This window comes from Scophthalmus maximus, chromosome 9 (assembly GCF_022379125.1).
Source record: "Scophthalmus maximus strain ysfricsl-2021 chromosome 9, ASM2237912v1, whole genome shotgun sequence".
NCBI classification, from domain to species: domain Eukaryota; kingdom Metazoa; phylum Chordata; class Actinopteri; order Pleuronectiformes; family Scophthalmidae; genus Scophthalmus; species Scophthalmus maximus.
In genome coordinates this window covers 13,495,282-13,567,370 of record NC_061523.1, presented here as the reverse complement: position 1 = coordinate 13,567,370, position 72,089 = coordinate 13,495,282, and the positions used below count along the sequence as shown (strand labels likewise).

At 42.4% G+C, this 72,089-nt stretch overlaps 3 protein-coding genes across 7 annotated transcripts in view; all 3 read left to right on the top strand.

Moving 5' to 3' along the window:
• The first annotated feature begins 14,849 nt into the window (after positions 1–14,849).
• LOC118319913 (short transient receptor potential channel 7-like) lies at positions 14,850–57,572 on the top strand. 3 transcript variants are annotated; one of them, XM_035650626.2, is made up of 12 exons: positions 14,850–16,727; positions 21,542–22,304; positions 26,400–26,582; positions 29,632–29,796; positions 34,395–34,611; positions 36,121–36,354; positions 37,162–37,426; positions 49,422–49,617; positions 50,415–50,636; positions 53,264–53,347; positions 54,337–54,412; positions 54,716–57,572. In XM_035650626.2, the coding sequence occupies exons 1-12, from the start codon at positions 16,270–16,272 to the stop codon at positions 54,853–54,855; spliced, it is 3,003 nt and encodes a 1,000-aa protein (XP_035506519.2). In that variant the 5' UTR covers positions 14,850–16,269; the 3' UTR covers positions 54,856–57,572. The 3 variants fall into 3 exon arrangements, with proteins under 3 accessions (XP_035506519.2, XP_035506520.2, XP_035506521.2); XM_035650627.2 differs by having other exon boundaries at positions 14,851–16,727; positions 53,267–53,347; XM_035650628.2 differs by lacking the exon at positions 14,850–16,727 and adding an exon at positions 17,836–17,940.
• Positions 57,573–66,979: 9,407 nt separating this feature from the next.
• Positions 66,980–69,156, top strand: LOC118318995 (small integral membrane protein 32). Of its 2 annotated transcripts, none has more exons than XM_035649022.2 (2): positions 66,980–67,649; positions 67,984–69,156. In XM_035649022.2, the coding sequence occupies exon 2, from the start codon at positions 68,085–68,087 to the stop codon at positions 68,424–68,426; it is 342 nt and encodes a 113-aa protein (XP_035504915.2). In that variant the 5' UTR covers positions 66,980–67,649; positions 67,984–68,084; the 3' UTR covers positions 68,427–69,156. The 2 variants fall into 2 exon arrangements, with proteins under 2 accessions (XP_035504915.2, XP_035504914.2); XM_035649021.2 differs by having other exon boundaries at positions 66,987–67,649; positions 68,060–69,156.
• Positions 69,157–71,351: 2,195 nt separating this feature from the next.
• Positions 71,352–72,089, top strand: part of LOC118318994 (protein diaphanous homolog 1) — an 88,899-nt gene continuing 88,161 nt past the window's right edge. For both annotated transcript variants that reach the window (XM_035649020.2, XM_035649019.2), the window contains exon 1: positions 71,352–72,089. This exon is cut by the window's right edge and continues 83 nt beyond it. In XM_035649020.2, coding sequence (XP_035504913.1) covers positions 72,074–72,089 — 16 coding nt within the window. In that variant the 5' untranslated portion in view covers positions 71,352–72,073.

The following is a 72,089-nucleotide window of genomic DNA, read 5'->3' as shown; positions in this document are numbered from 1 at the left end:
TTTTCTATAAATACATTGTTATGAAATGTGTGAAATGTGTTTCCAAGTATGTGCATTAGCTGTTAATCTTTATATCCTGCACACTGTGGCTTGTGCAATGTCTCCGTTCCTTAATGCTCGTGATGTTTCCATAATCAGTTCCTGTTTGCATTTCCTTGGATTTTGTAGCTTTCACCTCCATTTTCCTGCAAGTGAGTGATGAGGTTATCAACCCAATCATACAGGCAGGCTGTTGTGATGTTATTTATTTATGACAAGCCATCTGGAGCGTGTAAATATACTATAACACATCACTGTGTTGCAAGAGTTCAATGTAAGCTATTTCAAAATACAATTTAAGGTCAATTCTCTGCATTTATCACGTACTGTAATCTATTAGATTGAGTTTTTTTCAACCAAAATTATCCGTCCTCTCTCCCTGTTTTTATATCTGAGGACTCTGCATGAACATAACAGTATATGGTAGTATGTATACAATATAATGATGTATGGCCCTGTGGCCCTGGTAACAGCATACCTGTAGGTTTGTGATGTCCCCCTATTAGAAAAATATGCTTATAAGTCGTCTGTGTTTGTGTTTGCTGTAAAAAAGCATTCCTCAGTCATTCTTACTGTTTATGTTAATTACCCCTTTTTTATGCCAAATAAAAACAGAAGCAAGTTTGAAGCAACACAATATCTGGCGAAAAAGAGAACCCGGACTCTATTGCACAAACTACAAACCACTCCAAGAGAGAGAATACTGACACAGAGAAAAAACTGAAGTACGATTTTTAAAATGAACCCCAAAAAGGATTGAATCAAAAGCTAAATAGAAACGAGGAGCAGAAAGCAATATTGGGTATTCTCAGAAAGTGATTTCTGGTCTTTACAAAGTGCACACTGTTGAAATGTCTGCAGTAAACTAATGAGCAGTCTACGTAGCAGCAGCAACAGCAACTACAGAGCTGAACTGACATTTAGCTGTTTGGGTTGCCTAATCAGCTGATGGCCTACCAATACATTGCTTTCATTTGTCCCCCTCAAGGATAATAAGTCATGACAGTAGCTTAGGTGCAGCTTGTAGTTCACACAAAATACTGCTTTGTTATACACAGCAAACATATCTGTTACCCGCGACAATTATGAAACATTTAGTTACGAGGACATAATTTGATTGTGCAGTTGAATAAAGCACACATTTATGCAACATGTAAAGATAGACACATATGCTTGTTTGTATATACAATGTAAATATTGTTTAATGTAAACTTTAGGAGTGAGGACTTACTATTAAACATACACTGACAATGCCTTCACACACACACACACACACACACACAAGATGTATCTTCATTAGGACTGTGATTAGGATATGAGACCTGGGGATGTTATAGGTAATATTGAAGCTGCTCCCTTATGTCTTTCACTCTGTCTCTTTCAAATCTGGAGACATGTCCCTTTCATCTTCTCTGCTAAACTATGTCTGTTCCTTGTGTCCCATGTCTAAGTAACATGGACACCTGACAAAGTAACGGTAACCCTTGGCAATTGTGGGAATTCTCAACGTACGTATGCCAATAAATTAAATTATGATTTAGGCTCATGGGGTCCCCATGGAGAGGAACAGAACGGATTTAATTTCATCCGGACGTGTGTTATAATGGTTTGGCAAGCTCACACATAGAAACACATGCATGCATAAACACAAAGAAACACATTATGAGTAACTATGGCTACTGGTTTCACTGTACATAGAGATCTCTTTCTCTTCATCTCATCGGTCTGCCTTGTCACCTATAAACATATTTTTAATATGAGCGCACTCTTGCTTTGTTTGTACAACCCTATCCAATTTCCCATTCATATTTGACGACTCTTCATGTTTAAATGATGAGGACAATTGTGAGTGCTGGCCAGCTTTGGATCCAGTTCAGCGGCACAACATGAGCTGCCTGCAGTAAACACAGTAAAGACAAATTCCACCCCTCAGTGCGATGGCACACACTTTATTTTTTGGGGGGGTTTGCTTAAACACATAATCTTTACCCTGAGCCTTTCATTTTTTATCAAAGATTATGTGATGCAGCAAACAAAGAAAATCGCGTGTGCTAAAGCACTGAGCAGTAGAACATGCTTTTATACGACATGAATTTCTCACCGGGGCAACTGATATCAAAGTCTCTAAGTGTATGCCCCTGTACACGGCTCACGTATTGTAAAAAGAGCATTGTGCAGAGAATTACAGTTGCTCAATGATAATATTATTGTGTGTGGTAGTCACGTTCGTTGACATCCATGTACACACGTCAGGAAGGTTTCTGAGGTACGGCATTTATGTTATATGAATGTGCTGATTGACAGGACGTAGCACCTACGAATTGATGCATTGGTAAAATTCCACTGGAAGAAAACCTCTTTTCCAACATTAAAATAAAACATAAAAACATCTCTTCTGATGTGAAGTATAGTGCAGTTGATTTGATGTTTGATTTGATATATGGACCCAGATTCTAAAATGAAAAAAAAAAGTAATTTGTTCCCTTTTACACACTCTAGATAGAAATCGTCTTTTCAATCATCCATTGAAAAGAAGAAGACATGATCGGCGTTGTTCAGCTTAGAACTCCCATCCACGATCGTGCGCAATCTGTTACACCAGAGGACTGAGTGTGGGGCAGACGAATTCAATTCAGTTCAAGAAGTGTCAGAAATAGGAAGACGACAAAGATTTTAATAAGAATGTGTAAGGGTTCATCAGTTACAGGTTCTGGTGACTACAGCAGTTGTTGTATGACTCTATTATTGCACTCATGTATCGTGTCATTTATCACTGTGGAAGGCTGTGATTGGGTTCTTCTAGTCTCATGTTTCTTGTCTCCTGTTTTACTAACTACTCCCCCCCCCAGAATGACAATCCCATTAATACACTGCAGACAGTTGTCTCTTGTCTGTTCTCACCAAATATGTTCTTGAGTATATGGACTTCCACACAAACTATAAACGGAAACTTCTCTTTCTAAAGAGGCTATTTGTGTTTATCCTCCCCTTGAAGAGTTTGTACTTCTTTTTCTCACCAAAGTATAGCTGTAGAATTTCAAAGGAAGAAAATAAGGGAAGGAGAGGTTGGGATTTATGTCTGCGTAAATAAATATAACTGTGTGTTGGGTCATGATGAAACAATATAGGGAATTCGACAGGGAGAAGAGGAAGTGACTGGTTCAGAGCGGCTGCAAATCACAAGTCTGTGATGAGCGCTAATGAAAAATAATCCTAGCTGAAAATAAGATTGGATGGGAGACACGACACGGCAAGCGGCTGCTTCATCTTCTCTCCCTTTTCTCATTCATCCCTCGTTCACCTCTTTTCTCTTCTAACTTCATACCCCCCGTTATCATAAAGTTCCTCCATCTCTCTCTCTCTTTCTCTCAGTCTTTCTCCTTTAAGGCCAGGACCAGATAACAGGGAGAGTGGCGGCCAGAAAGAACCTCGGGATTCCTAACACCCCTCACTGTGTTATTATATTTATTAGGCCTGGAGACGTACGCTTGACAAATGTAATTAGCTGTGAGGAGAGACACTTTCATTAGTCAGCATAAATACCTTGAAAATGATTTGACTCAGTTTGCAGAGAGGAGAAGCACTCCACTTCCTCCTTTGATGTGGTTCAAAATCCCCTCTGTGTTTCTCAATGGAGCATCTACATTCTTGCATACGGGAACAGCGATAATTCAACATGAATGAAGGGAAACCATACTGACTGCACTCGCATATTAACAATGAAATGCTGACGGAAACATTAAAGAGGTACCTTAGAGTATACTGCATGCCTTCAGCAGCGCTTGGGTTTCTCACATGTGACGGACAGATTTGTCATATATCATTTTAGTAAAAAAATCATTTTCATTTATTCATTGTTTCATATTTTTTCAAGCATTGAATGTTATTTTTTCACCACAGCTTAATTTGTGGCAAGATCCATTTTACGCTACCATAGAACTATGATCGATTTTGTTGTCAGTCATGTCAAGAAATGGATAAATTGATGACGTACCTTTTGATTTCAATTTTTTTTTCTAATTTTGGATTCCCTGAAAATAATGCTGCGATCCCACGACAGCCCGTCATGCTCTGACTGGATGTCAGAAAGTGTCACCTATTGTGTTTATTGTGTTTCCCCACAGATGGGATCTTCTTGAAAAGAGGACAAATATCCACAGGGATGTATCGTTGAAGTCTACATCACATGCCAACCTTCAGGATGGAACAGTGAGTGACATAAAGATAATGTGCATCTGTTGATCCTTTACAACTTACTATGTTGTTACGGCGGTAAGCTGATTTCTATGTTGTGCAGAGTGGGGGGTACGATGCAGAGGATCGTCTGTAGTATTCTCTTTCTCGTCCCTTTGTTGGAAAAGGCTAGCAGAAGAATATAATGAGCTAGACTGAGAAAAGACAAAAGTTGAATTTCCTTGCACGACAGGGGCAGCCCAAGTTAATTAAACATTGGGTATGTTTCAACACTGTTAAACAATTGATTGAGGCTATTATAGAAGTAAAAGAGTAGGGGAGGGGAAAGAGGAAAAATACTTTTTGTTTTACTCTATCCTCCTGAGATTAATTTGTTTTAATTTGCACTGCCTACAATCCAGAGCAAAGTCTGTAGAGGTTAGCAGATTAAATTAGTCCACTCATATTTGGGGCCTTGTTTGATATGCAGACATACATCTGACTGAAAGATAAAGTGACGCAGTATGTAAATTAAAAGTGATTCATCTCAATTATTCATTAGTTTTATACCTCAAATAGTCCAAAAATGCCCTGTTAATTTTTGAGTGGATATTTTGTGATGCTAAAACACTTTGTTGTCAGTATTTTCAGAAACTGTAATGGTTTGTATTCGCATGTGGTGTTGGCAGTGTTGTTTCTGTGCAGTTTGTCCTCTCGTTTCTTTCAGAGAAGAGACGCCCTGCATGTTTGATTGTGCGCGTTTTTGTACAAACACACTGTGCATCAGAAAAGTTTTTCTCTCTGAAAATGTCAGAAGTTTGATGTCCTACAGTGTCAACCTCTACGGTCGTTATTGCTTGGCTATTGCCTTCTCTGTCGGTCAATACATCCTTTTTAAAAAATATGACATTATAAGTTGTGTGTGTGGGCATGTACTTTGCCCTCCCTCCCGCCTCCTTCTACCTCTCTGTCTTCTCACAGGGTGTCACTTGAGAGAGGTGAAAAATATAATTTGAAGGTTAATTTAAGGGCAAATTGTGCCGTTTGTCAAGAATTTTGTAACATATTCATGTCAATTAGAGACAAGGGGCTTTGCATTGGGGGCTTTCCTCGTGTGTGAGACCATAATTGAAACCATTTAATTGATGTGAGCTCTCAGTTTTCTGGATTGGGTTAGATGCTATAGCCTGCGGGTGTGTATATGTCTATAACATCTTTTTGAATGGCTGCCATGTTTTCTGAAAATGTGCTCGTGTCTGTGGTTGTGTTGGATGGTGAAGCGTTCCACGCAGAAAAAAAGTTGCTTTCAGCAGAAACTGTTCCGAGCCACACAGACAATAACACCCTCCTTCATTCCTCCGTTCATTGTTCAGTTTGCAAATGATGTGAAGTGTAACTGAAAAGCTCCGATAAGAGACAGCATGATGCATGGAGTAGAGGATAGAGAGAGAGAGAGGGACAATGTGGCAATGGGAAGTTACTGCTCTGTGCCACAATAGATAAGCGAGGAAATACTTCGTCAGCGCCTCATATCTCCTCACATGCTTGATTGTGGGGACAGAATAACCTTTCATGAACAGCCCATCCGCTTCCCACCTGTCCCACCTCCAATTCAAACTTGAATATTGAATTTTCCACTTGAGGGTTATCTAGATTGTATTCCGCATTCCTTGTTCCTGCTTCTCAATGCTAATCCCAATCCTGCATTGAATTAACTGTTAATGCTGCTAAACCGAATTACCAATAATGTTTGAGGGGCTCTCATTTCCAAGACCCTCTAGAAGAAGTAATGTAATTGTAGGAGAGGGGAGGTGGTGGTGAGTTTTGTGTTTCGCTGCAGAGCAATCATCTCCCATTAGGAAGTTTGGCGCAGTTTGTTCCTCCCCTGTTGCCATAGAGGAAAATAAGATTGAGTGAAGGAAGCAGATGAACTGAGAAAAGTAAATTAGATTTGATTTAATTTGGGAAAACACCTCCCTGCTTCTATTACCGTAGAAAAAAATAGTTTAGTTACTATGTGTCAGGAGAATAGCATCTATCAATGTGATCAACATAGTTTTCCTTCTATTCTTAATTCCTTGTCTGTCAATGCAAAATGGGAATGTTGCTTCTGTTTTGTTGTGCAATACCCCCCCCCCTCACTTCTATCATTTTCTGTTCCTTTTCCTGAACACTGCTGTGTCTCTGCTTTCACTGTTTGTCTCTGCCACTGTAGATCACAGTGTGTGTGTGTGTGTGTGTGTGTGTTGTCCTCATATAGTCTCAATTCTTAGCTGTTTTATTTCTCCCTCTTTCTCTCCTGTGTGTTTGTATGTGTTTGTCTTTGTTATTTGTTAATGTGGAGAGAAAAGTCATGTCACAGTCCATGGATGAACACCTGAGCCCTATTACTTGCACAAGCCGCCATTTTGTGTTGGCCTGCCAGGAAAACGCACGCAGCCAAGCGTCAGTTTGTGTGTGTGCGTACAACACACACACACACACACACACACACACACACACACACACACACACACACACACACACACACACACCTCTGTCTTTCTTTGAGAAACTGGGAAAGACCATAACATTAAAACATTCTTCATTTCACTCTGCTTCGCGGCATCTTTACATTTTATGGCTCCAGACAAAAACTAAAACACATTCACATTGGGGATGCACCACTTTTTTTTCTCTCCCGATACAGATTCTGATTCCTCAGCTCTGGATATTTGTTGATGCAGTTTACCTGATACTACAGCTGTTTTTGTCCTGCGTATCCAAAGCAAGAAGTCATGAGGCCATGCAGTCGGCAGCTTGCTCTGACTGATAGAATGTAACTGGTAGTGGAAATACTGAGGTTTATAGTGGCATTGTTAAAGAAACTTAAATGTTGATTGGTTTCTTAATAATTGGTATTCATCACCACCCAACTTTACTTGTCGATTTTCAGGAAACTTGTCCTTGTGATACAAGGTTTCCATCAGACAGCAGCAGTTTGCTAGTTGTCGTCTGCTCCTCTCTTTTTCTCTATTGGTACAACTACAGTGTAGACACACACACGCACACACACACACACACACACACACACACACACACACACACACACACATTGTCCTGTTTAACGAGCAGGAACCTCGACTGAGCAGTGTGAGCATTAAAGCCAACAGGATAAACCAGTGCTGGTGTTTTATGGGGGACATGTTTACTTTGGTAAAACATATTGAACACACCGTGCCGATGATGTGCCCCCACAGACACAGAAGTCCTCATCATTAATTCTCACTCTGTGCTCATAAAACAAGCCAAGTGCACACAGTGCGAGCTGGTGTACACCTCGTTGGATATATGGACTGAATATCCCCTCGTTCAACTTGTCCTCTCCTGTCACTCATACTGTAGACACATTGCTACTGTAAATCCCTTACATCCAATCTGCGTTGAGTCCTCAAACTAAAGTAGACCTACGCTTCATCAAGGCAGGGGAATAAAGCTGTTTCTGAAATCTTAACGAAACCATTTTCACATTTTCTACAAATGAAGAGAGGGGGCACCTTTTCTTCACATGTGAATATGTGTAATCAAGCACATTTTCTTTATCAAATCCTGACTGTGCACACTATCGATTTCTTTGTTAGCTACTTGCTTCACCTGATAAGAAACGAAAATGATTCAGAGTTTTTGGAATTATCTCCCGAATAGTTTAAATCATAAAAAAACACTCAACATTAATACTTTTAACTACCAGGGACTCATTCGTGTCAGATTCTTTTAGAGCTCCCTCAAAGAGCTCTCAAAGAAGTGTTTAAACATTTGCTCCTAATAGTCTATTCCTCAGCATGAATGTCTCTATGATGAGCTGACTGAGCTATATTATAGAGTGCAAATTGCTTAAAAACACTTTGCACAACTACGCAGATGTTAAATTTCTCTTGGCAGAAATATCTTCCCACATCTCGAGGAAGCTCTCAAAAGAATCTCAGAAACATCGATTCTGCAATCTTCCATTGTATTTGCCCAGTAAGCATATAATGTAGATCCATCCAATTAAGGATTCTGAATAAGCATTGGCACATTCATTTGGGCCACTAGCTCTGTGTATGTGAAACCATTATTAAAGCTTTGCATTAATATTGGGCTCCTCCAAGAGTATTGGCCAGGAAGACAATTGTCACAGTTCTGATGTATTTGAATTAGTGCAGTGGTGAGCAATAAATGCATCAGATGTGATATGTGGTTGACTTCTAAATCTAAATGCATTTTAAATTGAAGACTCCTTTAAGATGCAGTCAACAGTCATGCATTACTGACTTCAATTTCAGCATAGATGAAGTGTGCAAGGATAAAGGGCATACAATATGGTAAACCCACTTGGTATTAGTGTTGTGGGTAAAAATATTGATGATAAAAGAACTATCAGTTGTGGCAATAGATACTATTTATTGCCGACTATTCTACAGACTTGAAATGAAGAAATAGACACACGATCAACTTTTTTTCATTTTAGAAGGAACTCCTCTAATCTTATTGAATGATAACTTTTCATAAGCTCCAATTTTGCTGAGTATATTTTACAACCCAGATAGTGAGCGAGCGGGAAACTGTTACAGTTGGTGATCTATGCTCTTTCCCGACAGCAGGAAGGTGTGTGCAGTCCGTTTGCAGTCCACTAGTAAATTTGAAGGCCATGCAGATGTTGTGCAGAATACATCAAATATCAGCAAGCAGAGGGCAGACAGAGACGTGAGATTGATTGTTCCTGCGTGCTTTCATGTACCATGGACCAGTTTTTCCTTTTAGTCTTTAATCTCAGGGTAAATTGATTATGACCCAGTGGTGTGCCAACAGGGCAAACTCATCAATTAGACAATTCGGACGTTGAAGTGATAATTCTCTGGTCCATGTATCTCTTAGTCATCCGAGTAGATTTTTTTTTAAACCAAGTGTTTCAGGAATTCAGCCGCATTCTTCGCGAGCAGCATTTTAAGGCTGATTGCATCACAGCGGCGTGACCATAGGCTTTCCCATTTCGAATGCTCCTTCAAACACACCGGATAAATGCATCATTCCCTTCCAGAGCAAAAAAGGATCCCATGGGTTAATCCTTTGTGGACCAAGTCGGTTTCCCCCTTCAGTGATCGTCTGCCTCACCTATATGTGCTCAGCTGTCACCTGTCTTGTCAGCTTGTCTGTTCATGTACCTGGTTAAACCTTGTTAAGTCCAGAACATCTTCCCGGTTATTGCTTTTGTCTTCTTTGATCTTCTTAGTTGCTAGGTGCTTTTTTGCACTTTCTGTTGGACCTGTCTATGCCTGTCAGCCAACCCGCCTTTACCTCATCAACTGTAAGCTTGTAAAAAAAATTTCACCTACCTGCCCTGTCCGAAGTCAGAATTCCAGGTCCAGTAACCATGAACCTCACATTTAATACAGGCAGTGATTACTTTTGTCACCAGATGATTTTGCAAAAACCATTAAATATTATGATACAGACAGGGTTTCTCCTATTCATTGAAAACGTTATGGATTTTATGTTATGTAGTTGAAATCGTTATGATCTTTATAAACCCTTACTCTTAACCACGGTGAAACCTTGTCTAAGATTTTACAATTTAATAAAGATTAGATTGCATGCATGTTGATTTAAGGATAAAATTGGCATTATATTGTCTGAAGGGAATATTATCAACAAATCCCCTGTCGGGACATGAACAAACAGTGAATATCAAAAAACCGAACATTGTCTGTCAGCCTCATGTAGCTTTTTCCTCTGTGCCTCAGAACTCCATCATTGGCCAAAAACTATATAAAAGACATAAAAGAGTCAATTTCTTGAACTGGTTAGCTGATGTAGCAAATGAGTATGATAAGCATGAATAACATGGGGTTGTCACTGGAGAGTCAAAGATGGGAATGGGGTTCATTTAGTTTCCACTTTAAACTCACCAGCTACAACAAATCAACTTTGTTGGATGCATTTAGTGGGCTGGTGTGTTCACAACACTTCTAGCTGACATGGAAAAGCTCTCGGCATCGCAAGCTTGTGTCACTTTAACTTCTTTTTTTCAGTAGTGGGAAAAAAGAGAAACTAATAATAATAATTATATATTGGATTTTTAAAGCGCTTTTCATGTACCCAAAACTAGTCAGCCACTTCATTCCCTGAGGATTTTTTTTTCATTTACAGCCATGGATTTCCCATGGCCGTCGAGGCTGGGTGGGACTGAGGTGAAGGATTTTGGCAAAGAAACCTGAGGTGCTACAAGCCACTGTTGAGGCTTGTGTGGGTTCACCACAAGGTCAGAGGCAGATGTATGAAGCCCTCGGTCACTGTAGGTGGGTATATATTGTGGGGCGACCTTTTCCAATTTAGGATCAGTTACTCACAACCCATGTCTTTGGAACGTGACTTGATTGTTGTTTTACCGAGAACGGAAACTTTAAGCTTCAAAGGCTCAGTAAATCGAAAAGCGCCAAAATGCGAGTGCAGTTTTTAAACATCACTCTTTGACACCTTAGGAGACGTGCTGCCACTCCGTGGTTTTGGCCTAGTGGTTAGGGCGTCGGTCTCCCAAGGTCGCGGGTTTGCAGCCCGGCCAGAGCAATAAAATCACAACAAAGAGAAATACAAGCTTTCTCCAAAATCTCTTAATGCCCCTTTCAGCTTTTGATTTCTTCAGCAAATAAAGCAATTTAAGTCCTTTTATGATTTAGCAGGCAATAATAAAAGTGTAACATCTAACGCTGCATGAGGAGAATGTTGCTATAGTCACTTTCAGCTTTCAATAGTAACTTTTACGAATATTTTTATTAAGTTTTTGTTGTAATTGCAGTTACCTGATTAAAGAGCAGTTGTGTTTATTTGGCTTGTAATCAATAATTATTTATGAAAAAACACTTTAAGTAGACATTAGTACACATTCATTAAGTTCCACCTATGGTTTATTTATTAAGCATGGGAACTCAAACGTAATCACTTTGACTCTGATGGTTTATCCATACACAGATACACATTGAGGACATCTAGTTCTTCAGCGGTTTAGCTGAAGGAGCTGCCTCAGTGCCACAGACACTGTTGATCCTCCTGGTACAAGCCACTGGTGAGGATAATTGATGGCAGGTATTACTCCAATAATCCACTCTGCATGGAGGAGTGTAAGTGCAGCCACCATTTCTCGTGGACTGCTTGTCGGAGTTAGTCACAGCTTTTACCCCTGGAGTGAAAGCAATGATTGTTAGCAAGTGATCCATCAATTCAATTAGTTACAGTAGGAAAACACTTGTTTTAGACTCACCACTTCATAATTACATCATTTTGATTGCTTTTGTGAATCCTTTCTTGTGCTGGTACAGAGATGATGTGGATCTTGACAAGGAAATGTAACTTCACAAGAGAAAGACATTTCTCAACTGAAGATCGGCATAGAAAGTGTGTAGCACATCTGGGCATGTATTGATTTAATCACAGCAAAACAATTTGCTGAACCAGAAACATTTGCCATCTCTTTCCATCACGACTAGTGTCAAGGTGGGCATCCATTGAACGCGCTGAGGCAAGGAGAGTCAAATATGGATTTCTGTCTTTATTCACATTAACGTATAATATAATTAATGCTCATTAGGTTGTAAATAAATGTATATGTCAGCTAGATGTGCATGCGCTCAATTTTGATAATACATTCTTGCAATGAGTGTGTATTTTGTATGGGCACCTGTGAACATGAAAGCTTGAATGTGTGCAGTAATAGCATATGTTGGGGTGTGTGGATCACACACACACACACACAATCAGCATGCACACACGCACACATACACACACACACACACACACACACTGTCTGATGTCTTTAATAAATGCTAGTTGGCAGAATATCTCATTAAATGCTCTGTCACAGGTCATTCATCAAACCTTGGTAGGGCAGACATAATACAACCTTTAAACACTCCAGTGCCGCTCCCATTGCACTACACCAATAAAATATGCATAGAGCATGTATTGACTCCAGTATCTGCCTGTTATTACAGTCTCAGCTGTAAAGGATCTCACTGCTTAAATGGGAGAGAGAGAATTAAATTCAGTAAACGAAAGAACAACTCTGTGGGGAAACACCACTATCATCTGCTATCCTCAGGGGAGCGCTGCACCCATTGACGACATGACATGTCATTGATCAAGTGACCAATAAAATTATCATAGGTCATTGGAGGGTGTGAGAGATTGACTTTTGTGCCCTTCCACTTCTGGCACATTAACACTGATTGGCCTACTGAAGTCAATGGGACCTGAGGACTGGTTGCTATGTGGCCTTGTTTACACATCATGGACAGTATCATTGTTCCACTTTGAGCTTCATTAAAATTACTCCTCAATCAGGGAGGTCTGATTAAATCTGACAATTACTGACCATTGCTCTTTTGACCTTTTACCCCACAAAAGCCATTTCCCAGAAAGTGTCCACCACCACAAGATTTGGTTTCGGTTATTTTGAAGGCACAAATTCATTACAATCTGACTTAAAGGAAATATTCCTTGTCTCAAATTATTTGAAAATTCTTATTTTACTTATCAATCAGCTTTCCAAGAATCTCCACAATCGTGTTGCCCCAAAGCACCTTACTTGACAAATAGTTGACAAAATTATGTCCACACGGATTTTAATTGGCTTAAGCAAATTCATTTTTTGGAAACATAATGGAGCCTAGATTATGTCTTTATCATAGACTGTATATAAAAATCGACTTAGTCACCTGGTCCAGTAAGTGAAACCAATGCTCCCTCAAACCTATATTCTCTGGAATGACCAGCAGAGGGCGACTCCACTGGTTGCAAAAAATAAGTCAGTTTCTGTAGAAGTCTTAGATTTTAGGTTGCCAAAATGGAAAGGCCAGTGTTGTAGATCTATTTCAATATTGGGACTGTCTGTGGTGGATATCACTGCCGTCTTGTACATGCCTGAAGGGGAGGGATGTATTAAGGACTTTGTGAACCTGCTGTGACAGAAGGTTTGCAGCTTTCCTTCTTAAGCCAAAAGAGCTCAGGGCTTCATGGACTGTCACTTCTTTTTGATGGACATTGACTGGATGCCATAGATTTGAGCAAACACCTGGGAAATGGGCAGCCAGGACTGTGGGTATATGAGGGGAAACTTCTTACTCTAAGTTTCCTCTAGAGTAAGTGATAGTTGGCATCACGGAACTGGAACATCTGCACAGCTAGTTGGCCAGACTAGGCTGACGAAGCTGCAGGGGTTCATCAGAGAGATGCCGGGTTTTCTGCCAGATGCTGTGGGTAGCTGGTGGTGACAGATGAGGGGAGGACAATGAGTTCTCCCCATTGATGGAAACAATTGAGCCCTTAGCCAAGTCTTAGTTCATTTGAATAAGGAAGGGATGTTTCCAGTGCCCAGTCAGCTGTTAAAATCCAGAGAAATTCAGTTTTGTCTGCTTTAGATAGGGAGAATGCAAAGAGCCTCAGAGATGGTCTCAATTTGTGACTCTCTGTCAGGTATGACAGTTCTGATTCATGGTGCTGTCATAAAGGGGCTAAATATTTTAATATGTACAACGAGAGAAGATTGTTTGAGAGTTTGGGCTGCTACAGGGGATCGGAGTGTTGTTTAATGTGATCCTTCTTGGCCTTTGTTCTGTTCCCAGATGTTATTCAATCAATCATCCCCTGCCTGCCTTTCATCCAAATCTGTCAGTGTCTGTCTTTCTTCAACATAATGTGAGTACAGTATCTCAAGTCAAACATTTTTAGTGGACATAAAAAATGGTACTCGACAAAAACCCTCCCATGTCAGCAGGTTGTCAGCAGTTTCATATAGGACAGATAAATGCTGCTGCATAACCATGGGGCTTTTCTATACATCCATCCCCCAATCAGTGATTTCACAGCAGGGGTTCTGGCTGTAGAGAAACACAACATTATTACCTATATGCCACGATGGTTATGTTTTCACCTGTGTATGTTTGTTGGTTTATTTGTTAGCAGGATTATGAAAACACTACTTAACCTATTTCCGGCAAGCTGAATTTGCAACATAATTTCTTCAGGAAATCTTCTTCATTAAATTAAATGATTTTTTAAATGTAGGATTGTTCTTCCTTGGTGGAGCTATGAGCTCAACTGAGTGCCACTATAGTCTACAGCTAAATTATTCTTATAAATAACCAAACAAGTATTTTGAGTGTTTTTAATATCCTTTAATGTAATTCACTGAAGGAGTCTGCCCTTTTTATTATGGTTGTTCAAATCTGCAGTGTGTTATTTGTGTGAAGTAGGAAGATACATAGTGTGCCGTGGACGCCTACAGTACTAGAAATTTAAAACCTACTTGTAAAGATAGTTGAATATTCAGCTTTTTGCAATGACACAATATAGTAAGGCTGCACGGTGGTGTAGTGGTCAGCACTTTCGCCTCACAGCAAAAGGGTTCTGGGTTCGAGTCCCGGTTCAAACCAACCAGGGCCTTTCTGTATGGAGTTTGCATGTTCTCCCCGTGTATGCGTGGGTTCTCTCCGGGTTCTCCCGCTTCCTCCCACAGTCCAAAGACATGCAGAATGGTGTTAGGTAAATTGGAAACTCTAAATTGACCGTAGGTGTGAATGTGAGAGTGAATGGTTGTTTGTCTCTGTATGTGGCCCTGTGATAGGCTGGCGATTGGGATTGGCTCCATGTGAAATTAATCCCACAAGGCTACTGTTCTAGTCTTTTGGGATTTAAAAAAAAAATACATAATTACATGTTGGTTTAGATTTTTAGATGCTTTTTCTTCTTCAGGTTCACTACCACCACCACCACCCACTGACCTGGAGTGTGGACTCACATTTGTCTTGCTCGCTCTCTTTCTCTCTATGCTCTGGTACTCGCTCACCCAGATGTGCTCTCATGAGGTACAAAAAATAGGACCTTCTGTATTACCAAAGTCACACCGACAACACAATACTTCAAAAGTACAGAATTCAGTGCCCAACCCTGCTTCCTGTATATATTTTAATTATCAACTGATGTTTATTTGCATAATGCCTTTATCTCATTGAGTTATTTGACTGAGTTACTAAGATTTTTTTAAAATTAATTTTATTGTTTTGACACTGTCCTGATTATTCAGGATATGCTACACACCTCATTCTCGAGAGAGTCTCAAAAAATATTTTCTACCAAAATACAAACTACAGTGCAAACAATGTGTGATGTGTGTTTCACAAACGGATCAAAGAGCTTAGGTCAGGACAGGTTATTGTCTGTACGGGGGTGCAGGAAGTCTCCATCGTGACTAATGGGTCTCTGCCTCTAATTACAGGACCAAGCACACACACACACACAAACACACAAGGGCACACACTAACCGAGTTACATTCAAACATTGGATATGCTTCCTCTCCATATCCAAAGAAAAGTTGATGTGTTCAGGTTTGCGTAAACCTACCAAGAGTAAGCAAACAGTCCATGTACACGGTGTCCTCAGATAAACCCACCACTGAGATTACATGTGGTCTGCTGTGGGTATTAAATGTTCGTCCTCTGAAGCAATAACACCATTATGTCAGTACCAGTAATTGGCCAACAACTTGGTGGCAATATGTTAACGCCCTCACTTCTTAACACAACCTCCAACTCTATTAGCTTGATTCTCACACACCTGCACTTGTTGTATTATTACAGTTTTTAATTTGCTGGCAGCGTTATTGTCCGGATCACTTGCATCTCATTTCTAAAAGTGCAAACACCGAACCTGTACAAAGAAATGAATCTGACTCCAGACCCTAACCTAATTGTTTCCTCCATAATAAATGTAAATATACCACAGAGCCACCTGTGTGGGTGGGTGGGTGTAGTGTGTAAGTTGCCGCTGCCACTTGTGCACGTGTCCTTCCATTTTGTGAAGGGCTGGCTCCCTGCGCGCGCACTCGACAGCCTCTCTAATTAGTGCGCGCGCGCGCTGGTGCGAAGGTGCTCGGCTCGGCTCGTCGGAGGAAACTTGTGCCACGGGAACTTTGACGAGCAACGTTAAATGTCTGTCGCAAAGCGAAAATAATTGAAAGTGCATGTTGCTGTTGTCCAACTCTCACCATGTCTGACGAGGGAGAAGAAAGCGACAGCGGCGAGAGAGCGCACCTCTCGGACTCTCCATCCCCGCCGCTGTCCGCCCGTCTTCCCCGCGGGTCTCCCGCTTCTCAGCGGCCCCTGGACTTCTTCTCGTCCGCTGCCCTGCTGCTGGAGGACACCGATCCGCCTTGCCTGGCCTCCCCGGAGTGTCCCCACCCTTCTCCAGGGGACTCGCCGCGTTCAACGCCGCCAAAGTTCCTCCCGCGCACCGGGGACAGCGCGCGGCAGGATGTGCCGATAGACACCGTGTGCGACCGCTACGATGACCCGTTCCCCAAGTGGAGAGGAAGGAGCGCGGCGCACGCCGAGCGCGTTCAGCACCCTGGACAGAGACTCCACCGGGGCCCCGAGCTCCCGGACCACGGGAACCACTGCCTGGTGGAGCACATAGACACCGAGTTCAACTCCGAAACCAGGCAAACGTGAGTCCTCCCTTCATTACTGACGCACACAGAGACACGCTACACTAAAGTGAGTTTATCAGCCTGAAAAGCCACGCGATTGACTCTGGCCAATAGTTTGGCAATGGCAGAACTGTCCTGGGTCGAGAGACTCAAGAGCAACTGATCCACCTGAGATGTCAACAAGAAGAGGTCATGTAGAGAGCAGAGTAAAGCAACCAGGATTGTTACTGAGCCGTGAGCATTCAACTGACTGATCATTACACAATGTGCTGTTCTGCACATGAATTTGCCTTTGTAATTGCAAACTGTTGACACTCAGTTTAACTGAATCATATTATAACGTGTTGTTTTTAAATTGAACTTTTCATGTGTCATAATATTGTGTTTAGTTTCCATCTGTGGCTTCTTCTCTCTTCCTCTTCCCCATCATTCTGTGCCAACCTGAATGAATAAGTGTGTCTCAAGAGGTTTTTGTCAAGAGGTTTTTTTTACAACAATTCTAATGTCTTCTTTTGTGTTGAGAGATAACGTCTTAATGGTTCTAGTGCATGAATGCATTAGCAGGACTCAAACAGGCATTACATGTGTGTGTGTGTGTATGTGTGTGTGTGTGTGTGTGTGTGTGTGTGTGTGTGTGTGTGTGTGAGAGTGTGTGTGTGTGTGTGTGTGTGGTTTCTGAGTAAAAAACATGTGAAACCACACGAGCTTGAGCAGTGTAGAGTACATCCCCACAATGTCAAATGCATGCACACACAAAACACACACACACACACACACACACACACACACACACACACACATAGACACACTCATAAAAAACCCTGATTGGGAATCTCTCAGACACTTTTTTCTTTTTCAAATGAAGCGTCTCCATGAATTCTCTTACTTCACTGTGAGATAAGTGCTCACCAGACCACTTGGTGGATGCAGTCCATTGCATACATGTAGGGAACATCCACAGAGACAGAAATCAGATGTGAATGATGACACTTGAGGGATATTCATGGAGCACTGCCAGCTTTTCCTATGACATAGAGAATGGCAGGCCTCAGCGCCGGGTCTTTGATCTTCTCTGGTCTGCCTCTTTGACACACCAGTTTTCAGCTTTCATGGGGAAGAAGCATGTGCACTCACTGATGGGTGTGTATGTGTGTGTGTGTGTGTGTGTGTGTGTAAAAAGAGAGGGTAAGAGAGGGTGAACGTGCCTGTTTCTCATTAACATTGAAACATGGTGAGCATCTAAAGCTTTGATCTTAAAAATTGGCAATTTACTGCTTGACAGTGTCTGTGTGTGTGGATTTGATAAAGAGAGAGAGCGAGAGCTCAGAGTGTATTTCTTTTCAAGTACGCGCTTGTGCCTGCTGCACTGATTAAGCACTAATTCATCAGTCAACTCTGTAAATATTCCTGCTGAGGCTTAACTTATTTTTCACTCATTATCCTTGAAATCTTCTCTGTCACAGTGAACAATGTCTAAAGGGTATAGCCCACTTGCATAACCCATGACACTTCGATTGCACTGGTAGCCAATTGTGATGTCTCGGAAAATTGTGGCTATTCCGTGAACTAAAGTTGAGCCAGCTACGTGTTTTTCTCCGATGAGCTGCCTGTCTTCTTTGCAGGATGATAGAATATACCTTATGGTGAAGAGCAATCCTCGGCTGGATAAGAGACGATATCTGCAATGGTGTGTCGGGGTTAAATCACCAGTAGCAGTGATGCAAGGTCCTGTCTCCCTCTCTGACAGTTCAGTAGTTATTGGAGAGGGAGCTTCTCGCTCAGACAGACTTCCAGACTGATCTGCAGCAGCCTCTGACTTGGAGGCAGCATCAAGAACGAGAGCTGGGTAGACTGAGAAACAGCTGCCTGCCGGTGCAGTGTGGTTTAGGGACTAAAGACTCCATGGTGAGCTTCTCAAATAATTGATCAGCACTAAATCAAATGAAATGTGAAAGGGTTGCAAACACTGCTGATCCCCACTACAAAGAGCAATGTCTACAGTCCATTGCAGCTTCCAGTGGCTTATTCTCCAGTCAGTGTAAGGTTGGAACCACAACCCCCTAGTGTGAAACGTTGGAGAGCAGAAGTAAACACGTGGTGATCGCAGTAAGTCAATCTTCTAGCAAGCTGAAGCCCCTGGTATTTTTGGTCACGTGTTTGTGAATACAGTAAAAGTAACAGCGTCAGTAGTGAATAGTGCAGAAGAAAGGACTCTTGTTGGACGGCATGGGTTAATGTGTAGTTTGAACTTGGAAGATTTTGAAGCGGGAGATTATTCCTGTAGCATGGCATCGTGTTCTTCTTCACCCAAATGGAAAATTAGTCTGGCACAAAAGCATTAATTGTATTAGTTTACTTTAGTTTAACCAACACTATCTGGTGGACAATCACTCACACTAATTAGGCAGACATACAAGTACACAATCCTTCTTCACTCACTTTTTCTTCTTGGTTATTAGTTTGCCTCTCTCTCCTCTCTCCCTCTGTCTTTCCAACATGAACGGAGACACACACAAACACACTTCCTCTACCTATCCATCTCCATTGGGCCTCCGTCCTCCTGTTGGTGTGACTGTAATTCCTCTCAGATAGACGGGGCGCAAATTCTATTTCAAAAATCAGAATCACAAGCAGTCAGAGATGGATGAAGCTGGAGATAGAGAGAGATGAAAGAAGGCAATTCATTACCTGAATATATGGTTATTTAAATGGATTCGCAGCCAGACTGTCCCCTTTCCTTCCAATGCTTACAAATGTCCAAACCTTGTGAGTGTGTGTGTGTGTGTGTGTGTCTGTGTGTCTGTGTGTTGGTAGCGATATTAAGATCGATCTACTGGCTATATATCTTTCTGACACAGGCAACAAAAATCTATAACATAAACACAGTTACATGGCTATTTTGTGTGTGTGTGTGTGTGTGTGTGTGTGTGTGTGTGTGTGTGTGTGTGTGTGTGTGTGTGTGTGTGTGTGTGTGTGTGTGTGTGTGTGTGTGTGTGTGTGTGTGTGTGTGTGTGTGTGTGTGTGTGCGTGCGTGCGTGCGTGCAAGAGAGACAGACAGAGAGAGAGAGAGAGAGAGAGAGAGACAGACAGAGAGAGAGACAGAGAGAGAGAGAGAGAGAGAGATTGATTGGCAGCCGAAGGCATACACAGCTCATTGTGTAAATCGAAAATCAAGAGCTCAGACCTTTTAATCGCACCCTGACAAATACTCTCTCTCTCTTTCTCACTCACTCACTCACTCACGCACTCACTAACACCCACACACACACAAACACATATTAACACACACTCACAGATTCACACCTCCACAGTGCTTTGTTCGTCTTCTCAATTCTGCATATTTTGACACCCCAGGGAATATTTCCACTATATGAACAGGTTTCCATTTTTGTCCAATGTTCAGCCTACTGAGTGCACACACACACACACACACACACACACACACACACACACACACACACACACACACACACACACACACACACACACACACAGAGAGAGAGACCTACTTAAATGCACAAAATAGCCTGAAATACAAATAACTTTACCTGTGTTTTTTTTGTAAGACGGTCTTATTGTGAAACTAGACCCTGTTATTTGTAAGGTCACTGCTCCTGTTCAGATGAAACACAAAGGATCAGAATTATATTGAAAACCTCCAGGCAGTCTTTTGTATGGACAGTACTAGGCAATTATTCTTTTAAAGTGTTTCAATTTGGCAATTAGGTGTGATTCTTTTTAGTCCATTCAGTTAGAGTTGTTCCTGTTGTGCTCAGCATAATATAATTTTAGCATGTTATAAATTAAATCCCAAGACTGAATTGGTTATTGCACTGTGGAGAATCAAGCTGTTCTGGCCTTTAATGTTCCACCAGCACCACTCCTAATGTCCTATTACTCCCTGTCATTTCAGAGCTAGCCCATACCCAGTACTCATTGCTCTGCCCCCGTGTTGTAATTTAACCATTTTCCGTATCATTTTTCCAGCTTTAGGAAACAACAAGCCATTATTTTTTCACAATGGATCAGACCAAAGTACAGATACAGACAGTGATAGGTGTTTGTGTTTGTAAAAAAAAATACAAGAGGAGCAATACAACCGACCAAAGAACAGTGTTCTGCAGTAACAGGTGTGATTACCGGGGCTGTGCAGAAAGTACAGCTAGTTATATTTGACAAGTCTGTATTGATAAAGAAGAGTTTCCACCCTCTCTGTCCTGCTAGGAAGTGATGTTGAGCCAAACTAGTGCTCAATTTTGTAAAGAAAAACAAATAATGACATATTGTATAGAGCAAATAGGCGACTGCCTGTGTTCATGCATATATTGATACATTCAAATAGATTCACCACTGGACAAAGAGACACTTTGGATGACCAATGACTCATAGTGTGAGTTTGTCACGCCAGAGCAATTAAGCTGACTGCTTCGTTTCTCTCTCGCCAATCAGAGCTGTTGACCTGAGTTGGCCTCGTCGTGAGCTTTGACCCTGGTATTGGTTCATTGATCTGGACAGAGACAGATATATACATATATATATATATATATATATATATATACATAGCAGAAGTATTGGTGGATCTTTCTGTGAGGTCAGAGGAGAAGTCTGGTGTTGAGCACTACTTATGTGTGACAGTAACGACTTTGTTTGCCTTGTTACACCATAGTCCGTTCGATGTAACTTATGATACGGTCTTTTCCTCTTGCCTCCATCACTCGCTCTCCAATTCATCCTTCCTTCTTCTGAATATTCAATGCTGCATTTATGTCCTTCCCCCATTTCCATCATCTAACTCCTTGTTCTTTTTTTTTTTTACTTCATCTCACTACCAGGGTGGAAGCCATGCATCGCCGCCCCAACACCCTGAGGGAAAAGGGGCGTCGCCAAGCAGTGCGAGGCCCGGCCTACATGTTCAATGAACGTGGCTCACCCCTCACGGCAGAGGAAGAACGTTTCATGGATGCTGCTGAGTACGGAAACATTCCCGTGGTCCGCAAAATGTTGGAAGAATCCAAAACGCTCAACTTCAATTGTGTTGACTACATGGGGCAGAATGCTTTGCAGCTGGCAGTGGGCAATGAGCACCTCGAAGTGACCGAGCTGCTGCTAAAGAAGGATGGTCTGGCTAGGATCGGGGATGGCCTGCTTCTGGCTATCTCCAAGGGTTATGTTCGAATTGTTGAAGCCATTCTCGCCCACCCTGCCTTTGCTGGGGGTCTCCGACTGACTTTGAGCCCCCTGGAGCAGGAGATGCGCGATGACGACTTTTACGCTTATGATGAGGATGGAACGCGTTTTTCGCATGATGTCACACCCGTCATCCTGGCCTCTCACTGCCAGGAGTACGAGATTGTCCACATCCTTTTGACGAAGGGGGCGCGCATAGAAAGGCCACACGACTACTTCTGTAAGTGTTTGGAGTGTGTGGAGAAACAGAAGAAAGACGCGTTCAGTCACTCACGCTCCAGGATGAACGCTTACAAAGGCCTCGCCAGTGCAGCTTACCTGGCGCTCAGCAGTGAAGACCCCGTGCTGACTGCTCTGGAGCTCAGCAATGAACTGGCAAGACTGGCCAACATCGAGACAGAGTTTAAGGTGAGGTGGTCTTTCTTTTTCACTCTACCTTTTCCATCTATAAAAATAATACACTCTAGAAACTACCTTCTTTATGGAATGCACACACACAGAGCACCTTCAATTTTTAATGATTGATAATTTTAATGATAGAATAGTCATGCTGCGCATTCATATTATTTAATTACCTTGAATTTGATCACAGTCCTGGCACCATCGCCTGCTATTGTATTTTTTTATGGCTTTTCTTGCTTAGTTTTTATGCAGAATAGTGATAAAGAGCAGAAGGATAAAGTGCGGTTCCCTCTTTGCCAATGTTTCAATCTATTCCTCCCAATGATTTGACTTGGTCTCTGGGCTCTGATTTTGAATGGATTTCCCAGCATACTCCAAGAATTTTATTATTCTTCTGAACTACCTATGGCCAAGGTAATCTCTCCTCAGGTTGTGGTGAAATAAGAATTGTGCAGTGCAACGAGTTTTTTGGGCACTTCTACTGAGAAAAAAAAGATTGCATGACATAGACTACTGTCAAATTTTTCCAGTTAGTTTTCTTTCATCATTTTCTTTTGGTTTCTCCTTTTACTGTGCAGTATATAGTGTAGGGCTATGATTCACTTTTAATGAATATTGAAAGAAATTGTGCAGGTTTGTTTCACTCATTGTTTATAAACTGAATGACATTTACAGTCAAGACCATCAATGTAGAAAGTATGTTCATATTATTGGACTGATGAGAAACAATATTCTGATAACATTACAATGTCCGTCTCGCTCCTCATTTGCCTCCTTTTGTCTTCCAATGTGTCGCTGCATTTTTTCCCCTAATGCTCTGTTCATCTCTGTCCTTTCCTCCCTGTTTCTGCCACCTTTGTGTTTGTCACTCCGCCTTTCTGCTTGTCATTCTGTTCCCTGTCTCCAGACAAGTTAATGAGAGGGGGCTCACCTGAGGGACCAGAGTTGTGTTGGAGCTCATCTGTCTCATTACCATCTCATTATCACCCCTCTGTCTCCCTGTCCCTCTCCACGTCATCCTCTCATTACTAAGATATCAAATTTTGTCAAAACAGTGTGATAATAGCCTTACACAGTCCTGTTTCATGTGGGAAAATCAGTCTTGGCAGACCAAGGATAGACCCCTGTGGCAAACCATTTCTGATGACTTGACCATCACAAACAACAGTCTGAATTCTCTCTGCAAGTGTAGTTTAAATCCACTTAAGCATGGCTTCATTATATAGACCTATGTAATGTAATTGGTGGATTAGGATTTTTATGATCGACGGGATCATGTGATTTTGAAAAGTCAATAAGGGGCAAAAAACTGTTTCTTAACAAGGGAGGAAACATCAATGACTGAAACTGCAGCATTCAGTATATTAACCAATGTTTTCATGATTTTTGCTTAGAAATGAACTTTAGATAATGTGTAGTATTTGTTGAGATCATAGACACCACCACCTTTGTGTAAAGTACTACTAAAGCGTATTTCACGAACCAGGAATAGGTTAGAAATGTGAGATGTGGATAGATAAATGAGGATAAGGCTCAGGACTGTCTGCACCATTTTGACACCTTTGAAATTAAGGACCATTAGCAGTCAGGTGAGTGTGAGGCAGTGGAATCTGCAGACCTGATTAGAGGAGCGGAAGTGGTGATCAAAAGCTCCGATCATGGATGATGATTGAGGTGGGAGGTGAGCCTGTGGTGAGATGCTCCAGTTTCCCAAAATGTAGCGGAGCTATCACAGGCAGAAAGAGCCTGCTGATAATATTTTGATTTAATCATGTTGGTTCTAATAATCGTTAACCAGTCATCAAGTGTCACACTGGATCTAGCCTCGGACCCCAGTTGTGGGAAGAGCCAATGACTTTATCTGTTTTTAATCCTATGATTTTCGAAGGGGCATTTCTCTCAGCAATAACATTATAAGACTGGGATAAGTTTTCCAGTGCCACAGCTGCATCAGTAATAAAGAAGATGTAATCAATGCCAGATATAGACAAATCGTTTGGAAAATCCTGAGGATTGAATTGCTTAAAATTTCGTGTGATACTTTGAGATTTCTATTTGAGGACTTTGGTGTTTCTGACGCAGATGACAGGGCAGCGATGACTAATGTCAAGGGCAATAAAAATCAGAGGTAGGTATTTGTGAGGTCGTTTTGTAAGTATGACATCAATCAATGTGGAGTATAGAGGATTTTTGCTCCAGTGGCTTTGGCTATGAGCTAAATATAGACTTTGCTAGAGATGTAAGACAGCCAGTCCAAATCCCCCATTATTATTATTATTATTATTATTATTATTATTATTATTATTATTATTATTATTATTAGGGCACGGGCCATAGCCTGTAAGGCTGGCGAGAGCCCTATTGAATCTTTGTTGATTATTATTATTATTATTATTATTATTATTATTATTATTATTATTACTATTATAATTATTATTATTATTATTACATCAAACATCTTACAGCTAATCAATCTTTCCACACAGACATACATGCATACCTACTGCAAGGGTACAGGAGAGACAGAAAGATAGAATGTAAAGCAGAGGAGGTGTCATTTAATGTTTAAAATATAGTTTTTTTTGTCATGCAAATTTTATTTTAATTTATTTTCTAAAAATAGTGATGATGGTATATGTCCACTGAAGTGCAATAATACAAATTCTATCTCCTAACATTCCTCCCCATCCCTCCCTCCATATTTAAGTCTTGGCTCATGTCCCCGTCTATCCACTCGTCTGCAAAGATTCTCTCTCTGCTTCACACTGCTCTCCCACAGCATTGTTCCCTTTTTATTTTAACTTAGCACCTGAGGCAAAAACCGCATACACTGAGTTGTGATTGGATTTCCTATTTGCGTTATGTGAGGGATGTGTGCGTGAATGTGTTCTCGATGTGTGTATAGGCAAATGTCATTGATAAAGAAAGCACTCTTGAACCTGCACGGCCCTGAGGCTCTGCTTTTCCATGTTACCACTAGATTGTAATTGATTTCTTTTACCCAGCAGCCTGAAGGTAAAATACACCAAATGCCACTGTTTTCTTAATCTCGCCAAAGGGGCGATAGATGCATCCTTCTGTTGCTTGATGGCCAGAATAAAATTTTTAATTGGCAGATAATGATGGGATTTTGTAGCCTGGCGTAGACAGACTAATACTCAAATGCAAATCTTCGAATTCCAAGAGGCGTTACCAACGGGCGCAGACAAATCATGTGACGTCTGTTGAGCGACGCACAGGACGGAGTGGCAGAGGGTTGAAACCGAAACACAGAATATAGGAATGAAAGAAGGGAGGGTTTTGTGCCCACAGGTTATGATATTGTGGGTACAAGAAAAAAGTGTTAGGACTTTGAGGGTTGCGTGAGATTGGGGCGCCATCACTGTAATTTTTTTTTATTTCTTCACATCTTTGTACGCCATGAAGCTGCACTATTAGCTCCACTCCACTAAGACTTCTGAAGTTCTGAATAAACTGAAGGAAAAGCCAATTTCCATATACACTGGCTCACAGGCAGTAATTTAAAAAGAAGAATAGAAAACTGCACACTCATAACTCGGCTGCATTTGTTTCAACTTCAAAATGTTAGCAATTTTGTCTTTACATGGTTGAAAGAAGGAAAACATTCCGTCTTGTATTTTTTTTATAATATGGACATGTTGACATTGTGATTGACCTTGAGTTGACTGCATTGATCTGTTTCACTTGTCCTAGTCAGGAAACTGTTGTTCTCATCCCACAGATGCCTTAATGCTAACGGGTTTACTGTATATGTTGCACCGGAGTTAGGAGTGTGCACCTATAAATTGTTTTTTATTCCATTCAACTGATACACATTTGTCAAATTCCGAAAAATATTTTCATGAATAAAATGCAGCAGGGTTTCCATCAACTGTTATCCAAATACACAAAGACACACAGTACTGTGGTATTCAGCCTATTAGGTTGGCTATTATGATTTAAAACAGGTCAAGTGGACAATCTCCATAACACCATTTCTAAATATAATCCAACTCTGCCTCTGACTCTTGTTTGCTGTTCCCCCTTAATTCATGCTTCTCTTCTCTTCCCCACCAAACTACCCATCCATAACTCCTGCAGAATGAATACCGCAAGCTGTCCATGCAGTGTAAGGACTTTGTGGTGGGTGTGTTGGACCTTTGTCGGAACACGGAGGAAGTGGAGGCCATACTGAACGGTGACATAGACCAGTGCCAGCCAAGGCCCTACGACCGACCCTGCCTCAGCCGCATCAAACTGGCTATCAAGTACGAAGTCAAAAAGGTAAAATCAACCATCTAAAAAATTAGAGTAGTGGTAGTTTCAGTTGCAGTTAAGAGTCAGTTTAAGTTTTGTTCACATGAAACTACACAACCTGAAATCTGAACAGTGACAGGTCTAAACTCACATTTTCTTATCAATGTCAACTCAACCTTAAAGGTGGAAGTTGCAAGACTTCCACGAAACATTAAAAGAACAGCCAGAGGAAGACATATGATAACTTTTAGTCTCTAACAAAGGTCAAACTCCAAAATCACTACATTTCCCACAATGCAAGTTGTTACCATCTCTTCGTATACATAACCTGCCCAAAAAATGCTAATGTTACAGCACACAGATTGTAATGTAGGATCAAAAGATGCTTGTAGGTTTTAAAAAGAGGATTTATGGGAACTTGTCAGAGGAGCTACTTATCCACCCTGCTGAGAGTCAATAACTCTTGATCAATATGATCCTCATCCATACCAGCTCTGTGAAGAGGACAATGTTAAGGACCTCATGGATGGATGAATAAAGAATCACACAAAATTCATATCGAGATGCTGTTTGATTCGGGATTATCTTGTCATTTGGGTTTGTTGAAATCCACAGATTTAACTGCTACGTCAAAGTTTTGAATATGCCCTCAATGTGCCTTTGAGCCATTTTGTGCAGATGTATGTACAGTGTATTTATGTATATGTGTGTGTGTGTGTGTGTGTGTGTGTGTGTGTGGCCTCAAGGGCCCCTATGTAAACAACAAACTAGCCTCTATGTCAGAGAGTTAATCCCTGCTGAGCAAAGGTGTTCTTACTAAATGTCAAACCAAATCCCTTTTCCCCATGTCCCCTATTACTCTATCTTCTTACACACACGCACGCACGCATGCACACAAACACACACACACACACACACACACACACAGGCACGCACATGCTCCTGTTTGACCTTTATGTGCTGCATGTTTTCTGTGTGTGTGTTTGTGTGTGTGTGTGTGTGTGTGTGTGTGTGTGTGTGTGTGTGTGTGTGTGTGCGTGTGTGTGCAGGGCAGCACACAGACTGTGTGAGTGTTTTTTATCCTGGACAAGAAAGCGTGACCAATACTCTGGGAGCTAATTACAGAGGAAGAGTGGAGGGGGGGGGGGGGGGGGGGGGGGCAGATCTCCATGGAAACCAGGTGGAGCATGACTGTGTGTGATGCATGTTGCTGGATGCAGACGGGGTTGGTGTCATGGGTCATTGGGTTGATAAACTGTTCACTGGACACCAGCGGGAAACTAAGTTAACGCAGATGTTTGCATGAGGTAGGGGTGTGTATGGTGTAATGCAGAAGTGACTAAGTGCCCATACACACATTTGTATGTGTGGTTCGATCGGCGGATGGGAGCGTATGATGTCCATCGTCAGCTCAGATAAATGCTCCCTGAATCTATAGCTGAGGCTGATTGGTGAAGTGGTGTGAAAGAGTGATGGAGGGAGAAAACAAAAGAAGCTAAAGAAAATCAAGGTAATGCAGGTTTGACCAGAATCAACCTGTTTCTCAGATCTGAGATGAGAACGATAAGCAATACGCAAACACAGAGTTTGATTGTTACACTAGTTGACTGCCCACTGAGCATTGATTGGTCTGTTGTCCACATCCTTCCTCCAGCTGGAACAAAGACATTCATCCTCTCCTGTCTCACCAGACCAACGGCAGCTTTTATTTATCACTTCCTTTCCTGGAGTAATATCATCAATAGATGCTGGAAAAACCAGGCCCGGCCTCCTGTAATAAAGAAACCATGCCTTCAGTTGTGAACACTCAGTGCTTTTCTTTTGCACATTGGATGTTAAATGATTTGCAAACTTTTTTTTTTTCTTTCTGAATCCAAGTGGCGGCTGTGAACATGAACGTTTTGTGAATAAAATATTTTCATTGTAAGCCGCCTGCACATTCAGATACTTAGGAATACCTTGGATATAAGCATAAAGAGAAGTACCACCAGCCCTCTTCATGTATACAGTATAATTCTGAATTTCATTTATTTTACATTCATTGCATCAATTTCATTCAAAATAATTTGAAAGTGCCCAGTGCAGCACGTACATGTTTCATGATAAAGATAAAGTGCCACACCTAAATAAATCAGTGTGCTACTTTTGCCTTGTTATTCTTGATGGGGTGCAATTGAATGAAAAGATTTAAATTGGACAATAGAACAGAAATAATTGGAAAAAAATACACAACAAAACACTAGCATTTCTCACAGAAAAGAAAAACTGGATTGTGTGTCTTTGCTGTTCAGGCTGTTGCTGACAGGATTTTCATAATAAAATCATGCTTGACATTAACAAACAAATCAGCTGCACAAACTGTGGCTAATTTACTCCATAAATAATGTTCATGTCTTAATGACCTATACTCAGTAATAACTCTGCTCTTGATCTGGCCATGGAAAGAGGAAGGGAGGCATTAAATAGTAAATATTGATCAAGCTAATTTCAAAGAAGATCAATGTTTGGATTGACGGATATTATTAGCTGAGCTCAGCTGTTACTGCAAATGAGTTCTTCTTTTAAAAAAAAGACCTAATGTAGCAAACATGCAAACAAAAAGAGCAAACATTTGTGAGCATGGCGTAGAACTTGATTAGATCACGGGAATGAGTCATATTCATCAATGAATCTATTCTCTGCACACATTCCATCATTCAAAAGCGAGCTTCAGGTTATAGGAATAATAGTTATACGATCAAATTAATAAAATATTATTATAACAGAACTTTCTTGTTATGCCATGGTAAGTTTGTACATCTTAATATAATATTGTTCATTATGACGTGATACTGAGCTTTTTTTTCTTTTGCTTATGTGAAGGCAACATGATTCTGAAGTATATCATAATCTGAATGTTTCTGAAAAGATATAATGAGAAAAGCAAACTACTTTTGCTCTTCTGGGAACATCTTTATTGAAATGTGTTTGCTAATTGCTCCTCTCTTCTTTTCCCCCTTTTTCTCTCACCTTTCTTGCCCTGTGACCTCATCTCCTTCCCCTTTACTCGATTTTGTTTCTGTCTGGCTGTCTCTAGTTCGTTGCACATCCCAACTGCCAGCAGCAGCTGATGACTATCTGGTACGAGAACCTGCCGGGTCTGAGGCAGCAGTCCGTCGGTGTGAAGTGCTGGACGGTGCTGGGGGTCACTGTAGGTTTGCCCTTCCTGGCCGTTGCCTACTGGATAATGCCATGCAGCAAGGTATGAACATGTACACTATTTTGAACTCCAGTTCTGTGCAAAATTCACTTCCACTGATCCAAACAAAGTTAATACACACAGGATTGTTCTGTTTTGTTTTTTAACCTTTTTTATTCTCCTTTCATTCTATATTACTATGCTCCGGCAACAATACTGAACCCTGGCAGGTTAAAGGCACATGCACGCCAAGAGCAAAGGTTCAAAGAATAAAATTATTTTCTTTGTTCCTTGAGCGGTACATGCAGAAGTGGGGTAAAATGCAATGTTTGCTCTGTGGGTCGGACAAAGCCATTCTGGAAACCAATTCAGGTTTATCCTCTATACAGACGCCGTTTTAGGACATCACAGACTATAAACTACTGCTTGTACTTTTAACTTGCTTTGTCATGGGACAGCTACAGTAAACTTGGACTCACTTCAGTTACAATGACACAGTTCTACTGCTGAGTTTACAGTTGTAAAGAAAATGACCTCCACAGAAAGTTCTCCAACCACTGCTGGAATCTGCTTCTTCACTGTGAATATCTGTGTCCACATGTGTAAAAAACCCACAGTGTGTTTCTGGTCCTCATGCACAAAACCGCCGAGGCTCATTTAAGCCATTAGGTTTATTTCCCAGAGGACCATGAATATGTGGCCAAATTTAAGGTCAATCCATCCACTGTAGTTGTCAAGACTCGCACAGAACAAATGATGAGTGTGGCTAAAAACATTACAGATTTGCGATTACGGTATGATCACTATTTGATTACAGGGCACAGAGGCACTTTATCACATTTTGTTAATGCTCCATCAAGCAAATTGGAAACTGTGAAATGACACAATATGACAGAGCCGAGCAAGCGGACACGCAAAAAATCACTCGTCAATCTGGATAATCCTCTACCTCTCCATCAATTGCTCTGCTCTGCTCTGCTGTGTGTGTGCGTGTGTGTGTGTGTGTGTGTGTGTGCGCGCGTGCATGCATATGAGAGAGACTGTTAGGTATGACTAATGAATTAGTGCTTTTGCAGACTAAGAGAGACAGAGAGCAGCTGGTGTCAAGTGTGTGTGAGAGGATGTCGAGCAGTGACACTGAGTGCATCTCCTCCACAGACACGTGGATTTAACCACGAGACACTAGCTGCTTCAGTTCTCGCTGTGGCACACAAACACCTGTTAATGTTAATGAATGTGCGTGTGAGAGTGTGCACGCACATACAAACGCATGTGTGTATGATTACATTTGGTTATGAATCACCAAGCTGATGAGCTTGCTTGTCACAGTCTGCCATTTTCTGATGCAGCTCAGAGAACAGGGGGGAAAAAGGTCAGAGTGTGGGGAAATAATAATATAGCATGCAAAGCACCACCTAACGGTGTATTATTACTATTATTATTATTATTATTATTATTTGGTGGTACTATTATTATTTTGTTGTACATAATTTCAAAAGACCGATTAAATACTGGAAATAGACACCTGAGATGATGAAAAGGCAGATAAGAGGGAAGGATCCCGAACACAAGTGATGTTTATCGACACTTGATAATGATGCGATGGCAACAGAAACAAAAAGGTGTTTTAAGTGGATTTGATAATGAAAAAGATAAAGATGGGGCCGATGAGAAAAACACATCAAGAGAGACAAAGGCTGCAGCAAGAGAGCTTTGATGTGTTTTGCTTGAGTGTGCCCTCTTCCGCCTGGTGCTAATCATTCAATGTTGTTCTGCTCATCTCATTGAATGGTCACGTCTTACAGCTCATAATATTCTCCTTATTTACGGCACCACAACACACCATTATCAGAGCCCCAAAACAAATAACATTTCATATCAGCTGGGAGAGCTGACGAAGATGTCGATATCTTGGTTGCCCAAAGATGCAAGTGGTAAGTCATGGACGGCAGACAGAGGAGACATGGATAGAATTCATTCTGAAATCTCTCGGGATAAAAAACAAGAGCTTTGGAAGTGATGGAAATCTGATCTTTATTTTTATATAGAATGTTTCTTATCGTCTCGGTGAAAAACGGGGGGAAAACATGCAGAGCGTGATTGGACACATTGCAGAGGCTCATGAGAATACTCTGCAGCCTTTCCTGACGGACAGGGAAGAGATTAAACATGGAATAAGAGAAAAGATGCTTTGAAGTGGATGTCGTGTTCGCCCCCTCCTGGGACTGGCACCATGCTTTTGTCAAGAAATAACACTGTGTCAATATTTGATTAAATTCATACAACACAGCAGACGGCTTTCCAGGAACAGTCTACTCGTTGTGATTTATTATTGGTGAATTAATCAGTGAGTCAGTATTCATTTATAGTTGTTAATTAACACAATTCTCTTAATGATTAGACCATTGCAGAGATATTGGCAATTGCTTCTTTGCAAAATACTGACTTCACATATTTTTCAGTAGAGACTTACAGTGTGATATGGTATGCAGGTGTGTGTGAATACACACCAACTGAATAATAGTACATACTAAATACACAGTACAGAAATGATGACAAATGTATCTAATTTCCTGACAGTCCAGCAGTACAACTTTTAGCGCATCCTTCGAGGGTCTACACAAAATGATTGAACACGTATGACACTATGATGGCTTGTACAGGTGCTGCAAAATGACAGTAAAATGTATTTAATGTGTACTTTGACTTAAGTTGTTGTAGTTTGGTTCAAGATTGTTTGGCTTCACTTTTGGGGAGCTGTCTTGTCGTCCATCTTTACATACAGTGTATGCGACACACACATATAGACAGGAGGGACTACCCTGAAGCACATGTTGGTCTACTACTGTTTTAGGTTATTGCTTTTATCACGGATACAAATGTATTGCTGTGGTGATTTTTTTTTTCTTCTGTATTTCTGATTTGCTTTGTTTTTGTTTGTATCAATTGTATTGCATATACAGCCGAGGGGCCTGAGGCTCCTTAACCCTGGTGTAGAGGCTATTTATTTATGGTAATTAGACCAGCTATCATGTTTGGGCAATGATAGGCTGACATTTATGAATGCAACCTATTGCTCCCACATACCAATATTACAGTAGCTAATGATTTTTTTTTCTTTAATTACTTTCCTTTGGTCTGTCATCCATTTAATTTACTCTAAGGTCTCTTTGCTTGCAAGCTTTGACAAGCTCTGGTTGGCATTGTAATTATTTTACTCACACTCAAGATTTCCTTTGGCTCCTCCCCTGCATCTCTGTCCTTTTCTTGGCCTTGTATTTGTCGTTTCCTCACTGGTCTCCTGGGACATTCAAACCCAGGTCACCACGTGAAATATCCAATCTATACATGCAGGACATGCTCACAATCCATTCATCAGTAACGGAATGGTTGCATTATTGATTGGGATGCAAAAAAGTTATAACGTTTTATAGTGTTTGTAGGTGCAAAATATGGAATTGCAAGTTTGATGGTTGACAATTAAATTGTATGTATTAGTTAATGGGTTTGTGTATGTGTTTAAATATGAAATGTACATACTAAATAAGTATCTATATAAACACACTAGGTCTTACCTAGATACTAGTATTCAGAGTAGATGTCTGTCTGCACTAAGTGTATGTCAGGTTCGATTCCTGCTGGTGAAAAAATGTTAGGGTTTAATAGAGGACACAGCAGCTCCCTTCGAGCCTTCTGGGATTTCAATTTCACACCAAACCTCTTGTATTTAGTCTTCATGCCCCTGCTGCCAGCGTCCACCATTTCGAAGGAGGGGAGGAGATCAGCTCTTGTCTCCATCACGATGATAAAAAAAAGGAAACCCATAGGGTGCGCTGTCTTCAAGTAGTGGAAGGCCTGATCTAGGATGACCATCTCATTTAAGATGAGGGGTGAAATAGATCAGATTTATCAGCTAAGCAGCTCGGAGAAATGAAGAGCCGTCCCAGTGGCAGGGGGAGGTTTTTTGCTTGACCAGACAACCTCGTCCCTCACAGTTTAGCAGTGTCTGGCATTGGAACAGCCACTGAACGTGAACTGAATGTGTTACTGTGCACGCAGAGTAGAGATATCCTGTGGGTAGGTAATATTGAACACAGCAGGTTTAGAGAGCAGCAAGTGGTGGGATCTTGGATATCTGTATGGGGTTGGAAGTGTGAGTATGTCTGTCTGTGTGCATGGATGTGTGATTGCCTATCTTGGCACGTTTTTTTGTGCAATTATGAAATGGTCCCTGTGAGGTGGCATGTTTAACACTACTTACATTCTCCCCATATGGTACATTTCCACAAACTCTTGATAGTTTGGCGCCCAGTCACTCTGGCACTGCGTTGCTGTGAAAGTGATCGGTGGTTAAGCACATCCATGAATCACAACAGATGTTGTTTGCAGGCTAAGATGATTGTGTAGTGGTGCTTTTCAAATATTGATCTCTGAGGACTAAAAATCTCCTACCTGCACGCTCCCAAACAACAAGTCAGCAACCAAATCTACATTAGAACCTAGTAATGTCATTGTTGTATACAGCCTTGTGTGTCAAAAAAGACTCCATAACTGCAGGTTTTAAAAAAAAGATACTACTCATCTTTTTAGATTTCATTCTCACTAATACTTGGAACCCACAGATACATAAATGAACGTTTCCTGACTCTTGACATGTCCAGATTGGTCAGATCCTGCGAAGCCCCTTCATGAAGTTTGTGGCTCACGCCGTCTCCTTCACCATCTTCTTGGGTCTGCTGGTTGTCAACGCCTCCGACCGCTTTGAGGGCGTCAAGAACCTTCCCAATGAGACCATCACGGACCACCCACGACAGGTGTTCAGGGTCAAGACCACCCAGTTCTCCTGGACTGAGATGTTGATCATGAAGTGGGTGTTGGGTGAGTCGCCTTCTCGCGCGCACACAGTGCACACACGGCGGCTGTGTTCGAAATTCAGCACGGTTGCAGCCAATTAAAATGCAAGATAGTCACGGTCAAGGCAGATTCTCAATCATGATAAGTAATAACCTTGACATGGCATGGAAGCGAGGCAAGGCAAAACGTTTCCCGGTGGATCTTTTTTTTTCCTTTTTCAAAATTTGATTTTAATCAATATGGATGTGTTTTATGTAGATGCTATGATAATGAGTTTATAACAATTTTTCTACCAAGGTTTTCAAAAGTGTTTGCAGGTATTTGTAAAAAATTAACACATCCACATGGATCAGAGAAGTTCCTGGGAAGTTCAGTGAACCTTTTCCCAAACTGTGATATGAGGCAGAATTCAAAATCAGCACCACACCAACCAAGTGGATGAAAGCCAAGGTTATGGCAATACAACATTTACATTCTCTTTTATCTCTCAAGGATCAAATAGAAGTTCCCTGGTTGGATGCAGCATAGGCCAGACTTGTTGAAGTGTGAGTGCTATGAGCTGGAGGGAAATTTGGAGGTTGACCCCGGAGGTGGTGCTGAGGAAATATTAGAGGGGGGCATAGAGAGAATGAGAAATGGAGGGAAGATGTGTTCTCTTAAGGGAGGCAGATGAAAGTAGAAGGGGAGTATATGGCACATGAGGCAGGCATGAGGAGTTTGTGGCTATTACTGTCAGACCTCAGCTGCTTCCTATCGCCCTATTCTGTTCTCGTCTCCATCTACACACATAATATAACATTATAAAGGTGCTTTGTAACGTTGGTGCGCTTGCGGTTTTGTTTCTATTTGTTCACATGTAATGACACCATTCTATTCCCGTCCGTGGTCAATTTTTGGTCGCAGGTGTGTGTTTATGTGTGTCTGTGTGTTCATGTGTGTCTGTGTGTGAGTCCGTGTGTTTGTGTGTGTGTGTGTTTTTGTGTGAGTCTGTGTGTTCATGTGTGTCTGTGTGTGAGTCTGTGTGTTTGTGTGTGTGTTTGTGTGTGAGTCTGTGTGTTTGTGTGTGTGTGTTTGTGTGTGAGTCTGTGTGTCTGTGTGTGAGTCTGTGTGTTTGTGTGTGTGTATGTTCGCATGTGTGTGTGCAGTGAGTGGCTGCTTACGTACACCAGGGTTATTGTAATTCCAGCAGCCTGTTTTGAAGGCCCAGTAATTGTCAAAGCGATGATACTGATCTGAGAGCCTTTTCAGTAATTTTCTGATTGTTTTGGCTCCAAATAGAGAATGGGTGGCTACGCAGGGGGAATGAGGTTTAGGTGTGTGATTGTTGTCAACTGTAAATCGGCACGTTTCTTTATGTGTATGATGTTTGTTTGTATGAGTGCCTGTGAGAGTTTCTCCATTTGTGTATATCTTTGTATATCTCCAATGTTTTATATTTGTCCTACCACAGTGTATTCATATGTGTGCGTGCACGTGTGTGTGTGTGTGTGTGTGTGTGCGTGCGTGCGTGCTCTTGTGTGTCTCCTTCCTCAGGCATGATTTGGTCAGAGTGTAAGGAGATCTGGTGCGATGGGCCCAGGGAGTACGTGATGCACCTCTGGAACGTCCTGGACTTCGGCATGCTGTCCATCTTCGTGGCATCCTTCACGGCACGCTTCATGGCGTTCCTCAAGGCGACCAAAGCTCAGCAGTATGTGGACATGCATGTACCAGACGAAGACCTCAGCAGCGCCTCACTGCCCGACGAAGTCGCTTACTTCACTTATGGTAAGCAGCTACTATAAAAACATTTCATGTTATGGATAACAGTCATTTTAGTAATTTTGTTCCTGCGTGTGACTATCGCTGTCCATGATAACTATCCTGCTCTTCAGATTTTTTTTTTGGTGCTTTCATGTCAAAAATGTTAAATAGCATTGCTTCGTATCTGCCAGAATAAAAGAAAAACAATTTGACACCACATGATAAAATGTGAAAGCTTTCATGAGCTGCTTGTATCGTTGTCCTGCTGCATCAGTCACTGATACAGAAAAGCATGTTAGATGAGTATTTGTGTAAAAATGTCATGAATAACTTAAAACCTGAGCTGGGGCATAAAAGATGAGAGTGTGTTTGTCATTTAGATAAAAAATGTCATCGCTTACCTCAAGATGTTCTGTCTGACGTTCTTGGAAAAGTGTACCGTCAGGATGTTGAACAAATTGGCAAAACGTTGAGATCATAGAACAAGATCATCTTCACTTCCAGACTCAAAACACATCTGCACCATACAGACACTGCTGCAGCCTGCAGACTGCTGGTCTGAGCACTTCATAGTGGCCCACTGGAGGAGCCTTCATCAGTGCTGTCATCTGGTGGTCTGACACTGTCATGACACATCAGCAAATATATGAATGGCCATTTTGCATTGCCAATTATAATCCTCACAACCTTTTCTCCATACATGTCCAAATCTGGACTGAGAAGTGTACATGTTTTGTATGATCTCTGGTTTTACCCAGTAACTCGTCCATTAACACAGGCTGCACATTATTCAGCTTTTCAGCCACTTTCTCTCTCTTTCTCGTCCTCCAGCCAGGATCAAGTGGCGCCCGTCTGACCCCCAGATCATCTCGGAGGGCCTGTACGCCATCGCTGTGGTGCTGAGTTTCTCACGCATCGCCTACATACTGCCAGCCAATGAGAGCTTCGGCCCACTGCAGATCTCTCTGGGGCGCACCGTCAAAGACATCTTCAAGTTCATGGTCATCTTCATCATGGTGTTTGTGGCCTTCATGATTGGCATGTTCAACCTGTACTCATACTACCTGGGAGCCAAATACAACCCTGCCTTCACCACGTGAGTTACTGTATGCCTGAGAGAGTGTATTATGGTATGTACAGTGCTGTGTGACTGTTTTTCCAGACAGTGGTTCTGTCTAAATATATGTACACATTTATGTCCACATGCATTTTCCCCTATTCAATCTTACAGTCTTATTCTCAAAAGCAAGCACAGTGGAGCTGGTCAATTTACATCAGAATTGACTGCAAAAGTAGAAGAAAAGATAGTTACCGCCATGTTACTTTTATTGCTCGACATCTCCCCTCAGGCGTAATGCTGGAAATCAGAATTTTTTTCATAATCACAATGATCTATATTGTCATTATTCTCAGGTATAATGAAATTCCGCATGGAAAAGAAAAAGAAATAAAAGTAGCAACAGACAAATAGAAGCAGTATTAAACAGATCAAGCGAAAGCAAACATTTGGTCAAATTTAATAAGAAACACTTGTTATACAAGTCATTTTGTGTCTCAGCTTTAACAAAATAGTGGGTAGGAAACTCCCATATTTCTGCTGGACAGTTCAGTGTCTTCTGTACTGTAGCAGGAGGCTCCACTCGGCTTTATCTATGCAATAAACACAACTATTGATCTTAATTAAAGTGGAAGTAAAATAAGATAACAAGTGTTTAATGATGAGTCATAAAATCTATTGATTTCTCAGAATATCATACATCTTCCAAAATTCTCTGTGGCACAACACCTTGCTTCTCGTTTAATAAAGTGCCAGGGTAAAGTCAGTAGATTTCCTCAACCAACTTTGATCTGAAGCAGGATTTATCAAAACAAGAAAGGAAGAAAGTGACGAGATGAAGACCATTGCCCCAAATGACAGCCACCCACGTAGAACTAAAGGTTATTAGTATGCAGATTTCATTCAGCACTTAAAGATCAAGGCCTTCAAGAATATATTCACATTTTTTTCAAAAGCTGTTTTCATTCAATATTCACATGAGATATTATGTTCATATCCTCCTCTCCTCACGGCCATGAAGTAATCTCTTTCCTGCACGACTACAAGAGGTGGAAGCAAATCCCCGTCCTGGCCTCAGTCTGAGTCAGACAGGTCAAGTGGCACAGGCTATGATTGCATTTGATAATTGAAAACCATCCAACTGAAATTCCAAATGGGGAGATAACAACACTCGGTACTAACCATGCACTTTACCTGCTCAAGTGTTGCATTCAACTTAATTATCAGGGTCATTTCAAAGGGTGTGATGCACATTTTAAACTGAAGAGTCCATTTGCACCCAAGGGCTGAAATTCATAAAATCAACCATACGATGCCTCTAATATGCTCTTTCACTTATCGTCCACGTCAGCAAGAACTGATTCAAAGTCTATTAATTTTATCGTGATTTTATATTTACACGTCCAAGTTGACACGTTATACATCAACCTGGTTGTAAAGCAGATTGATGTCCCCGCAACACAGCAATCCGAGCGACAACGCATCTGCCGCCCACCGTCATTTCAGCTTATCCATATCTCTGCCTGTCCACCTCTTCACATCCACTGCAAACAGAGTGATGGAGGAACGTTCAATGTTATTGTCTAATATTTGTAGGAAAATTGTCCATCGTGTGCCACTGACAGACTCTTTCAGCAAGTCTGTTTATCATCATTCATGTCGAAATGAAAACTTTCTCTCAGGTCTCTCTCTGTCACGTATCATTATTCATTTTCTCTGACGAAAACATTCCACAGATTTAAACAGATGACATTGAACCTTTTCTGCTCAATTCAATAGAGCAAAACATGCTTTTCAAGTCGTTTTGTAATTTTTTTTACAAACCAAAGTGGAAAAGTCTTCGATGGCAGTGCTCGGTCCGTTTTTAAGACCGTCATCTCACCAGGTTGGAGCAAAAGACAGATCCAAAACCATTGAGAGGACCATTTTGTTATTGTTTCTGTTCTTTTGCATGATTTACCCTCCAGGTCTTTCATATTATAGTTAAAATCACATAAACGTAAACATGAGCATCAGTCCAGTGAATGACTTGAATGTCTGCCCTCTGTGAAATTTGCGATGGCAGCCAAGACAAACCCAAGACAATCTGCTGCCAGATGTCAGCATCTGTCTCCTCCATGAGCATAAACCTTGTATTGTGCGCTTTACTCTTTAATTTTTACTGGTTTAGAGTTAAATAACACCCAGAATCCATCTCCATAATACAAAGTGAAGGATTAAACATGATATTGTTCGAATGAGCTCAGAGCATTGCCACCACATTGTAGTCTCTTGTTGTTTTTGGCGAGCTGTAATGATTGTGATTCAGTTTCCCTGGCTGTTTACTGTGCCAGGCTGCCTGCCCATCCATCTGTCTGTCTGCTGGTTCTCCTTATCTGCGTACGCACCTGTCTGTGCAACCTCCAGCACTTGGTTCTTTATGTTCACTTATTGAATCGAGGATCAGCCTGCACTCTTTCTCCATTCACACACCTTTGTTTCGCATCACCAGGTCAGAAAGTTATTAAATTGCTGCCAACATCTTCAGATAGCACAACTACAGCTGATAAGATAGATGGGGACAAATACCAGGTGCAATGACAACAAATACCAACCTACAGAATGTTAGTGTACAATAACTGTGGTTGGTTAAAATGCACCAGATGTTTAAACGCCATTAAACTCAACTCATGAGTGGCCTGGGAGCAATTTCCAAATTTATGACCAAATGAACATTCACCGTACATAGAATCGCTGATGATTTTTTTTGTTTTGTTATCGGACATGCGTGTGAGGATTCTGCTCTCCGATGCTGACTTTGCCTGAACCGTAGGGCTGTGCTAACACAGAAGCCTCTCTCCCGAGCTGCAGCGCGGGGGCTTTAGAGACAGTGGGTTCTGCTTGGCTGCCCACATGGCGCCGGAGAACCATGAAACGCCATGAGCAGACAGACAGAGCAGCAGCACGAGGGGGAGTTAACTGACAGAAGAAGCAGACGCACAGGTAGAAACAGAGTCTAATGGAGTGGAAATGGGCAGTCAGAAAGAATGTGGTCGCAAACCGACAGTCACACATAATGAAGACTTCTAAAAAAAAAAAAGGCGAAGCACTAGTACAGAACACACCTCGGGCTCTGTAGATGTAAGTGTCTCATCATTATCATCACAGTCTTTTCCATCACGAGCGTACGGTCCAGCTCTGTACATTGTCCCCACATTACTTCTCCTCTCAGCTGTAGAGATGAACATGAGGGCTGATTAAAAGCGCAGCTGCATTAAAAAGGGAACCCACTTCCGCCCATCTTAACAACTTCTGACTATTCTCCTTAGGCTTTTTTATTATTCTGTACCTAGATTAGCGGCTCTGTTCCTCATCAGACGACGGGAGGTGCATAGAGATTTTAGCGTGACAGAAACTCCTTCATTTGTGCTGTAGTCGTCACTCTCACCACCAGGGGTCAGTGTGGCTTCAGATCTCAATGTGTCGGTAAAGTGGTTGACACTGCAAATGCCTTAATTTTTGTCCTCCTTGCAATGTTATTTTTGTTGTGCAAATCAAAGCAACCTTTTTCAATTACAAGGTGCGAATGCAATATATTTGGAATGACTGTTGAAAAAACAGTCTCATTAATCTCTTTTCCAAACATATTGGTAAGTGTGTGCGTGCGTGCGTGTGTGTGTTTGTGCTTCCGTGCATGTGTGCGTGCATGTGTGTGCGTGTGTGCGTGTGTGTGGGCTGCGGACACAGATCTGACAGGGTGCGTTTGATGGAGGGCAGAAGTAAGGGGCTGGTCTGATGGCTCTGATACAGGAAGCTGCCGAGTGAGCCAGGTGGAGGTAGTAATGATATCCCATGAGGGGCCACTCAGGCTGGAGGACAGAGGGTGGGGTACGGCAGAGGAGTGAGGCTCAGGATATCAAACACACATAGATGCACTCACACAAGCTAGAACGCACACACATACACATAAATGCACAGCTGGATAGGGCTTAATAAAGACAAAGCAGTAATAGCAACACACACAATCCCCAGAGGCATGAAGCCTCAGACGGCTGTCTACCTAAAACACACACACACACACACACACACACAAGAGGCATGCACAAACATTCAGACATCCACTCTCACTGTTTGTTCTCGCATATGCTATAACAGGTGCTGAGGGTGGGCAAACAAACATTTATGCGCAGATCAATTCACACACACAGACACGCGGTTATCAGTCTTGTGATTCGGACAGTGCGGGTGGAGCAGCGGACCAGTCTCTATGTTCTAGTCGGCCATGCATGACAACGCTGCACAAAGAGAGTGACAGCGAGCGAGAGGACAGAGGAGGTGAAGGAAGAAACAGAGTGGCAAATAGGCAGAGGTAAAGGCCATGCAGGGGCAGAGCAAAAGAAGAAAAAAGAATAAGACACAGCAGGGCATTAAGTACCTTGAGAAATAATCAAATAATGGCTGTATCGATGCTGAAGTGAAAGAGTGGGAATACGAGCGAATAAATGTAGCACAACTCGGACAGCAAACAGCAGTGCAACACTGGGATGAGCAGGAGGACGGAGGGAATGAGGGATGAGAAGAGAGCCACAGGGGGACATGCAGATGGAGATGAAGGTGTTTTTGGCTCGGTTGTTTGTTCAGGCAAATGTTGGAGACCAGCCAGGATGCACAGACAAAGGAGGAAAAAAATGAAAGAGAGAATGCGAGAGGATGGGAGAAGGTCAAGCAGACAGAAGCGAGGGCTGAGTACCGATTTAGACTTATACACTGATCAATAATCATTTAAAAACTCGAAATCAGAAAATGACTTATATAATATATATAGGTTTCATCAGCTGTTAAATTTTTTTCCCCAGCAGTTACAGTTTATTTATAAAATGATAACCTTTTCACATAATTTCTATTCTAACGCCATAATGAACAGTTTCATGTTGTGAAAGTTGGAGTCAATAAGTTGCTTTGGCAACATGGACTTCTTTTCATGGCAGTGAAACAAGGCATGTATTTTCAATTGAAAGACACAAGAGTGCTGAGAGGGTACGGGCAAGATAGATGGCATATCGGATTAGAGCCAAGGACAGAGGCATAAAACGCAATGAGAGGGCAGGGATGCAGGAGGAGGCGAGTGGATAAAAGAGGGCACATAGAAATGCAGAGGTGAGGACGCAGGCAGGAATGTGAAGTTGAAGCTGAACTGACGACTGAGACAAAGTGGCAGGTGGAAGAAGAAGAAGAAGAAGAAGAAGAAGAAGAAGAAGGGAACGTGAAAGAGTTTAGAGTGACGAATAGAGCTGGAACATGACGGCAAGACAGGAACCCTGGAGAGAGAGGGGCGGGGTGTGAAGGAAGGATAAGAGGTGGCTGAGAGCAAAAGAAACGATTGAGACAGAGTTGGGGTGAGCTAAAAAGAGAATGTATTATCTCTTAGGCAAGGCAGAGGTGTTGTGTTCTGCCTTTAGCAGTCGAGCACATCTAAATGGTAAGAAGAGGAGAGGAGACACGGTCACAATTAAAGCGCGACAGACGGAGAGAAGGCAGAGACAAAGAAGAAGCCAGAGATATAAGAATGCACAAAGTCTGAGCAAAACATGCTTTAAAATGTTTGTGCCAAAATTTGGAATTTTTCTCAAAACATTATTTGCCATTATCTTGATAAATGATGCCAAGCATTCAATTTCAAGCATTCAAGTGAGATGTAAACCCCCTGAAATAGCACAGAGGCCATCGTTTCACACTTCATTTCTGTACCCAAATTGAAAATTTCCTCTTTTTGAGTTAAGAGGCTCCGGGGCTGAGATTCATTTAGGAGAAAACAAAAGCAGACTTCTCGTCAACAGCCGCTGATTTTGGCATCCGCAACATAACTGTTACAAGCAGACTTTCTCAGATAGCTACGGAGTTAAGATAAATACGATGACAATGATATTAATGTTCAAGATGAACATTTCCTTTGAGTACTTTTACCAGCAATACACAGATTTATACGTAACTGTCCGTGTTTTCCAACCGATTCAAGGATTTGGGGATGCTGTTGTGCAGCCACTGATACCTTGGGTATTGAGTTTGACTGGTGTTGTTGGAGCATAACATTCTCCAAATACAATAAAGAGAAGGACAAAGCCACTGATGTTACCTAATCCAGTAGCCTTCAAATCCTTTTCACACAGTTGAGGTGTTCAATCTAATTATCTAAAGATATGCTAATTAATGAAGACAAAGGTCGCTACTGTCGGTTATTTTAAGGTAGCTTTTGCTCTTGTGCTTTTGGTTTTTATCTCTGTAGCTGCTTTCAGACATGCGCTGAAGTCCAGACATTTTACTACACTGTTCCAAAGGGGCCATTAGTGAGGGCGCAAATGTCCGCAACATTGTAAAATTTTCAGAAAATGTCAGTCAGCCCATGTGAGAATACAGCTGGATAATCTGCGCTCTACCCCCCTACCCCTGAATGTTCCAGAAATGTCCCTGCTGTCGTGAACACGTCTGACGCGGACAATACAAACCCAGTTTTCCAGACTTTTTCAGGAGCTTACGATGATCTGTCGTACGTTCGTCTCATGCACACATCTTCAAACCAAATCTTGTGCCTGCATCTAGAACTACACCTTGGCTGTTCTTAGATTTAGCAGATGGTTAACTGATAATAAAGAAAGAGCACAGAACTAGAAGTGATTGTCCACCTGTGTGTCTGGAGGAACCTTCAATCTGACTGGCTGATATTATGCCTATTAAGCAGAAAAAACAGCTAAATCAATCTCAACATATTTTCTAGAGGTAAAGCCAAATCAGGCTAACAGAGAGGCAGAAAACCAAACTAACAGCAATGGGGTAGCAAATTAAAGTGGAGTGGCTGTTGTGCTTCATTCACCATCAAAAGACTCTTAATTGCAATTGCTGATCCTGTGTTGTTGTATTCCCCACCTAATAAGATGTTTCTCACAACTTGCCTGAAGACAATCGCTCTCGTTCTGCCCCAATCTCTATCCCACTGCTAGTCAGACATATATTCACAAACTCAAAAACAAGCTTGCTAATAACACTAAACACAGTTCAGTGAGTCAGCTCACCGCTCAGTCCTCCTTTCCCTCTCAATCTCAGTCATTGCACACACACACACACACACACACATGCGCAGAGGCAGGAAACCAGGCATCTCTTGGCAGCAGCATTCAGTCAGTCATTAAAAGCCAGGGTGGGCAAGGCCCCACCCCGGCTGTTGCCATGGTGACAACTCCGTTTGCGCGACAGACAGAAAGTTAAACTCAATTTAATATCTAAAGATGTTTCATCTACATTTCCCTGTCCGTCTGACTGTTTGTCTGTCTGTCTCTGCAGAGAGGAGAGGACAAAGGAGGAGAAGGGAGGAGAAATTTAATATCTTGCTAATGACTGGAGGGTAGAAGGAGAGAGCCGGAGCAGAAGGCTGGGTGCAGCCCTTCACTAATTCTACATGTACAATTACATTTGGCCAATGTGAGAATATTGCTGCAGATTAAACAATGCGGAAAATATATATGAGAGGGGGGAAAAAAGGGGGAAGAAAATAAGTATACATCAAATGAATAGATTGAGTGACAGAACTAGCTAAAACCTGCTAGGATGAAAGATGGAGAAAGTATGAGAGAGGGATGGAGGGTGATGCAGGGAAAGATATAAGAGCAATGGGAAAATAATGAGAAAATGGGCGAGAGAGAGAGAGAAAACCACCGAGACGCAGAGATGAACACAAGAGAGGGAGAGAAGCAAAGCACAAAGCCAGAGAGACTGAGAGCGTATCTCTGGGGGAATGAGGTTGATCTGGGCCTCTCAATGATTGGGTTTGGGCTGCTCCCACAGAGCCAGAGTGACTCACCAGTCCTCCCCGCGCACGTGTTTGGGTGTGTGTGTGTGTGTGTGTGTGCGTGCGTGCGTGTGTGTGTGTGTGTGCGTGTGCGTGTGTGTGCGTGTGTGCGTGTGCACGAGTACGAGTGTGTGTTCGTGTGTGTGTTTGTGTGTGCGTGAAGCTGTCATACTGCGAGCAGCCTGTTGGGAGCTGCCACTCTTAATAAGAGATAATAACACACAGTCCATCTCTGTCTCCAGATGCACACTGTCCCTGCGTCTTTACTACCTGGTGTACCATGATACAATGATGTTATAAAACACACACACACACACACACACACACACACACACACACACAATATTAAATTATCTCCTTCTTAGGTTGTTAAAAAAAAAAAAATCCATTATCAAGAGCATCTAGAATCTCATCCATGGGCTGCACCCAGCCTTTTAGTACCTTAGATACAATTTGCCAAAAAATTATTCAGATTTATCAACCTTTATCAATAGACATCAAGTATAAAGTACAGCAGCACTGTCTGCCCATGAATCAAGATTATTCCTGGTGGAAGAAGTCCCTTAACCCATATATACTTATATCCTTATTCTATTTGTACCTTGTATATATTATTGAGAGAAGTGGGGAGGTGTAATATATCTTCTGTATATTATTAAATGGTTGATTTCAATTCAGGATGGATGAACATTGTATATAAATAATCTGCTATGTGGTGAGTGCCCAATTTTAACTGTGTGTGCGCCTTCATGCCTGTGTGTGTCTTTTTTAATGGCACATTAATGTTCCCTGGAACAAAGCCTGTCATCATTATCTACGCTCGTATTGAGAGAACATCTAAATCCAGTGAACATTTCACAAGGGTGGGAAGAAGAGCTAAAAGAGAGAATAATTTGTTTTCAGAGATAATTGAGATATAACATAATGGAGACCAGATAATTATTCTTTTTTTTTTTTACTTTGTTTCATATGTCAAAGCCACAGGGAAGTTTTTTTTTTATCCCGAAAGAGAGGCTCCAGATAAGTGACGAGACATTATTTAAAGAGAGACGGCTCAAGGCAAGTCCACCAAATCACCTTCCTCAGCTCTGCTGATTGCACGATCGACTGGTGGATGTGTGTGATGTGAATAGAGAGTGCGAAGGTATTGCTGAAAATGGCCTTCAGTTGGTTCTAGACTTACAGCAGTGGCCCGTCTGGTGTCTCAACCATCCATCACAGCAGCATGGGGAAGGAAACCACTTGTGAACTTCTGATAATGCTCGGGAGTGTGTTTTTCTTCGCACATGCCTCCAGTGCCCGATGTCACTGTGATGTGTTGACGGCGGCGGCTCTTATGATAATTATGTGCATCTGCATCCAAGTTCACTTCTCAACGTAGCTATTGAGGATCTTGATGGGGTTGTCTCAAACAGTTTAAATGTCAACGTGATTCGGGGGGACATTTTTTGAATGATTATATGTTGTCCCTGCGTGTTCCTCTGGTCAGAAGCAGATTGATGTTGCTGTTAGTCTCACTATAAAACACATGAGTGTTTAAATGAATCAGTGCCCTGTGGCACATAGTGATCTTTTTCCTGTAATGGTTAAATCGTCTTTTTCATTGACAAGTGATTTTTTTGTTTGTTTTAGTAAATTGCTTTGCGTCTTAAGCCTGTCAGAGATGGCAGAGGTCAGGGGTCAGATGTTGATAGTGATTAGGTCAGGTGAAGTTTGTGTTAAAAACATGTTAACACCAAGGACTTTTAGTGCCAAGGTGAAAGATTGTTTCCATAACCAACACAACATCCTGCTGCCTGCACTACATGTTTGATTTTCTGAAGAGCTGGGCAAGTTGCATTCCAAAAGATATACCCTTTTAATGCAAAAGGTTCAATACTAAGATCTTTGTTCGGGAAATGTTAGGTCTTTAATTATATGTAAAGTACAGGAACCAGTCGAAAACCGGAGTATTGTATTTGAAAAATATTCACAAATAAATAAGCAACAATCAAATGTTAACAAGCACATTTAGATATTTTCTATTGAGGATGTAACACTCAAAATGCAGCTGATTTGTGATGTGTGTGGATGTGGTGCGTTCAGCTGTGATTGACAGTGGTTATCAACTTCAATCAGATTCTGATGTTGCTCAAATTGTATTGTTGATTGGTGCAGAGAAGTGTGCAACAACATTGCTATGAGTGGCGCTCACTTTCAAACCTCTGACAAAAACACAGAGAAAACGGAGCATGACATTTTAAACGTGAAACCAACATATCTGTTCAAACTCTGGCCGGAAACTGAGTGTTCAATGACGCCATGGCTCAAAGTTAGAAACTTATTGAGAGAAAAAAAAGTTATCTGGGCCTTGACAGAGAGGGTTGTTCAGTGGTTTTAAAACAGGGATTGGTTTATGGAATAAAAACACAAACCACCAGTTTGTCCCACCATCACGTGTCGCTATCAGTCCAAAGCTGTGTGCACGACCGCACATATCCAAATTTTCAACACGCAGGTTAGCAGTTAGCAGTGATCCTAGGCACAGTATCACCAGGACATCTGTAAATGGATAGTCAATGCATGCTAAGATGAAGAACTCATTGAGAATGGGAAGTCTATTCAGACATCAGAAGCTATAAATATAAGTACGGTATATACTGAACATTAATCTTGCTATTCATCTTAAGTTCCGGTATGAACAGGAATAATTACTGCAATCAGACAACCAATGCCCAGCCTGATAAAGAGTGTTCCTAGTAAGTAACAGAAATAGCCTAGCGTGTTTAATGCTAAATGGAGACGGTAATGGGGGCATTCAATATCCAAGTAGTTCCAAAGTTTGATCGGCTGGTTGGACCGCTCATTGTGTTGGTAAATGTTTACTGGAAAGCTCAGTATGTTCTTTCCCGAAAGTGTGTTGGACAGAGACAGAACATACTCTCAGATGATTTGTAACTTGGTAAGGGACAGAGACACACACACAGACACTGTCACAGGTTTAGTGTTGGGGTTAAGGAGTTTGTTTTTCTTTCTTCCTGAAAGGTTTCAAGTTAAAGTACCCAGGGGAGTATGTGTGTGAGGGAAGAGGAAAGTGTCTGTGGTTGTTTGTGTGTGTGTGTGTGTGTGTGAGTGTGTGTGTGTGTGTGTGTGTGTGTGTGTGTGTTTCCCCTCTCTGTGCCGTCACCCAGCGCTCTGCGTGCCAAAGAATCTGTTTCTTTGAAATAAATTAATTTGGAAGATGCCCACTGCTCGAGACCAGGAGCCTACCGATCTTTTTTCCTCCTCCATCCCCTCCAGCAATCCAGCCGGGTCGGTTCTTCCTCCCTACCGAGTCCCCCCCCCACTGTCATCTCAAGCACATGCTTTCCACTCATGGAATATTTATCACCAGACATGTACCTGAATGTCAATGTTCAGAGGTCTTGCAGCTTTGTGCTGTTTTATCTCGTCTCCTCTTCTTCTGTCTCAACCCTCTGCCATGTGAACACACACACTGGGTCGGTGTCAGAGAATGATCCCTCAGGCTGAATGGATATTTGACTCTGGACCACACACTACATTTTTAAAAGGAAATAATGTCTAAATGGCGGAGGGAAAATGCATGAGGAACTCAAGAACTGTACACCAAAACAAGAAACTGAATTCAAAGTTTCCATTCAGGTTGAACTTAATCGAGTAAATTTGATATGACCCCCATCAATTTTTGAATGAGTTTGATGAACCGTGGGTTCAACTGTTTCTTCATGTATAAATGAGCACAGATGGAGTGAACAACAAACCTTTACTGAAACTGCGAGTCAGTATGTGTCTTGTTTAAAGGTTGATGAAGGACAAGGTTGCACACACACTGTAATCAACTGAGTATTATGAACCAAATGATCTCTCAAATGCTGAATTTGAGTAATTTCAGACATTTCATGTTAACGTTTTATGTATATGTATGTGCTGTGGGTGCGTAATTGTAGATTTTTTTATGAAAGGTATTTGTCCCACTATAGGGAAATTTACAGTAGGGGTAAAGTGATAATGTGATCAAATTTAACTCATCAGGTATTTCATCAGTGCACCCTTATGAACCCCAAAACATTAAAGTGTGTGTGTGTGTGTGTGTGTGTGTGTGTGTGTGTGTGTGTGTGTGTGTGTGTGTGTACGTGTACGTGTACGTGTACGTGACTGAAAGAGCATTACCTACTAACACAGTGGGCTTCATCCCTCTCTCTGTCTCCCCGGCAGTGTGGAGGAGAGTTTCAAGACTCTCTTCTGGTCAATCTTCGGGCTGTCGGAGGTGATCTCCGTGGTGCTGAAGTACGACCACAAGTTCATAGAGAACATCGGCTACGTTCTGTACGGTGTCTACAACGTCACGATGGTGGTCGTCCTCCTCAACATGCTCATCGCCATGATCAACAACTCATACCAGGAGATAGAGGTACATGGATAAGATGTCAAATCTGATAGTGACCCAGTGAGGATTATGCCTTGATCACCTCTGTGCTTGCAGGAGAATTAGAGATTCAGCTGAAAATACCTAGAGCTGTGAGAAATCAATACAGCGGCAACAAACAAATCACTGAATAAAAAGGTAAAGCAGGAAAACTGTTGCACATCACTGAAATAAAAATATTTAGTAATATAATAAGTAATTTGAGCCGTTCGGAGAAAACCCATAGGTTTGATTTTTCTTAGCTCATGTTATATACCTAAAAGATTTATTAAAAAAAAGACAAATAGTGGATGAATAGGAGTTCAGTTATAAGGGTTGTGTAAAAGTAAACTTGTGTTAGTTATGTTGTTCAGTTCTCTTCCAATCACATGTAATATCAATTATGTTAATAATTTAGAACAACAATAATTTGCTGCCATCCTCATTTACTAGTAATATCTTCAATTTAATATGATTACCTGCAATTCATATTTGATCAATTTGTTCCAAAGTCTTTAACTGTTTCAATTTATCTCAGCTAGAATGGAACCATGGAAGTAAACTTATAATATGCCTCTAATCAGTAGTAAGGAAGCATAAGATGTCTGTATTCTGGTAGTTTTTTTTTTTTTTCCCAGACTACTCGACACGACAGCGCTGCCGATTTCAAATTCAGCCTCTGTCTCTGTGTGTCTGTGTGTGTGTGTGTGTGTGTGTGTGTGTGTGTGTGTGTGTGTGTGTGTGTGTGTGTGTGTGTGTGTGTGTGTGTGTGTGTGTGTGTGTGTGTGTGTGTGTCTCCGCAGGAGGATGCCGATGTTGAGTGGAAGTTTGCCCGAGCCAAGTTGTGGCTCTCTTACTTTGATGAGGGCCGCACTCTGCCCGCCCCCTTCAACCTGGTTCCCAGCCCGAAGTCCTTCTACTACCTGGTCCTCCGCATCAAGTCCTGCCTGATACTCCTGTGCAAGGCCAACGGTCGTCGTCATAACAACGAGCTGGAGATGGGCATGATCAATTCACAGGCAACGGTCAGCGTCAGGAACGTTTTCACCCTAATCTCGAGTTTCTTTTTCATATATTTCATATATCACGTGTTACAGGTAACAAAGTGACTTCATTTTAGTTTTGCTACGATGATGAATTGTAAGAATTTTAGTCACTGATTACTATACTAATTTATAATAACATACAACTTGTTTGTCTTGCCTCCTTTCAGCATATTGTTATCGGACAACAGGAAAACAGTTTTGTGACGTGACAGTTATAGCCAGTGCAATTAATAGTGAACAATAACAAAGCGACTCAGTAAATCTCACACATTCTCTGTTTGTTTTTGTGCAAGTTTTCTGTATTGTTTTTCTGCAATGGTTGACATACTAATTATTTTTTTATTGCCACGAGTGCTCTTGCTTTTCAGCTATTCCTGTTTTGGAAGCTATTATATTTTTTTCCCTTGTGGCCTTAGGTAACGGATAGTAGAAATTGGTCACTAACTGCATCAAAAACCTCTGCAGCCGACTCGCTCATGTGAGTAGGTCAGAGTGTTCATAGCGGAGCTGTCAATTACTGCATTGTCAGCATATGTAGAGTGCTCAGATGGCCTTGTGGACCCAGGACAAATATGAAATTCCCAATGCAACTTAAGCTTCATTTTTTTGATTTTCCCTTTTTCTCCCTCTCAAGGGCTGTCCATCTAAATAAAATCACTGTAATGAAAAGAAAGTCTTGCGTGAAGACAATAGCATAGGCAATTTAACACAGAATCAATCTTTGTGCTGGCCTTGTCCGCAGGCATTTCCTCTGTCTGAATCCTGAGCTCAAATGGCTCACCCCAGCGCCGCGGCTGAGCTATTAGTCAGGCCATCCGATCCGCCAGCGTCTGCTCAAATGCCCGGGCAGGTTGTGGACGGGGACAAGATGGGTTACACCCTGCTGCTCCTGTGAGCACGTAAAGTTCTGACAGTTGAATCGCAGAGCCAAGCAGGTGCAGCATGCGATCGATACATAAGCTCACATTCAAAGGCGGTGTAGCTTCAATAAATGTCAAATGAGACACTGAAAAGACAGGATGCTCTTTCTGAGTCAGTCAATTTTGTTTTTGCTTCCCATGTGGTATATCCACCATTTGAGAGAAGTGATGCTCTAAGTCAAAGCTCATCATGTTAGTTTCAAAGTGGCATATGTTGAGAAAAAATAGCCAGGGTGAAATAACAATACCAATTAAATGCCAACTCAAAAACCAATTTTAATGACTAGAGTGGATATTTAAGAGAAGCCAATTGGGCAAATGGTAATTCATTGTTCAATGAACATTCCTATTTGGATTTGATGTAGAAGTCGACAGTTCACATGTTTGTTCAGTAAGTATTTGCTCTTCATGCTCAGGCCCTTTGGTGAATATACCTTTCATGTATTCACAGTAGTTGGGGGCAGTTGCTTTCTTGCCAAAAAGCTAATAAAATGAATAACAGGACATCACAGCAGGTTATTGATAGGGACTTAAGATCACAGAGTGCACACCAAAGAGATTTAAGCTTTGTCCACTGGGTTTTGGAAAATCCTCTGCATAAAAGATGTTGGTGACGCACAAGGTCGCGAATGCACGCGTGGCTTCAGTGGAGATGGCGTGTTGCCATTTGTGGGCTCTTTGAATCCTCTGTTGTCCCCAGAAAACATGTACAAATTCATAAACTAGGAGTTTGGATATGCCAATTGATTTATTTGCAAACTATAACAGACAGTAAATCTTTCAAACCAAAAAATGTTTTACTCATCGTGGTCAACACGCCACAACTACATCAATCAGTCCTACACTTAAGTAGACCGTGGCTCCCCACGGTGTCCAACAGATGTGTTCCTCACAGGCTCATGAAGCTCGAACAGCAGTTGCCATCTGGTTGTGGAATTCAGTGAAGTAGTATATAGATGACATTCATTTGCGTCTCTATAGGAAATCATTTGCTTTTGCGGTCGATGTTCTAGTTGTGCAAAAAGAGACAACTATTGTAACGATTGAGATAAGTTTTCCTACAAAATGGAAAAACTAATTCAGGGTGACATAATAATGTGAAGGGAACTTAATTGTATCAGAAATCCTCAGTTTATGAGACCCGTGTACCACACAGTAACAGTTTCTCTATCTGTATATGCTGGTAGAGGTGGTGTGATAAACTTCATACCACATCTGTTTAGTTTTAGTTATGACGTATAGCATTTTAGAATTAATTCAGTTGAGACACATTCATTGTTCTATTTATACACAAAATTATGACCTGTATGGTATGGTCATAATTTTGAAAAATGCAGCTGACTGAAAACGCGGGTTTGGACTGGAAACCTTTGTCAGTTAATCTTCAGAAAAAGCAGCTAGCTGCCTTTGTCCACAGTTAATTTAAAACTGCTTTTGACACGACAGCGCTGAAGGGACACAAGCTGCAAAGCAAGGTCACGGAAGTCGGAGGCGGCTCGAAGTCAGCTAATAGACAAGTGATGCCAAATCTCTTTGCATTCTCTTTGAAGATACCTGCGTGTACTGTACTAGATTTTTTTTTAAACTGACTCCTGCCATCTATTGTTGTTTTTTTCTTTTCACTCATCACTCAACCCTGAAATGTGACGGTAACGCTGAACTGCTGCCTGTATCTTGCTGTCTCAGCAGGATGAGCGCTTCAGGTCTTATCCACGGCCGGGAGAAGAGTTCATCCCCAGAAAATCTAGAAAACATCCCACCAGATATGAGGTAAGACAGGGAGCGAGGAGCTGCCAGGGTTAGGGTGAGACAGGGCAGAAATGGTAAGAGGGTAAAAGGAAGAAGGAATAAGAGAGACACAGAGGCTGAGGAATATTTAAAAAAATGATAAGAAGTACTTGAGAGAGTGAGAGTGGGGGCAGTCCGAAGGGTGATATAGGTTGACAAGAACAGAGAATGACAAGGCTGGAAGCCATAAAGAGAGGCTGGTATGAAAGAGGTTAGGAAGAAAGAGTGGGGTGGCGGGGTGAGCTATAGAAAACAGAGAGAAAATAATTTTACAAGATCTCTAAATAACGGGCATCGGCCGAAGTGAAGGCGGCATTGAACCAGTGATTGTGAGTGAAAGAGGAAGAGGAGGACTGACAAAGAGAGAGAGAGGGCAACATTGAGTGAAGGCTGAAAATGCTTCTAATGAGCTGTTTGGGGGAGCCAAAGGCAGGCTCATGGTAAATGAGCTCAAAGTATTGCACAGTGTAGAAAGATGTTCTGCTCCTAAGTTTGCCCTTTACCTTTGCCCTAAGGGAAATCTAAGTTCCTTCACTGGTCTGGATCGGCTTTGTCTCAATCCCCCCCAGTGTGTGCGTTTCATCCAGCACAGAAATGACTGTGAACACACACAAACACACACACCAAGCATTGAGATGTCACTCGATAAGACATTTGTGTGTGTGTGTGTGCTGCATGTGTGGAGACAGCTATCGACTCATTCCCAGTGTGTCCACATGCAGGGATTGTCTGCTTTAGCCTCGGACGTGGCTGCAGGACATCCCCTGCAAAATCAATACCCAACAATTCACACACCACCTCAAGCACACAACTGCTGTTTTCTACCCCTGCAGAAATTATCATTTTTTCCATGTGGGTGTGTACGTACATATGCACGTCCACACAAAAGACCACACCACAAAATAATGTAATTGGAGAGATTAAATATTGGATAAGTGCACCATTAATCTTCTTCCCTCTTCTCCTCGCAGAAGATCATGAAGCGCTTGATCAAGCGGTATGTGCTGAAGGCTCAAGTAGACAGAGAGAGCGATGAAGTCAATGAAGGTATGTGCTAAGGGCACGTGTGTGCTAAGTGTATGTACTGTAAGTGAAGAATGTGAGGTATTGGGCAGTATTTGTGTGTCTGTGTGTGAGATAACGTCCATGAAATGAGGTCATACTGTACACGACTACATGATGTATATTGTTGCGCTGTACTGTGTGGCTGCATATACCCACACGTGCCACCAAGAGCACATTTTACCTGTGTACATTTTACCTGTACATTTTACATGTGTTTTACATGTCTGCATTTGCTCGGCCTCACGTGTTCTGATTGGTGTGTCCGTGTGTGTGACCGTGTCGTAGGTGAGCTGAAGGAGATCAAGCAAGACATTTCCAGCCTCCGCTACGAGCTCCTGGAGGAGAAGTCTCAGGCCGCCGGAGAGCTGGCTCTGCTCATCCAGCAACTCGGCGACAAGTTTGGCAAGAACACCATGAGACACTGACAGGGCTCACAAGAAGGAGAGAGGGGGGGAAGGGAGTGAAATCAGGAGGAGAGCAGAGTGAGGACGGGTGGTTTTAAAACCTTGATGGTGGAAGAGGGAGAGAAAGGAGAGAGGCGGGGAAGAAAGTGGAAGAAGAGAGAGCCGCGTGAAAATTGCTAACACAAGGCAAAAAGCAAATGTTTTGTATATGCAATGGCCAATTAGGGAGGGATTTAAAAAAGAAGATAGCTGCGACTGCAAGTGAGCATGAGGTCATTGGGTCAGAGGTGAAGTGTGTGTGTGTGTGTTTGGGGGAGGGGGGTTGACGGTTGAATTCTAATTAAAGGCCGCGTCTTAACGGAGTGAGAGAGGAGAGGAAAACAGGCTGGGTGGGAGACGAAGGAGGAGGAGGAGGAGGAGTACACTAGCACCATGAGATATGAAGACGCACCACGGGGCAGAAGACTGAGGCAGCGCAGCGATGATCGGCCCCCACATCCGCTGCAAGTCGGAGGGAGGCGAGAGATGGAAAGCCAGAGAAGGGGTGACACGGAGGGGGGGCTGGAGGGGGCGAGGAGGGACGGAGAAGAGACTGCCACCGTTATTAATAGCAAAATGGCTGGCTTTGCTTCTTCACTCTGTCGGGAACGTCCCTTTTACACTCCAGGCTATCTAATTAATGCATCTCCATCCACAATGCACAACCTGTGACCAGGAGTCTGAGAATTCAGGAAAAGCAGCAAACAAAACTCTGTAGGATGTATGCACTCAGTTGAAAGTTGTTCAAGAAATAGCTCTTGCAAAAGCTCACTATCCTCTCATCTTAATATCACTCAGAGAAATGTTTATGTCCACGTAACACAGTGTGTTGTATAGATATGCCGTACTGTAGCTCCATGCCTCCAAGAGATCTTGTGTTTTTGAAAATTGACATTGTAGAGTCACAAGGAGGCATAGTGATAATAGCATTACTCCAGCAATCACATGATACCTGTTTATGTGCATGGAAGTTCATGTTTCATGCACATTTGAGCAGCTTTAAAACAATGAAAGTGTTCAAATGTGACTTACATAGCTGATGTGGATATTTCTCCTCTTCACTGTGCCTTTGCAGCACAAAGTGTCTCTCCAAGGCTCATTTTCTAAAATAGCAACCAAAAGCGACACGTCCTCGAGGAGTTTTGTTTACAGCTGTACAATGCAGTAGGTCAGTGCTTATGAATCACGCGAAGGCAGCAAGTCTCTTCCTCTGACTGATTGCTTTTGGACAACCAGACATTCGTGAGATTTGAAAATCATTGAGATGCAGAGATATAATATTCAGTTTTTTTGTCTTTTAGACCAGCAGCGCAATCGCGTGGCTGTAAAACACTGGGATTCTACTGCAGAAGCTGTTCGGAGTAATTTTATGCTCTTTCCTTCTATTGGAGACTCATTTGACAAACTGCTGCAGTAGCTAACTTGAGTGGGTAATAAATGATCTTCCTATGATTTTCAATTTGATAAACCCATAATTCTGCCCGAAATAAATGAGATCTTTTTTATCGTGCTTAGTGGAACACTGTTATCTGCAACACGCAGGGTACAGATGCAGGAGACACGGGTTGCCGAAGATCCTGGTGGCCTGTGGGATCAGCCACAGCATCTGTCCTTCGTGTAGCAGCAAGTGCAGGTTGGGATTTTGACAACAATCATTTACCATTAGCTAAATTATTTCACCTGTGACTTAGATTCAAACAAATCCCCAAACCTGAACACAGTCAGGATTTGCCAACATGAATCAGGTTCTCTAAGAATAAAGAATCTATTGGGCAACAATGTTCATACGGCACTGGTCTGCATATATCCCTGTGTTGTCTTTTAATAACCTCCCTAATTAGAATTTTTTTTTTCATTTTATTCCATTTTTATTAAATTAAATCTTATTGGATTAATGTACATGTTCCTGCAAGGATTCTGCTGCAGTTTCAGATGATTAGAATACACCATTCAGCCCCTCCCATCTCTTTTAAAAAACAATTGCATAACATCACAAAATAAAATATTATCGAGCTCAAACTTCACAATGTTATTATTCTGTTTTTGTCTGGATGCTATCAAATGTCATTAGCACCACAGGGGAAGGATCAGCAGGGGCCCAAGGCACCTAATAAGACATTTAGAGGGCTGTTGTTAGACATCATTTGTTTTGGTGGGATAAATAAATGAAGTCTTGTTCATCTTCTCATCATTATCCATTACTGCAAAACTTGCAAAACTTTAAGATGGGTTATTGCCACAACATATATATCACAAATTAACCCTTACAGGTAGTTTTTAAAGCTTTTTAGGTTAAAAGCCTAAATTCATCATGGGTGTTGTAGAACCCAGCACACTTCTTTGCACCATTAATGCTGAGTGAACTTTTAGAGATATGAGCCTTATAACATAATGACATCATTTTGTTTCAAATACAGACATGTTGATTAGACTTTTTTTTAATTTGAATAAGTAGTTTGACTTGTGTCTTGATTCATTTGTAGTGTGTGTGTGTGTGTGTGTGTGTGTGTGTAAGAGAGTGAGAGAGCAGCTTTCTATCTTCTGCGTGCAGAACCAGGCTCTACTGAGACTCCCAGAGCAGGTTTTTAATGATTCCCACTGCCAGAAAGACAAATAACCTAAAATACTGTATTTTTAACTTTGTTGATTCAAGCAAAATCTTTTACTGTATATTGTCATATTTTTGATCCTTGAATTAAAGAGAGTAAACTAGTTGCCTATTCACCGTGGGTGTTTTGTATGTTCGCGCTAATGGTCCGAGTTCCGTGTACATTTTCAGAACAAAGGCTCTTGAAAGAAAAACATTAGAGCAGCTGGACACGACTGGCAACATGTACATGCACACACAGTGTGATAAAACACATAATACCCGCATCAGCCTCGGTATGTGAGCTCGACGTGCTAACCACGAGGCCAAAACATCCTAAGTTGAAGCAGTATTAAAATCGCTTACTGCCCCTTTAATACACATACATAGTGTCATATTAATACAGGTGTATCTGCAACCAAAATGCACTAAAGCTAAAAAAAAAAGAACTTACAATACATATATAACAGTACATGACAATCCATCAACTGGTCACGTGACAACATTTTTCCCCAACAGCAACAACACTGCCATTCATGGCACATTGTCCCAAAAAAATACAGCAGCAGCAGCAGCCCATTTTTTATATTTTCCGGATTATTAGGCAACAACAAATGCTGTTATTGGAGCTGTTTGAAGTAAACATTATGTCCAAGACTATAGGCACTGCAGCTCCAAACTTTCCCGAAGGTTCCCCCGCGGCTGATGTGATGAGGAGCAGACAGAAAAGTCGCCCTACGTCTACCAACCAAGTGTTACACTACACAGACTTAACAGACCATATGTTTTAGAGCAGCTCTGGCGAGGGCGTTAAAAGCCAAACAATCCCTCTGTGACTCGGAAAGTGGGTTTCCTGCACCCACACAATTGGTGTGTCACTAACGTCCTGAAGGCTGCCCTCTTAAAGCAGCACAGTAAACAGTCCACACATCTGTACATACAGGGGGTCCAGATGTTTATCGGAGCTCAGTTACGCCATACCATTCATCCGCCATTCCCTCTGAGCCCTCTCTGCATTGTCTCAGGCTGTCACTGAGAGCCTTCCTTTCACTGTCCATAGTCTGTCATTAGACGAAGGCCAACGAACCGTGTGAAGCTGAAACTAAAATCTACCTTACATGCGGCCATCTATTAAACCAGACAGGATAAGGGTCAATACATTTGGTGTCTTGCGTCAGAAGATATTTGTATCAGACAGTTGTAGAAAGTGACATTTAAAGAGACGGGAAAAAAAAATTTCCATTCATGTTGCCTCGTGACGACTGGTTTTCGCTTTGTGAACTTTAATGTGCACAAATCATGTAGCTTATCAGAGTTGTGCTAATAATGTTTCTAAACAGTTGAACAGTTATACTTCCACCAAAATTGCATTAGGACAAACAACACAAATTGCAGCCACCGTACCGTAACTAACAGCTATGAGGTGAAGAAATGACCAATTTTCACCCTCACTTAATGCGAGTTGTAAGATGTTGTGTGTGTTTCCAGATCAAAGCAGCTTTAATCATGCAGGAAAAAACTTGGCTACAACCACAATTACAGGCTTGGTTACTCTCAGAGGAGCATCTTATACTCATCATGTTACGAGTCTGGTTTCTAACCTTTGTCACATCCTCTCCCTCTGTTTCCTCCACTCTTCCTCTCCCCCGCCGATCACTCACTGCTGCACTATATATGCAGACCCATAAAGCAAAAATGTCAAAACATTGTCACAAAAAGGAACACTTAATTCAACCCATGACATGCTGCACAGAGCACACACACACACACACACACGCACACACAAAAACATGCAGCTGAGATTGTCCTTACTGGCCAATCACCATAGCAACAAAGTCAGTCCAAGGGATATGTGCTTTTGAAAGTGCACAGGAAATTCTATTATCTGGTTTCCTCCAGTGCGCTGCCTCAGACTTTTTTGATATGAGTTTTGGCCTTTAGGGTGTTACTCAATAACACAGAGTCAGAGTGGGTGTGGATCTGCTGTGCATCTGTGTGTGTGTGTGTGTGTGTGTTTGTGTGTGTGTGTCGTCCCTGTGTTTGCATTTTGTCTTGTTTTTGTCACAAGATAACATTTTTATGGAAGTGTCTGTTCGTGCTCGATTGTGTATGAGTTGGAACAAAGCATTGGCCTGGGTGCGTGCGCGGCAGACGTTGAGGACTGGTTTATGAGTGTTTGCCCGTGTGTGTGTGTGTGTGTGTAAAGCTTTAACAGTATAACTGGCATGCCCTCTCTCGTGTAATTTGTCCCAGAGACCCAAGGCAAGGAAGTGTTTTTCCCTCCCTCCCTTCCTCCCTCTCCCCTTTTTTCTCCTCCTCCTCCTCATCCTCCCTCTTTTTCCATCCCTCTCGCCTCCTCCATCTGTCTTTCTCTGTTTCTGTCTCTCAAAGCAGTGAGCGATGTGACCTCCTGCCTCTAAGAAAAAAACAGGGATTCCAGGGATTTGGTGAAGAGATTAGCCTTTCAAACGTGCCTCCCGCCTACTGCTTGGAAGTCCCTGAGGAGACAAACTTAGCAGCATGTATATAAAAAAATATGCTTATGCTTGTGTCAACATATACACATATAGCCGCTTACCCTTCACTGTATATTATTAGAAGCTCAAATACACACGTGGGTGGGCTCGCTCTCTGCCAAAAATGGACACACACTACACGCACTCTGGCGTCAATACTTCCCATATGCATGCCCGCTCACACACCAGACGGTGTCATGAATAGTCACATTTAAACAGCCAATGCTACATTTCTTTTACACAAACAAGAAAAAGCTTCCACTCAAATTTCAGAAGACATTATCGCCATCTGTGGCTCTTTATCTAGAATGTGCACTCTCACAGAAGACTACGTGTCAGTCATCCTTTTTTTTTTTGCACACACTCAGACACAGACCCTATCATTCTACCGCCTTAAGTCATCGGAGTCTCTGCTCTCAGTATCTCATTAGAAGAAAGCCCTCCGGAGAGGACCTCATCAAGACAAACCTCTAAAACAAACCAAAGGACGATTGTCGAGCATTAAGCTGTCACAATCGCACAATCATGGTCATTTATCACTAGAGATATAACCCTTTATTACAGTCATAAGAATACCATCTAACCTGCTCCAACTCATCTTTTACCTCAATGACATGACCGCCTGCAAAAATAAATCATAAATCCACATTTCTGAGACTTTTTTCTGAGTCCCCATCATTGTCGAAATGCCAATATCTCATTTCTGGAGCAGTCAGGGGGCTGATGGAGTAGTGGAGGAAGGGGATGTCAGGGGGCTGTCAGAACAAAAGACTAGTTGAGGGTTTACCAATTCTTCCAATCCACAGTGCACTGATCTGATTCAAGATGGATGGAGGGACTGATGTGACAACTCCCCGACAAGCCCTCCAGTTGACTCAACCGGTCCCAGAAGCGTGTGAGCTGCCACGCTGAGGAATGAGAGTAAAAGCAGCCATGAGTGCAAGTGCAGCACATTAAACTACACGTGCACACTAAATAAATGCGTCAGGTGTGCGTCTGCCTCATGGGATACTCCCCCCCCCCCCAGAAATCCTCATTACTGTTATCGTGACTGTCACAATTTTGCTGTTTTCTTGATTGTAACAAATGTCCCAGAACTGTTTTCTGTTCACTTTGTTTGAGGTCCACAACTGAATTTTGTGCAATTGTGAATTCCAGACATTTGCTGAGCAAATGTTCGAGCCTGATTATGAGGAAGCCCGATGCTTCTTGGTGTGTAAGGGAGCTCAATCAAGCATGCAGTCTTTGACCTGCTGTTTAACCTAATCCAATTCAACTTATTTGAATTCTTCTGTGAATACGCCTGCCTGATTTAAGCCAACTCAGCCCAACTCCTGCACGGATCATTTCTTTTCATTAGCCTACAAAGTAGGATGTGTTTCCTTACTCGATTTGAGGTTTATTCTGTTTCTGAATTCTCCGACCATGTGGGACACCATTTTTCAATTTTTCAAAACATGCCACTACTGACTTAAAGTTGATCCACCTCGCACATCAGGAACGAGCAACTCCATTTTACGGATTGCCTTAAAAAATTAAAAGTTACAGGTTTTCTCGAGTCATGGTTTCATTCTTACCAACTCCAACTGAGAGCTGTTGATCCCGATGTCAAACAGAGGAGAGGCAGCATCCTCACACTGCAACTACCACTGCAACAAATATTCAACAATATTTCAGAAAAACAAGCTCTGACTGTAATAAAAAAAAGTTAAAAAACAATTTACAACAGAAATACAAAATGTGGCTGTAAAAATCCTCCTGTATGCTCATACTACAAAACCCACTACGTGTGTAAGAATGCAGAGAATCCCAGGAGTCATATATTTTTATAACTTACAGACGACTTTTGAGCTTACACTTGTCATGAGGATATTAAAACTGATTGCACAGTGTAATGGCAATGGAGAAATTATACTATCCTCGCTTATATTGGTCCCCTATAAGCCTTAATTTATTATTCTCTTCCCACCGGGACGTTAAAATGTAAACATGATTTACAGCAGAAAGTAACTATCACCCACTGCATAACCAAAACAAGGAAGAGAATAGCGTTCTCCCGGTGATGGAAAAGCCAAACTGTGGGACAGCCAAATTGACAAAAACAACACAACCTCACAGGAGAAAGAGAACTCCTTTGATGGTGGAACACATTCATTCGACGAAACAAGAAAACAAGAGTGGAGAGCATTCACTCTGATAGGGAGCTTCGGGACTTGGGAGGCTTCAGGGGCGACATGCAGTTTGTCTTCTTTCTAGCACTACTGGAAGTAGGACCTCGAGGGGAGAAACTTCTTTCTTCTCCTCCGCTATCTCCAATGTCGTGTTGACATTTTCCTCAGGAGCTCTAAAAAGTACCTGCGTCCCTAGCAGGCGTCTTGCTCGTGCATCCTCTTTACAACATTGACCAAACAATAATACCAGCTGGAACCACATGGGGCACGGACGCTGTCTGTTGACTCCTTAAATGATTATATCATGGTCGATTGAGCAGCATTTGTGTCGTTGCTACGGTGCTGTAGCTATTGTCATCCCCTTCTGAATCTGCTTTTTTCAGTGTAACTGACAGCTTGTGAACAACACAGCTGAGGAATGCTCGACAGAGACTGCTACAACATTTCCTGGATTTCGAACATTCCCCCGTTCACCCTGCGTGTGAGTGTGAAAGGCGAATGAGTGAGACATGGAGAGGAAGTTGTGTTTATAACAATTCCAACACTGCTGCTCGTAATATACAGCAACATTTCCCCTCAGTATATTTATGTGCCTACAACATAGTTTCCCTTATATGGGCTAGCCATAGCTGTTGTACCACCATCCATCTTCTGACTCACTTTGCCTTTCATTCCCTTTGTTCTCTGTCTCGTGTTGGGTGTTTTTTTTCCTCCACCTCCTCTCACTCACCCTCCTATATTCTTTTTGTTTTCAATTTTTTTTATTTGCTGCTCAGCCTCTCTGCTATTCTCTGTCACTTTCTGTTAGTTTCTGTCTACTCCTGCTTGCAATCGCCGTTCTTTTCATGTGTGTGTTTTGCTCTTCTTCTTTGTTGTCCAAATCACAGGTGACTGTGACCCTAAACTGACACAAGAAGCAGGACTTGTGATGAGTATTTAGCCCGTTTCAGTCTGTTTTTCCTCTTCCTTCTGTCTCCCCGTCCTCTCCTCATCCAGACTAGGCCTACAGAAAGGAGAATTCCACACACATGCACACACATGGGATCAGAGAGCATGTCTTGATCTGTTTAGTTTATCTATTCTTCTTCCCACTCCTCAGCTGAGTCTCTGCTCTATCGCATGTCTACTGGACCGGGGACCCTCCCCACACTTTAAACAAGCACCCATTTACCTGGGGCTCTCCATCCCTTCCCTCCCAAAACTCGCTCCACTGATCCTGAACACGACCTCCTCAAAATAGTTCACATTTGAGATGCAGATGAAACAGAAAGAAACAGAGAAGCTCGCCAAGCCTCAGCATTTCTGCTCCTCACGTGTTTGTTTGCTTTCTGTTTTTCGATCTCACTCTGAAAACTGGCTGAGTCTGCTCTGTTTGTCATGGAGCTGAGAGGACACTTGACCTGCACTCAGATCTGGGCCTACGCATTATACATAGCCAAGTGTGATGTTTATTTAAGCCATAATGCAACATAATATTGAATATATTAATTAAATGTTACTGTTGTAATTTCACTGTGAATTTGGAGAAAAAAAGGTTTTATTTTTTTCCTCTACATTTCCCAATATTGTTTATCTGAGGGTTCAACTTTATTTTAGTGTCACAAAATACAGTTTGAATGAATGCAATGTGCATATTTGCTGTGCGTGTATTCCAAAATGCCACGCCATGTTATTGTTTGTGTGTTTTGGAGATTGCAGCGGCTCTGACTCATTTTGAGTACTATCTATTTGTCATTTTCACCAGAAGAAAGTAAATGCCTCTCCTTTTCTTCCTCCCTGGGATGAGAGGCAGCATTTGGTGTTCTGGCGAGATAATCAAGTGACTAATTGTAGAGCGTCTGATTTCTGCCAATGGGGGCGTTTGATGCGCTGGCAGGGAGAAATCCTATTCTGATTTTTCCACAGCGGTTAAAAAAGGAGATGTGAGAAGAAAATGTCGGCAATTATTGAAAATGATAGAGGGGAGACATTTGTGTGTCACATGTTTTGTTTGTTTAAGGTTTTTGTTGGAAAAATCAGTCAGACAGAGAATGTAACTGTATTGACACGAGCGATAATGGAGTCCGGGATGCTTGTGTTGCCATTACTGATCTTATTGTCTGTGTTATGTGACTGCATGGGTTTCCTCCCCGTATTTCTCCATCTGTTTATGTTAGTGTGTGTGTGTGTGTGTGTGTGTGTGTGTGTGTGTGTGTGTGTCTTGGTGTTTGTAATCCGTGAGGACCACTTTGAGTCATAGACCTTATGTCTTGAGGACATTTTGGGAAAGTGAAGGAAAGCATTTTGTCAGTGAGTGAGTGCCCATGTTGTTCGACCGCCTGCCAGTGAAGCAGTGAAAAGCAGACATTGATAGACTCAACAGACTGTGTATTTGGGTGGCTGTTGGAGCCAGTAACTCCACTGCATTGAACAGCTCATGCTGAGGAAAGCAGCATAACAATATTATTCTTTCATGAAGCAAAAATAAACAAAACTCAATGGACTCGAGCAATTTTGTCTCAAAGGAATTAGCAATGACGGCTCAAGAGAGCACCGCTATGAGTACAGATCACTACCGCTTTTGTTAGTGCTCTTAACGTTGCCCTCGTTTGACATGGCATCATTTGAGGTGACGGAAACTTAATGATGTAAAACAGTGGCAGATGGCTCAGAGGGAGGATTTTTCTAAGCGTTGATCCTTCCCTCCTGGTAACAATGAAAAATAAGAGTAATGAAATAATAACTACCCCTGAGTAGACCCAATTCTCCACTTTGCTGACAGTGCAGAGGAGAGAGAGAGAGAGAGAGAGTGTGTGTGTGTGTGTGTGTGTCTGTGTGTGTGTGTGTGTGTGTGTGTGTGTGTGTGTGTGTTAGTTTGTGTGTGGGTGGCTGGGTGGCTTGGTGGGTGTGTGTGTGTGTGTGTGTGTGTGTGTGTACACATACATAATCCCTGTTGAGTCACATAGTCAGCCATTTGCTTTGGTTATGTCTCATCAACAGACACATTAAGCCTTTTTTTAAGCACTTCTTTCTCCTTTTTTTCCATTTTGTAAAACAACATTATTAAACTCAGAAAAAGAAATCCACAAACTTTTAGTTGTCCCTGTTTATCTCCAATTTGAGCTCTCGGTGCTTCATGGATGAGTTGTCTTTTTTATGGATTAAAAGGATTAAGAAACAGAAAGAGTTGGAGAGAGCGATGTTGAGGGAGAAAGAGAGAAAGAGGGAAGGAGGGAAGAAAAGGACACAAATGTAAGTGGGCGAAACAGATCACACAACAAAGAAATGGAAAAGAGAATGAGAGAATCAGAAAGGCAAAGATTGCTCAAATAGTAAGACATGAAATGTGAAAGAGCAAAAAGCCAGAGGTGTCTGTTTGAGGGGGAGCAAACAAATAGAAGGAGTCGGGTGATTGTTTTTTGTGATGCCTGACAGAGTCAGGGAGGTTGGGGGAGTGGGCTCAGATTGGCTGAGACCCTTGATGAAGTCTATAGTGGTGGAGAATTACAATTCACCACTCCTAATCAAAATTCCACTGTCATGGGTTACAGCTAATGAGCAACGCCTGATAACGCTCACAATTAGTCACACAGCAAGGCATCAGTTGACATGTATGTCATGGTATAGCACAACCCTGCTCTCTTTTCCTCCTTTCATCTCAGCCACATTGCCAGATGAGTTTTACAAACGTGCGTGTGTGTGTGTGTGTGTGTGTGTGTGTGTGTGTGTGTGTGTGTGTGTGTGTCGCAGGGAACAAGTTCCACATCCAAAAAGCAAAATGCAAATATAAACAGTAATCTCCTTAGCCGTCACAATTATTGCTGTCCCTCCCTCCACACATGTAAACCAGGCTTTAGGCTGTATATTTTGATTTCTAATGTGAGATGCACATTCCACCAAACTCTGGTCCACTGTAATCCTCTTTATTGTTGAACACAAAGATGATGTGGGACACCAGGACTGTGCTAGCGATTTGTCAGTTAGTGTGCCTCGAACGTTTTACTGTCACTTTTTGTGTATTTGTACATGCTGCATCAAAGTTGTTATCCATTATTACAGTAATTTTGCGTGTAACTTTGTGTGTGTGTGTGTGTGTCTGTGTCTGTCTGCCTGTATTTGGTTGTGTGCCCCTCTGTCCTTGGTCTCTGCCTGCCAGACATTCTGTTGTGACAGAACAGGTGCAGATGAATATGAAACAGATCGTCAGAGCTCACAGGGTCTGGCCCTTTGTATGCATGCTCATGTTCTAAACATCATGTAAGAGCAAACTGGCTTCCAGTCTCCGACTTTAACATCTTCTTTTTACTGTCTATGGCACCAGTGCCAAATCTATTTCACAGAGAGCAAACATATGTTCTGTTGCGAACACGCAGATCAAGGCCCACAAAAGATTTCTGTTGCTTTTCAAACAACAAATCTAAAAGTACACAGACAGAGCTTACAACTCTGATATCCAACACTTCAGATGAGTCAGGCACTGTAAGACGCCGACTATTAACTACTTGGTAGATCTTTTCTAAAATTGAATCACCTCTACGAGTTTTGCACACACTCACCAATCTCACACCCCTTCCCGCTCTGTTCTCTCATCACCACAGTGTGAGCTATTCCTCACAGTGGCCCAGAAACACGCTGTGACTCAACTTTGTCCCACCACTTTGTTAATAATAGAGTAGATAGATAAATAGACAGAAAGATAGATAGATAAAACTCTTTAAAGTAACACATCCCTGTCCGGTGACGTGCCTCCACCGCCCTCTTTCCTCACGGATCTGCAATTCTGTGTGTGTGTGTCTCTCTCTCTCTCTCTCTCTCTCTCTCCATCTCTCTCACTCTCTCTCTCTCTCTCTCTCCATCTCCCTATCCCACCCTCTCTCATAAACACGCAACCCAGGGTAAAGATGTGTGGCTGTTCACGACCCGGTGTGCTGCCCTGTCTTGTCCTCCTGTAATCCCTCCTTTCGTCTGATTAGTCATACTGGATCGATAAGCCCATTAAGGCAGACCGTCGGTGGCATCTATTCAACGCGCATCGAGCCGAACTGGATAAAAAGCACTGAAGGGTTCGGGACCCGGGGGGTCCGGCATGCCCGTCCCCTGCGCTCCGTGCGCACAAGCAGAGGCGATCTTGTTTCTCGGCGACCGCGAGGAAATGTGTGCGCCGTTGGACTTCACGCTCCTCTGTGACTAGAGTCATTTGGATGTCGCCAAATTCGCCATTACGCAGTTTTGCGCTCAACTTCACGCGTGGCCGGACGGTCTGGATGTAAACGCCAACGGTAATGTATTACCGTGCTGGGACCCTGGTCCGCGCCGACACGTGGATTTGACCAGCTCTGTTTAGGGTGACGTGATACGCGGTGTTGGTATCCCACTCGGCGACATATGGTCTGCTGGCGCACATTTGAAGCCGTCGACCCGCTGCCTCTCTGGAGCGGAAAGAGCCGGGGACGCTGAGGAATGCGGAGCCGGGATTTTCTCTTTTCCAGCTCACCTGCGAAACTCCTCGCAGCGCAAGTCAAAGTAAGTCATTTCCTAAACTAAACCATTGGTTCCTTTGACGCCGTGCCTGGGACTCAGAGAGCAAAACAACCGGGTCATATTTGAAGTTATGTGTAGCCTATACTCTAGTTTGCAGGGACTCCGGACTACTTTGTGTGTGGGATCTTTATGAATTTGTTTGTTTTTTTAATCGTGACCTCATTTGCACACACAGTGTAAGGTGTGTCCTGGAGTTTATCAGTGACCTTGTCAGATATCTAGGTGCTTTTCTTGCAATGAAATCACTGGGTTTTTACTATCCCTTGGCTGTTTCTACATTTGTTGCACGTGAACCATTTTCATCTGTTTGCTCCAGAGACAGGACGCCCATGGCTGAACAAACACAGGGTCAGAAGGCTACATTACCTTCTCCTTGTCTTTTCATCCCGCAGTCGACCGACGCAACCGGTGAGCGCCATGCTGAGGCAGATCCTCTTCAACTCCACCGACACCCCGGACTTCGACCTGGTGCTCATGGGCCAGTCCTCCACACAAGCCCCCTCCTCCCTGAACGCCTCCCACGGCGGCTCGGTGAGCGTGGCCTCTCTTCTGAGGCCCACCACGGGGCGAGGTGCAGGAGGGCTCCGAGAGGGCGAGTTCCACAAACCGGACCTGATCACCTACATTGTCATGTGCCTTCTGCTCTTCCTGTTGGTGCTGCTCATTGTGTTCTTTATCAACTGCCAGCTGCGGAACTCCTTCTTCGCCTCCATGCCATATGACAGGTCTCTGAGAGAGGCCCGGACCTCCTACAAGTGAGGCCAGGATAAACCTCTGGGTCTGTTAGACTTCTAATGAGATTTCAGAACTTACTTGTGACCCCTGAACTGCTTCTGCGGGTACCCTATACCCTCATGAGTTGCCTCGGACACATTTGATGTTCTAAAATATCCTGGAATCCCAAAAAAAGACCTGATATGATCAGTCAGGGACTGGGTCAAATGTTACCCACAAGACCCCCCAAAAGACATTCCATCAGCCCAGGCTATGCGGGAGGCCTCTCAGAAGATGAGCGGTGTGCATATGGGCCTGCTGGTGGTGGAAATATATCAACAACTCCTGAATAAATGTGTGACTCATATTTTATGGCAATTGATAAACGGAATGTGAAATAATACATCATTCACCGCCACTCCCTGCAAAGCACCTAATAAACAGTTAATTCCTTTACAGTATAACCTACACTCCTGAGCTTGTATTCATTCATCTAGTCGCTTACACATTTGACCTATGGCCTGAAGTTTGAGTCAAGGGATTTCCCACTGGCCCTCACAAAATGAATCCCCCCCATAGTAAAGTGCCATATGTCAGCATTGAAGGGATCTGTAGTTTGTATATATTTTGTTTGACTGTAACTGATCTGTCTTGTCTTGTGAAATGATGCAATCAAAAAACAATTTCCACCCTGCTGTAAACTGGTGATTTAATGGATTAAATGGCAGACTATAGGCCTACATCGTCACATAAAGGTATTTAAGTGTACTTTGAAGTGGCAGTATTTTCGTCTGTATATGAACGACGACGTTGGAGAGGACACTGCTGCAGCTGCTGGCGCGAGGGGCCAACTGAACTGGTAATCATTTAATAGGCTGCGTCCGCACAGGCGTTTATACGAGTGGCGCTGCAGGCCTTATCGTGCACTTTCACTTTTAATTAACCTGTCCCACAATTTACAGCAACAATATCCGCAAAATGACTTGAGGCTGGGGGGAGGAAAAAAAGAAACATATGACGACTCCTGTGCGATAAACCAAAGCTGTTGTCAGGCACCGGTGATGCGCAAATCCTCCCCAATCTTGTTGTTGGAAAACACTTCTCGCATACCAAGACGGATAGAGGGACTCTATCTCTGTAATCCTGTGCGTGTGTGTGTGTGTGTGTGTGTGTGCGTGTGTGTGTGTGTGTGTGTGTCAAGACAAACAATCGTCTCATAATCATCAAGCGAGAGGAACTGGGCTGTGAACATTTATTAACTTGACCCCGCTTCGTCTGAGTCCGAGATATAAAATCCCACTAATGTGAACTGAAAGCGATTATTATTATTGTCGTTTATGGTGCACAGTCAAACTATTTTCTGGATTTCGAGAAGCTTTGGAATTGGCGGACGACAGAAGGACACGTCGTCCCGGAGTGGTGGCCTGTGATGGCTGCAGATAAGTGGGAGCACATTCTGTAGAGAAGAAGAAGTAGGTTGATTAATCTAGACATTCAGGATTGATCCACGTGCCTTCTTCATTCGGTCATCTCCTGCGATTGACTTTAAAATGTTCATATTCTTTTCTCCGGCTTTAACCGCCATCCAATGCCAGTTACAGTTACAAAATGCAAGGGACTTAACTAGAGAATATATCGCAGGGCTTCATCACAAGAACTTCTTTTCGACACGCTGAATGATCTGGTGACACTGCAGCGCCTGCCGTTTATCTTCTAACCGCTTGGTGGCGCCTCGACTCTGAGTATTTAATAACACAGTAACCATACGGTTGAACAAACCACACGTTGACACTTCACCTTTACATAATACAAAGAACACCCGCCCTTGCATCTGCTTTATTCTAATTACAGACCACAATGAAGCAATGCCAGTGGTATTGTTTGCTCAACAAGAAAGGGGACGTTACTAATGTTGGCCTACATTTCTATTAATAATCATTATAACACTTGCACAGTTAAGGTCTGAATAAACCCCACCTGTCAAATTCCTATCCAGATGTATGAGATTAGAGAAATGACTCGTGCTACGTGCCTTACATGTCTATAGGTTTCTGGTCAATCTCTCATCTAAGGACACAGGAAGTTGTGTCACACACAGAAGCTTTGTGTATTTTGGTTATATTACCAACAGAGAACCGGTGGCAAAGGGAGTAGGGGATATGGGAATGTCTTCAATTACAGGACAGAAACTCTCCCTTGTTGGTATTTTTGATATGGCAATTTTATTAATTATAGTAACAACAATAATAAAAAAAAATCATAGGTTATTGCACATGTTGCACCACCTGTCTCCCTGGAACTGATGTAATGTTGGGCATTCAAACTACTTACATCTCCAGTATAAGCAGCTGGTTAAACCTATTCGTAAATAAGTTTCTGTTGCTCTTGAACATGCATCGTGTAACTAAATGGCTGCATACTATCATCTCCCACATGCCACTATACTCATCTATTAGATTCCAGGCCAGTTACTGACACTGACCTGTGCTGCCTGCTGGTGGAGGTTTATTCTACTGCACAGCTCAATTGATATCTTAATCAAAGGTCTGTGAGGATGTTGTTTTTTTGTTTTTTTTCCCCCTACCTCATTTCTTTTCTGGATTTTAGATTCTAAATTGTGACACGATTATCACCAAACACATTGTCAGCCTGCAGCATTCCCCATGTTCTTCAAAGCACAAGTCTTGAATACAGAGAGGCCATGGAAGCATTAATCTACGGCGTTTCGTACAGTACACTTCCTGACATGTGGATGATCAGCAGTTGATTTTGTTTTGCAGCGTCGCAGGAGCAGTGTGTGAAATCCCCTCAGGTGTCGCCGCAGCGCTCAGGCCCCGCCCCCAGCCGGCTCTGACGGGCCTGTCAGAGTAACAGGAAGACTTCGCTCAGGCCCCGCCCCCAGCCGGCTCTGACGGGCCTGTCAGAGTAACAGGAAGACTTCGCTCAGGCCCCGCCCCCAGCCGGCTCTGACGGGCCTGTCAGAGGAACAGGAAGACTTCGCTCCGGCCGCGAAACTCCAGTCGCCGCCGCTCAGGGGTTAAAAAGTTAACTTGGAACTTGTCGCAGTCATGGAAACTAACTTGGGAGACACTGTAGACACTAGTCAACCGTAACACCGACCCGCCGCTTGTGTTGCTGTCACCGAAACAACTCGTGAAAGTGGACTTTTTTTCCTTTCTTTTCCTTTTCTTTTTTTTTGTTTTAGCCCTCGGGTACTTTACCTACGGTAGCATTAGAAGCTAGCGTAGCTAAAGCTAACGTTAGCTCGGTTAGCGCCGTACATTTTCCGGACTTAAAACTTCACATTGTGGAAGCTTCACTTTGTGTTACACGAGGAGACTGGACAGGTGGTGTCCGCATTTGTACTGTATTGACGCAACAGGTGGGTTTCATACTCTCCGTCCCGGGGCTCGGGGGCTGCGCTTTGAATTTCCCTCCTTCGGTGAAACAGACAGGCGGCGGCTTAGCGAGGGGGGGTTCGCTCGCCGCAGTTGGCTTCCGTCCAAATCATTAGCAGCTATGTGCTAATTGTGGCTAGTTAGCCAGGGGGAGCAGCACAGGCCCCGGGGAATCAACAGTTGCCTTCACCCCCCACACACAAGTTAAGACAACACCGTCTCTGTTGTGAGTCGGGAGATTACCGCCGCCACACTTTTGACAACCGACTCGAGGAGACGCGCTCAGTTGTGAGTATGGATCCACACACGG

What these genes read in the sequence shown, in the direction of transcription:
- LOC118318995 (XM_035649022.2), top strand. Translation starts at nt 68,085, where the DNA reads ATGCTGAGGCAGATCCTCTTCAACTCCACCGACACCCCGGACTTCGAC.
- LOC118319913 (XM_035650626.2), top strand. Translation starts at nt 16,270, where the DNA reads ATGTCTGACGAGGGAGAAGAAAGCGACAGCGGCGAGAGAGCGCACCTC. An exon ending in GGATAATGCCATGCAGCAAG is followed by an intron (nt 29,797 to 34,394) that starts GTATGAACATGT and finishes TGACATGTCCAG; the next exon opens with ATTGGTCAGATCCTGCGAAG. An exon ending in TGATCAATTCACAGGCAACG is followed by an intron (nt 50,637 to 53,263) that starts GTCAGCGTCAGG and finishes TTGCTGTCTCAG; the next exon opens with CAGGATGAGCGCTTCAGGTC.